At 37.2% G+C, this 72089-nt stretch overlaps 5 protein-coding genes across 5 annotated transcripts; 3 read left to right on the forward strand and 2 right to left on the reverse strand.

Annotated features, from left to right (window-relative positions):
- The first annotated feature begins 682 nt into the window (after positions 1–682).
- Positions 683–20194, forward strand: LOC114365038 (V-type proton ATPase 116 kDa subunit a). The gene is made up of 16 exons (XM_028321461.1): positions 683–700; positions 1304–1428; positions 5894–6070; positions 7886–8055; positions 8868–9048; positions 9402–9578; positions 9864–10076; positions 10442–10592; positions 11312–11473; positions 11953–12161; positions 14563–14672; positions 14855–14979; positions 15963–16198; positions 17685–17895; positions 18321–18492; positions 19905–20194. The coding sequence occupies exons 2-16, from the start codon at positions 1312–1314 to the stop codon at positions 20056–20058; spliced, it is 2565 nt and encodes an 854-aa protein (XP_028177262.1). The 5' UTR covers positions 683–700; positions 1304–1311; the 3' UTR covers positions 20059–20194.
- Positions 20195–22681: 2487 nt separating this feature from the next.
- On the reverse strand, positions 22682–34496 carry LOC114365039 (uncharacterized). The gene is made up of 7 exons (XM_028321462.1): positions 34265–34496; positions 30891–31049; positions 29378–29558; positions 26307–26558; positions 25437–25511; positions 24837–24952; positions 22682–22875 (listed from the first exon to the last, which is right to left on the reverse strand). The coding sequence occupies exons 1-7, from the start codon at positions 34430–34432 to the stop codon at positions 22684–22686; spliced, it is 1143 nt and encodes a 380-aa protein (XP_028177263.1). The 5' UTR covers positions 34433–34496; the 3' UTR covers positions 22682–22683.
- A 19156-nt stretch (positions 34497–53652) lies between these two features.
- On the forward strand, positions 53653–54230 carry LOC114365026 (uncharacterized). The gene has a single exon (XM_028321447.1). The coding sequence runs from the start codon at positions 53653–53655 to the stop codon at positions 54154–54156; it is 504 nt and encodes a 167-aa protein (XP_028177248.1). The 3' UTR covers positions 54157–54230.
- A 4259-nt stretch (positions 54231–58489) lies between these two features.
- On the forward strand, positions 58490–59686 carry LOC114365027 (uncharacterized). Its single transcript, XM_028321448.1, has one exon. It carries the CDS (start codon positions 58592–58594, stop codon positions 59684–59686), a length of 1095 nt encoding a protein of 364 aa, XP_028177249.1. The 5' UTR covers positions 58490–58591.
- A 46-nt stretch (positions 59687–59732) lies between these two features.
- Positions 59733–61095, reverse strand: LOC114365028 (uncharacterized). The gene is made up of 2 exons (XM_028321450.1): positions 61080–61095; positions 59733–60889 (listed from the first exon to the last, which is right to left on the reverse strand). The coding sequence occupies exons 1-2, from the start codon at positions 61093–61095 to the stop codon at positions 59733–59735; spliced, it is 1173 nt and encodes a 390-aa protein (XP_028177251.1).
- Between the last annotated feature and the right edge of the window lie 10994 nt (positions 61096–72089).

Genomic DNA, 72089 nt, shown 5'->3' on the forward strand with positions numbered 1-72089 from the left:
TCACTCCTGAGTATTTTCCACTTTTTTTAAGGTGTGATCGTCCAAATAGTCCAAACAGACTTAAATATTTAGGTGGACTAAAAAGGCGATATTACCCTACGTAAGTATGTTCGAGATGGAAGTTTGCTAATCGAATGTGTTGGGAAGGCTAGATAACGTCATTGAGTGGCAAAAGTTTTTAAATAACACCGTGTTATAAAGCTGTTAAGGATTTAATTTGGAAATATTTCATGATGTAAAATTGTTATTTTGGATATAGACCTTACAACAGGGAAATAGGTATCTGTTATTTAGGTAGGTACTAATAAACAAAATGAGGTATAAATGCACACTCAGACGCTGCCTTTACTATAATGGAGATTTGAACAATGTATTCAGAATATTATTCCCGTGAAATGAGAAGAGTCATTATTATTAAGTTTAATAAGCTTATAGACTGAACGTTTTTAATATGAACTTCAGTTCATTTAAATGATAAATCATATTATTGCTGTAGAGGTAGAGCTGTTTTTGTTTTTTCCTATCGTAAAAAAATATTTGGATTGATTTGACAATCCTCTTTTCGTCGATGCTTTAAAAACTTTTTCTCTGTGGTGCGAAATGTTTGAATGTTTGGTGTCAAAAGCCTGTCATGTTAATATTTTGCAAACACGAAAAGTTTATTTGTTTTGTTTTGATAACTGCAGGATTCTGATAAAATGTAAGTATATTATGTATAACTTACAAAATATTTTATTTATCACTTATATTGAGGGTATTTTTCGAAGAAACTTATCTCTCACAAAATGCTCAAAAATTGTAATTTTAAGAACCATGAACTTGAAAGACAAATGTAATGACCACTCGGTCCCTTTAATAATGGTTATTTATTACATAAATAAAGAGTAGGTACTTATGACTAGTGATACTATCTATATTAATAAAGAGTAGAACATTAAAATAGTCCATGGTTTCTATGTAATCGGAAATCAGTTAGGATCTTGTTACGATACTAATGATATCGATAATGAGCAGGTCAATCGAGGGACGCCACTAATAGCACCCCTTAGGCCATGAGCTACCAAGCTGGTTTCGCTTTTCATCAGACTCTGCCTGTGAGTTCAGACTTAAGCTTCAACCACACCAACGCGTGCAGATCGCCATCGCCGGCGCGATCATAGGCCAATGACAGGTCGCGCGACCCATGACAGTCCGCGCGACTTGTCATTGGCCTATGATCACGCCGGCGATAGCGATATGCACGCGTTGGTGTGGTTGAAGCATAACAATGAGTACACCCAAGGGCTGGAATGGTTAATTTCAGAGCTCACAATGGGGTGTATGCTGCGCAGTGACTTGATGACGCTGTGTGACATGTATCTCCAACGAGAGGCCGGCTTTGAGACTCTCTCGCAACTTGGCGAGATGGGCTGTGTCCAGTTTTTGGATGTAAGTATTAACCTTTTTTATTTAACAAGTTTCCTTCATAAACTTCCAAAGTTCGAGTATATTTAGGTGTCTTGTGGACATAGAGACCTCAAAAAATGTAGGAAAACCCGCCATAGTCACCTAAATTGTCATGTCACGTGGACGTTTTATTTTTAAGAATTTATCTCAGGAATTTACGTAATATCCTTAAAAATACAGTTGGTACAGTTAAATTGCGTCTTTTACATTATAATTAAACATACTTTTAATATCTTAATAAATACTTTATAAATATAATTAATCGACTCCTTTCAATAACACTATTACCAACTCTATAACCCTATCTGTCAAGTCTACCTAACTATAATTGATCCTTATTAAACAACCATCAATTTTAATCTTTTAATACAATTAGCTGAGAGACATTTATTTCCAAATTATTCTAGAACATAGTCACAAAACTTAAATTAGGTTCTGGCGAAACTAGAAATACTACTTAGCAAATTCCAGGTAAAGTTTGCAAGGCAAATATTTAATGCAATATTCTCACCTCGGTATAAATAAAGGTTTCTTTTGTTAGTCTTGTAAATTCCGTAAACAAGAAAGCCCTTCTATTCAACACTACTCTGGGAGCTCACATACGAGCAACAGTATATCGGCAACTTAAGTCGGCGACAGTCGCCGACAATCGCTGACGACAGATATATTTTGTCGACCACTTTACGATTATCCAACGGAGTAGCTATCTTAATAAATAGAGGTCAAAAGAAAATTTACACTTTGCCGGTGGGCTTGCAGGTATTCTATAAAGTATGTAATGGAAAATAGTATTCATAATTTTATTAGTATAATCTGTTAACAATCGCGGGAGGAACCTGGATGCGGGCAGCGCAGGACCGTTCATTGTGGAAACCCTTGGGGGAGGCCTTTGGAGCAGTGGACGTCATTTGGCTGAAACGAACGATATCCGTTAAGCTAGCACCCATTTATAACAGGCATATTAATTGCTTAATTTGGGGCTAGAATGGCACTGTGTGAAATTGTCCACAGATGTTTATTATTTATTTTATACATTGCTTAAATACTCCAGGCATTCTTTAGATTACAAGTATTGTATAGAATACCTGAATTATAATTCAGGTTCACATTGCCGGTAACATGAATATGTTATGACGCTGACCGTCGCCTACCACTATTGCAAGCTGTCGCCGACGTAATGTCGCTCGTCTGTGAGCTCTCTCTTATTGTCAGATAGATCCCCAGGTGTCTCAGTGGCACAATGCAGGAGTGCGGTGTACCTAGGTGGCTTATTTTGATACGATTTGTGAGGACAACTCGCACGTGAATCAAAGTATGTTAGGTGAATTGTTCAGAAGTGAACACGGAAATTTTAAGACGCTTACATCTGTGAGGGTGGTGCTTGTTTTCACTAAGATGTTAAGCATTTGTAGAATATTCAGTGCATACTATGCACAAAATACATTCATGACTTGGTGTGAAGAAATGGTAACTGAACTTTTTAATAAAATTCAGGGTTCGTTTTCTTTTAGTATTTTTTTATTTTCCATAAAATACTTTTTAGGCTGGGTTGCACCATCTTACTTAATTATAACAAACGTCAAAAGTCTGATAAACTCCAAACAAAAAACATCAGTTATGGCTAAAGTTACTGTCAAAAGTAAGGGTGGTGGTGCAACTGAACCTTAAAGTTCAGAGAGAGAGCGCAGCTGTAACAGATCGAGTGGCTATCGCCACAATATTCTTTCAGTTGTTATTAATTAATATCCAAGGGGTTAAAAAAGGGGGGTTAAAAAGTACCTAATTCATCTAAAAGTATCGTGAGGGTTACAATGACTGAAGTTTCAACCCTGTTATCGGATTTTGTGATCCTCCATACGCCTCAGACTTGGTTTCATCCAACCGGCAACGGCTTAGCGTACCCTCCAAAGCACAAAATCACGGGAGTAGTTTATTTTCAACCGACTTGAGGAGGTTCTCAATTCGACCCGTATGTTTTTTTTTTCTATGTTTGTTACGCGATAACTCCGCCAATTATGAACCGATTTGAACAAATCTTTTTTCGGCGTATAGGTAATACCTCAAGGGTGGTCCCATTTAAATTTAATATTAAAAAAAACAACCCCCAAGGGTGGAAAATTGGGGATGAACTTTTTTATACGCAATATCTCCGCCGATTATGAACCAATTTGAACGATTATTTTTTTGTTGAATAGGTATTATTTGTGTTCACGCATTTGAAGTCGGTTTTATATTTTTTTTTAAAAGTTATCTTACAATTGGTTGATTTAAGTCTGCCATGGCCAAGCAAAAGTGGGAATAAATTAATAAAACAAATATACAGCACAAATTGGATTTTATGTCCCTCGTAGAAATAAAACCTAGACAAAAAGTGTCCAACAGCTTATCAATGGCGTATTTTGTTACGAATTAACTTGAACCATCCCACAGTTGGGAAAATTCTCTCAAACTCACCCACAGATTCCTATTAATAGTCATTCGACTCTCAGTCCCTACAAGTTTGGTCAAAATCGTCTCACCATCTTTTATGAGCGATCTCTTTGGCGGTAACCGTCTGCCACTAGTCATATGACGTGAATGTTTAATAAGTTCTAAATGTAACAAACTCCTAACAACATTGAACAAGGTTGGGAAATAGTTGTTGCAGAATCATTCGGTACCCTTTCGGTTAGCCTAAGCACTAAAGTTAATGAAAATAGCTCAAAGCGGAATGCTCTCACTGGTTCGGACTAACAAATAAATGAGTCAACGAGCACTGGACTTTGCTTGGCCATGTGGATAATCTTGAAATTAATAAGGATATAGCTTTCAAAACACGAATGTTAACTCCGAACAGCCATTTCAATTCAGCAAGTAAAGTTTGTCACTGCAAAGTTTTCGAACTAGTTGGCATGAATAGTGTAAAGGAAAAAGAAAAAAATACGTCCCTGCATTTTTAAGTAGAAGTTTGTGGGTACGAACTAAGTAAATACCAGTATTTTAGTACATGAAATGAAGAAAATGGTTCTAAATACATTTTGCACAGTGTTAAAAATGTTTGTTCGAATTTTTATTCTCTTGCTCTTGCTGTGACCTACCAGGTATAACCTATTTACAATTTATCTGACTGATAAAGATACTTGTAATGAGCTAACTTAGCTTAGTAAATATTGTTTTAGGTCAGCCTTAACCACATTAAATTATTTCAACTTATATTACATTACAATTAAAATTACTTATAATTCAGCTAAAAACAATGTTGAAGATTTTTGTTTACTGACGCGACACGTGGAAGCTATTAGCTTACTAAGCCTCTAATAGATTAATCTATTGGAATATTTCACGAAACATGAAATAATAAATTATAATGGACAATAAGGTCATGCTAATTAGAATAATAACCAAAAGATAAGGAACACGAGTCACCCAAAATACTCCGTGCCAATTATTTTGGTAACTTAGTAATTTTAATTATTATGTTAGGATAATGAATTGGTTTGACTAAATAAAACCTTTAAGTGGTAATTGAAACATATATTTCTTTTCTTATTATCTGTTTCTGTAGTTCCACAATGACACTGTTTATAAAGAAATCCAATGCGTTTTCTTGACAAAGAAGAAAATTACGCAGGCCCCGGACGCAATTCCATTTCTAATAAACTTGTGTGTGTTAATGTTTAAGTAATAGACTTGGGGTCACTTGGGAACTTGAAAGGATTGTGATTTTACAAAAGAGCTTTTTTTTATAATTAAACTCTTTGTAAAAAAAACTATAAAATTACTTCTACGACTGTTTCTCGGCGTCGCAAAACTACTGTAGAGTTTAGATAGTGAATAAAGTATGCGCTTACTCTTAGGTCATAACTGAAACAAATCGCAGAACTTGATGCAAAGCGCGCACACAAATAGTCAAAATATATACTACTTGCGTAACGTAGTGGCACCAATGACCGACAAGGACCAATGACCGACACTTTATTTTTTGATTCANCTTTATCATGCTCAATCGTTACTTTTGGTTTAAAGATGACTAAATGACCTTTAATCTTAATAAGAAACCCAATATCTCCTTAAAGTGTCGATCATTGGTGCCACTACGCTACTACGGTACAACATTCAAGGATGCGCTATTATCCTTGTATCATATTTTCATTTTTAAGCTAGTGAATTTAAGGCTGCTCTTCCTCTGTGGAACGAATTTATCATGCTCTTGTCGTTTTAAAATAGGCGCGGGCGTCGTATTTATAAAGACACAGAGCCACCACTTTCTTTTTAACTTAAGTGTGTTTTCACCATAATCCCTAATTTTTAATTGACCCCTATGGTAACACATAACAGGAAATTGGTTTTCATAGGGTTCACATAAAAATTAGGGATTGATGGTGAAAACGGGCATTAAGCCTACTGCCATCGTAAGGAAGCCCCATAATAAAGCAAATAACACATTTCTCATATAAATCTCTTTCAGTTAAATGCAGATGTACAGCCCTTCCAAAAACAATACGTAGCGGACTTGTGTCGATGCGCAGAAATGGAGCGCAAACTGCGCTACATGGAATCTGAAATGATTAAAGATAACATAGAAGTTGTTAGACATGACAAAGAACCTCGAGCCTTGCACCCGAATGAAATGCTACACTTTGAGGTAATGCCACAGAATAATAATAAGTAGGTACTTCGTACAGAAGATTTTCTTCGTGAAGGTATTTAAAAAATTGTATGCTCAATGTCGTTTTAACAATAATATTATGGTGTAATTTAGCTTTTCTCAAGAGTCGAGCACCATTTTCTTGACAAACATCAGTGATCGGTACTGCGCTGAAGCCATAGGGCTGACTTCGGCAAAATGATGTGTGACGTGAGGTGCCAAACTGCGGAAAATGGTGGAATGGAAATGGTGGGTGCGTGAAATGCATGAATAAGCATGAATATATTTTTTGTTTCTATTATTATTCAGGCAGTTAAAATACTGCACAGTATTAATTACACCACCGTTTTTTTTTCTACTTTCCATCAAATATGTTTATTGTCTTTACAATGCAAATGGGTCCAGATGGGTGTCCTGTCGATTAAATATCCCAGTAGGTGCCGTCGCGCGTGTTTTGTTTTCCATGCAAACTCGCGGAGATGAACAGGCCTGGTAATGCTTTAAAATATAAATATCAGTAGTCAGTAAGTAAAATATTTTAGAGATATATAATGAACTACACTGAAATGTCCCACCAAACTCATTGACAGGCAGGCGCCACCATCGTTCAACTGTATAGTTTCCAACATGACAAAAATCGGAACTAGCGATCCGGTATTGATGGTGGCGCCTCCCTGTCAATGTTACTGATAGGACGGGTCGTTGTAGTTAGACAAAAAGTGACGTAACCGACGCACAGTTGTTTTATTTTCAGTCAATTTGAAAGTGATTGTCTTGCATTGTGCGACGCACACAGGCTATCAATTTTTGTGAAAATGAAATGGGTTTGCCAGTCTTAGTTTCGTTTAGTTCGTTTCAGCCAAATGACGTTCACTACAATAGTTTATTACAACATGATTTTTAAAAAGATTTCCCTTTCAAGTCCTTACATTATTTAATTGGGCAGGCACGAAAAAGGCACTACGTGTTCGAATAGACCCTACCCCTCAGGCGACTCGCTTCGGTCTCGCTAGATTGTGGTAGTGCATTTACCTCCACAGTAAGCGGATTGCCAGGTGAAAATTTCGTGAGCGTTGTCACCAAGCCGCCTAAGCACGACCGTTCTTTGCAATAGGGTATTTGACACCACCAATCAATTGACGTACTTTTTAAAACTGTCAAAACGACACTCTCCCATAGATTTTGTACGGCAATACTAGCATGTGACGTCACAATTTTATCAACTCAATGAAAATACTTTTTTCAATTATAATGCAACCAAAAATCGTAATTTACAGGTAATTAAAAATTAATTAAGTTTTTAAGACCAGAAAGAAGTGTCTTTTTATAAAAGTTGTGCTTTAGAATTATTGGGAAATGGTGTCAAATCCTACCCAATTCATTGAACTTTTGTCAGGCTTGCTATAAAAGTATCTTAAATCCATGAGACAGGCCGCCTAGGACTAGCAGTTCCATGGTTGCCTACCTAGAGATTCGCCCACATTGACTAATTGGAGACAGATATTCGGGTTCAAAGACATTTATTTATAAAATAAATGTTTTTCAACTATGTCTGCGTCTACGCTGCTATTTATAATAAATCAAAATTAATTAACCATAATATAAGAAGTATTATTTTTCCAATACTTTCCATAACAAAAAATTAAGATTACATAGTTCATAGTATTCACTTATGAAAATTATTTCAAAACCAATCTCGAATTTCAAAAATAGGCAATTACCTATGTACTGGAAATACTATTGTTCAACGGTTTTTCCACACGTTTTTAGCTGGGTCCTTTTTGATATTCCATTTGACTTTAATTTGTACAGAACATACTAGAAAAATGGGAGGACGACATCGTGGAAATGTCGACTAACCACGTCAACCTGCTGAAGAATTACGTGGAACTAACCGAGATGTATTACGTGCTTGACCAAATCGGACCTCTGTTGGGGGACACGGAATTTAGACGGGAATCTTTGTTAAACAAAGATAAAAGGTAAATTAGACATTTTCTGACAATTTATGGACTAACTAGCTTTCCGCCCGCGGCTTCGCCCGCGTGGAATTTTGTCTGTCACAGAAAAACTTTATCGCGCGCGTCCCTGTTTCAAAAACCGGGATAAAAACTATCCTATGTTCTTTCCCGGGACTCAAACTATCTCTATGCCAAATTTCATCAAAATCGGTTGCGAGGTTTAAGCGGGAAAGCGTAACAGACAGACAGACAGACAGACAGACAGACAGACAGACAGACAGACAGACAGACAGACAGACAGACAGACAGACAGACAGACAGACAGACAGACAGACAGACAGACAGACAGACAGAGTTACTTTCGCATTTATAATATTAGTTGGGATTCTGAATTATTTGAATGATACAGCTGTCTAATAAGTTCCACGGAAAAGCAACGACAATGCTGAAAAGTCTTGACTTACTCGACTTAACCATGACAGCAAGATGCCCTCGATTACGACCCGACCTTGTTGTTTGGTCGTAAAAATATAAGTACCGTTATACCACAGCAGACGCTGATAGCAAAGCCAAATTATCGACTCTTGTTCTGCATATTCACTAAAAGAGATATTCGTTCGTTCGTTTCAGCCAAATGGCATCCACTGCTGAACAAAGGCCTTCCCCAAGGCTTTCCATAATGAACGGTCCTGCGCTGCCCGCATCCAGGTTCTTCCCGCGACCTTTATAAGATCGTCGGTCCACCTAGTAGGAGGCCTGCCAACGCTACGCCTTCCAGCCCGTGGTTACCGCTCGAGAAAAGAGATGATACTTATCTTATTCTATCCTCACAGCAGCAGCAAATCTCCACGTTTGGTAGAACAAGGCCAGTTGGGAGCCCAGCTGGTCATCTTCACGGGAGTGGTCAGACGCAGCAGAAGCTTCCCCTTCGAGATGATGCTGTGGAGGATCTCTCGTGGCAACATCTACTACCGACAGGCCAGCCATGATAAATTGATTCAAGACCCGAAAACTGTAAGTCATCAAATTAACTTGATTTTCAGTACATTCCCAAATGGACTACCAAGTTGTAAGTGTAAATGGAGAGTCAATGAAGACTGTGCATTGGATCGTAGTATTTTTTCGTGTAAAAACTCAATATCCATTGTGTATCTCATGTATCCAATGACTGAGTTAGGCTTTTAATATATTTATCGAGGTGCTACGCCACATGGTGTCTTATTACGCCAGAATGTTTTAGGCTCTGTATAGACGACTTAATTAATGGTGGGAATTATGGAAGTCAGAATGATGATTTTTGTACTTTTGTGATGACAGTTTTTGTGATAATATAGTAACATATCCCGATCCAGCATTTACCTTTTTAGAACCAAGAAATACGAAAGGTGGCGTTTCTTGCAATTTGCCAAGGGGAAGAACTGAATAACCGCATGCAGAAGGTATGCAGCGGGTTTGGTGTGAACGTCTACCCATGTCCGAAGACCTTCGATGAGAGAATGGAAATGATCGCCAAGATTGGTTACCGGATCCTCGATTTGGAACAGGTTTATAGGAATTTTATTTGCACCATCAAATGTCATTTAAAAATTACTGTTTCAGTATCTGGCACTAAAATATCAGATTTGCTAATGTTTCTGTAAATAAAAAGTATTTACGTTTGTAGGACACGTAAGATACAGAGAATTTTTTCTTGCTTCCAGAAATCATGGAACCTTTAGTGACTAAAAATTACACCCCAAAAGGATTTCTTCATTTCCTCCGCCGTAAAAACCTGAACAAATCCTTATTTTTTTATCTTATTCCATACTCATTTTAAATAAATCTTGTAGGTGATAAAAAAGACGCACTACCATAGATGCAAAGCGTTACGAGTGATAGCTCGGCAGTGGCACACGTGGATGATCCAAGTGAAGAAAGCCAAGGCCATATACCACAATCTAAATCTCTTCAACCTGGACATAACAAAGAACTGCCTGATCGGTCAATGCTGGGTCCCCGATTCAGATTTGCGGCTCGTACAAGATAGTTTGGAGATTACATCGGTAAGTTTTTCCGTAAAAAATATTGGCTTAAACTTTTAACTTACAGCCTAACCTCACTACGTGGTTAATACCCATTTTAAAGTAAATCACTTTAAGTGAATTTATGCTCTACATATCCTAGTTTTTGCTAGCGATAGGCCATTATAGCCTATCTCTGAAAACACAGTTCACAGCATTTTTGTTGCAAAATATTATACTTTTTACAACCACATTAGTTATCTTTATGTGTAATCGACTAAACATAAAAACGCCCGTTTTTATTAATACAATTAAAAAATCGGCCGTTCTCTCTTGCTGTTTCAAATGAGGCAATGATTTTGTTTATGCAGGTTCTTATAACTATCAACCCCATTCAATCATTTCAGCAATCAGTCGGTACTACCGTGCCATCGTTTATGTCAAAAACGGAAACTAACGCAAAGCCTCCGACGTATCATCGCACCAATAAATTTACTTACGGATTTCAAAATCTTATCAACGCATATGGCGAGTCCACTTACAGAGAGCTTAATCCAGGTAATACTACGCTTCACGTGTTAAAGGTTAGCCGATTTTAGGGGGTATCAAATATCTAACATTGGTGGTTATAGTTAGCTCATGTCATGTTACATCAAGAACAAAGATAAGTTAGTTTGGCTTAGCTCCTAGCTTGAGAGAGATAATACTGTCGGGTTTTAGTGGGGGTCTTCTGGCGGGGAGAGTCCCACATATAACCCACTGACCATCCCCATCAGCCAGTGAGTATGCGCAAAGCATTTCCCGACGGAAAATGCGCATGGCTGACGCAGTTTCTCTTTGTATGGTACACAAACTATGGAAAACTGCGTCAGCTATGCGAGTTAAGCTAAACTAACTTATCCTGGCCTTTGGTCTGACTCTGCAAGTTCTACAACTCTCTTAAGAGCTGGCCAAAGGCTACCAGGGTCGCCGTCGTAACTTAAAAATATGACTACGCAGCTACGGTATCTCGTCCGTCTGACCTTTTCCGGACATAACGAAAGCTAAAGCTGAAGATGCCTTATACTTCTACATCATCATTATCATTTCAGTCTTAGGACGTCCACTGCTGAACATAAGCCTCCCCCAATGATTTCCATGATTTTCGTTTGGTAGTGGCCTGCATTCAGCGCCTTACTGCTACCTTTATGATGTTGTCCACCAACAAAGTGGACGCCCCACGCTGTTTTTCAGTACGCTTTTACTTATACTTTATAATTCACAGAACTATTTTACAGGGCTATACACGCTGATTACTTTTCCATTTCTCTTTGCACTGATGTTCGCTGACATCGGCCATGGGTTGATCATGTTAATGTTTGGCATATGGATGGTGGTGGATGAAAAGAAATTGATGGCGCAGAGATCCACCAACGAAATCTGGAAAATATTTTTTGGGGGTAAGTGATCCAGAACAGCATTACTAACAGTCATTTGATTATCAATAAATGTTTAAAATGATTACGTTGATCAAAGAGAACATCATGGAATTAGACACATTAAAATTAATAATAAGCATCTGAAACAACACACTGAACAGGTATAGCGTAACACAGTCCGTGTATGCGGTAGTAGAGCGGTACAGAGTTGTTTTTGATACGTCATCGAACTTGTGTGCCGTGGACAGCTCTGTTACGTCACGTTACCCCGTTTTGCGCCGCTCCATACCGCAGCAGTTGTGCGGTCCACACAACTTATGACCGCAGTCTATGGAGGAACGCTATCTGTGGTCGCGATCCTCATCAGTGAGGGACCGAGGAAGAAGAAAAAGAATACCACAGGAAATGACTCAATATAGTTACCATAACTGTAGTTGTACCCACAAAAAGTGTGACAAATAAAAATGCAAAATCACAATTTAATGTTCTTTTTATCTCAGGCCGTTATGTGATTCTGATGATGGGCATGTTCTCAATCTACGCTGGGTTTATTTACAACGATTGTTTCTCAAAACCTTTCAACATGATGGGCTCTTACTGGTTGAACCACTACACCAGAACTGAACTTGCAGACTTTGAGCAGCTCGACCTGAATCCTAGCTTGGACACACGTAAAGTGTACTGGTTTGGAATAGACCCGATATGGGCGGTAAGTTACCGATTTAAAAAATTCAAGTCGTTTCTCATACAACATGATTTACTTAAAAGGCAAAAACGATCGCCAGGAGACAAATCCACGACCTTGAACGGTGAAAACTAATACTTTCATTTGGATACCTAACGTGTTAGATTTTTAAAATCAATAGGATACCTCTTTATTTCTTCACATTGATAAAGCCATGCTCGTTTTAAATCGGCAATTAGGCCAAGAAACTACGCTGTTATTAACATCAGAAAACCACTTTATTTCTCGGAAAATGATTTAACTTTGATTACTAATGCTAAAAATAAGGTAAAGTATAAGAAAGAGTTGCTCACAGAACCGTCGACCTGATTAAGGTTGTAGAAAGCCATCGATGCAGACCACCATGGACCATTCTCGCGGAAACTACACGACAAAGGGTCGGCACTGGACATTTATAGCACAAAACCTTTTTACTCAGAATTAAGTGAAATCCATTAAAGGATTTTAAAAACATGATTATTTTTAGCAAGATTAACAACAATAGTGTATCATGGGTAGAAAAGTGTTAATGGTGAGCTCACCGCAATGCATGATAGCTTTTACGTCATTTACGTCGCAAATTATGTTATGAATAACTCACCTACAGTAAATAGACCCTCTTTCAAACATAATCTTCAAAGATCATTTTACAAAAACAAGATAGTTAATAATCGTAAGCTATGTAATATTAATTTATTAGAAATAAAGTGTGATCATATCCAATCAGTCAAGAAATTATTTTTTATTATCTTTATATTATATTTAAATATTATAACAGTACACTAAAAACCGCTTTTTAGCCCATTAGTGAAGCATGAACTACACAGTCTTATTTACATAACTAGCCGCCGCCCGCGACATCCTACGCGTGGATCCCGTTTTACCCCCTTAGGAGTGGAGTTTCATAAAATCCTTTCTTAGCATCCGCTACGTCATAACATCTACTCTACCTGTATGCCAAATTTCAGCCCGATCAGTCCAGTGGTTTGGGCTGTGCGTTTTTAGATCACTATGTCAGTCAGTCAGTGAGTCACCTTTGAGTTATATTTTAGATTATCACTGTAGAGACGTATCGCAGTCTAGTTCATAATCATGCCTGGTTGGCCTCTAAGTCTAGTAGTTCTATAGACACACGCTTGTTGGCATTAAGGGTCTATTTAGTATTGCCAGTCAAGGAGGTAATGTGCCGTCCTAATTAAGATCGTATTAACTTTGATCCATTGACTGCCCAGTCATCTAGTCAATTACATGCGTGCACGCCCTTTGTTTAACGTTACACGTGATTGCTCGCAATGAGTGACCAACTTAATGAATTAATTAGCGCTTCTCGCACTGCGTAAATTAACTAGCTAGGTCTAAAAATTTAATCAAAAATTTCTAGGTTGAAAAACCCTTATATTCCTAAATCACATTCACACTATAAATCATCCCACTTGTTACGGAATTGACTTTTTCTATCACTTACCTTAAATCAGTCATGATAAATTTATCTCAAAACAATCGCTCTAAAACTTTATAGATATTTACGTCAGTGTACTTATAAGACTTGGACAGTACTGCGACACACCTCATCTTTCAAATTTTACACATAAAAATTGTTTACACTACCCACATTAGTAAAAATATTTATGTAAAAATGGTGTCCTTTTAAAAGAACGCTAGTACCAAGTGGGTAAAGGGATAAAAAGATAATTTTATAAAAAGAAAATGAAAACGTGGAACGTTAATAAAACTGTAAGCGTACCTAGGTACAGTAAATTATTGTACTTAATTTGTAAAATTTTGAAACAAGAGGCTGAAAATTTTAACTTAGTTTCAGCACTGAAATCGTACAAAATCCTAAGGCCCGGTTTCCACCAAGGCTGAGTGGAGCGGAGCAAAGCGGAAAATTGTTTTGAATAATCAATCAGGTTTCATTATTATTTCCACTTCTCTCATCCGCTCCGCACAGCTCCGCTCCGCACCGCCTTCTGCCGCTGTCAAATTCTATAGAAACATTCGTCCGCCCGACTTTTCTTCACTCTGCTGCGCTCTGCTCCGCTCTGCTCCGCTCTGCTCCGCTCTGCTCCGCTCTGCTCCGCTCTGCTCCGCTCTGCTCCGCTCTGCTCCGCTCTGCTCCGCTCTGCTCCGCTCTGCTCCGCTCTGCTCCGCTCTGCTCCGCTCTGCTCCGCTCTGCTCCGCTCTGCTCCGCTCTGCTCCGCTCTGCTCCGCTCTGCTCCGCTCTGCTCCGCTCTGCTCCGCTCTGCTCCGCTCTGCTCCGCTCTGCTCCGCTCTGCTCCGCTTTGCTACGCTCTGCTCACTGCTCAGCTCTCTTCGGCTGGAAACCGGGCCAAATGTCACTTTTCCTTTTTTAACAATTTCATGAAGTAATTTGTATGACTTTTAGCTATCAGCAAATCACATCATGGTGACAAATTCCATCAAGATGAAGCTCTCCATCATAGTCGGTGTCGTGCACATGATATTTGGGATTGTTTTGAGTTTGTTTGATCACATGTAAGTTTTGTTGCAAAACTTATTTTGTTTGTTAACTTTCGAAAAGTATTTCCTAAAATAATAAAAAATTTTTGAAGCAAACAATAAAGTATCAAAATCATTCACTCACTTAGATTTTTGGCCTCAGTCCTATGGAAAACCTTAAAAAAATTTTTTCGTACTCTCTCATTGATTTTTTTCAGGTACTTCAAACGCTACTATGCAATTGTCTTGGAATTCATACCGCAAATATTATTTTTGACGTGCATTTTCTTCTGGTTGGTTTTCATGATTTTCTTCAAATGGTTCACTTACGGCGCTAAAGAAAGTAAGTATTACCTTACGTTCATAAAGATTTCATGATTAAGTAAAAAAAAAATTTCGATAAGAGGGGACAACTATGTCAAGTTCGCTAATGTAGTTCGCTATTTGGTTCTAAGACTGCATACACACTCGCGTTGGTCAGCCGAAGGCGATATTTCAGCATCTAATAACATCTTTAAACCTGAATGTTGATGAATGGTTGGATTGGTTGGTACTAACTAGGTAGCGTTAACCACCACAACCAGTCCTTCAACGCTAATGTAGTTCTAGTGTTATCTGTCCTCTTTAATTGCAATAACCGTGGTCAATTCTCAGATGCATATTGTATGTTTTAAAACGTCAAACTAAAAACCCTATAGAATGATATAACTTTATTTAAGCCAAGATAACTAGCGCTTAGTTACTTTAACTGTGTGCCCTTGGCTCAAACAACTCCTGATCCGACCGCGTAATTTGATTTGACACAGTAAAACTTCATCGTACGTTCTTCGGGAACTAGGTAAGTATCGGAGTCACTTTTTAAAGTGGCACTTAGGAGTTTGCATGCTCAAGGAGTTCTGTAAATATTGACGCTAAGTGCTAGGAAACCAGACCCTTATCTTTCTTGTCTGTTTGTTGACCAGACCAATTTATTTTTATAATGTTTGCAGTGTAGTCAATTTGGGGTTAAGCGTAATTATAGGTGGGTGAATTTTTAAAAAATCTCACAATTACGTAGGTACACAGTTATTTTATAGACTGAATTTGTCATCGAGTATCAGAACTCGGTGATCTATTGTATTTTTAAGAACTCCTCTTTTTGTATACTAAAATATCGTGGAAATTAATTTGTACCAACTTCATTTTGATTTAATATACCTAGCATCTAGAAACTATGTAGGTATATGACGTGATGAGTTCAAAATTATGAGAGAACTCGCCAGTTGTTATCGAGTTATCTTGTATTGCAGTAGAAGTATTAATAATTTACAATGATCATCATTACAGCAAACATAGTAAAGACTCCAGGATGCGCTCCCCAGATCTTAATTCTCTTCATCGACATGGTTTTGCTCAGCAAGACCAAACCGCTGGAAGAGGACTGTGAGGCTTACATGTTTGAGATCCAGCGGGAGTTCCAGCTGGGTTTGGTAGCAGCTGCTGGTCTGTGCGTCCCGGTACTGCTATTCGGTACCCCATTGTACCTTGTCCGCCAGAACAAAAAGAGAAGGGATGCAGCTCTGGTAAGCATGCTGAATACACAACGAGCTGATCAAAATGTATTTATAGCCTGACCAGGAACATAAAAACCCTGGCATAGAGGCGCGTCAATTGCATTTGATAGTGCAACACTGAGTACAGTCGTACCTGTGTTAAATTAATAGGCTAACTTTATGTATCAGGATTCAGGATTACGGGCTAATTTGATATTTTCATAAATTAACGAAAAAATATTATTATAGGTAACCTGGTTTAAATAAATTAAATGAAACCATCAATCGAGCTAGTAGGATTTATTTTATTATTCATCAATAATCAAATTCAGAACTTGAATATTCAACTGCAATGTTTGCTCATGAACGCTTCAAACTCGTTTCAGCTCAATTGGTTGAGGAGAATTGGTTTTAAATTTAGTTGCAAGATTTATCCCATACTACTAACGAGCGAAGTGCTTGTAAAAATGGTACGCAATCTTTTTTTGCGACTAGTTTTCTTAGAGTATTATACCATTTTGGAATCTTGAATAGTTGCGTCAACTTTATAAAAAACTTGCCGCAGTAAAATTCATACTGTTTTTTTACAAAATGACGAGTCAAAGTGGAGTGAACGTAAAAATCGTTCAAAATTTTAAGGAAATATCATATTTTGATTAACTTTTGTGTAAAAACTGCAAGGATTCTGGGGGTTTTAAGAATTGGAGTGGACAGCAGCACTACTTAAGTTGCCGATACAAATAAAAAAACAGAAGTATTTGAAAAATTGTAGTCGTGGTAATGTAAAATATCATAAGGGGTGTCAATTTTCGACGAATTTCATAATTTATTGTGTAACTTAAAAAATAATTGAGATAGATTTTTTTTCTTATTTTTCCTAAAGTAGTCATGACTATGTTCTTCCTGCGGCGCCGGCTTATCCTTGAATTTTGGGACACGTTGTATATAGATTTTCAAGTCTAAGCGGCTTGCAAATGTCAAATAAAAGCAATCGTACTTGCAAATGCAAGGCTGAATAAAATTATATTGCTATTCTTTGTATTGATGAAACCTTGTAATATCGTATCATTTCATTTTCCCTAGCTGTGGACAGCATCAAACGGCTTTTGGAGCATTTTAAGCTCCTTAAATATCTCTTAAAAAGAAATGCCTTACTTATTGATAGATTTGCAATAAATTGTAATTTTCCTTTGCCTACGTGATTTCTAGAAAGTTCTACCTACACACTCGGTCTACCTTAAAATTAAAAGAACAGTAATGAGCTATGACTGATTTCTAAAACACACATTACACACTCATACTAGTAAACTTGCCAAAATAATACGTCGTCGTATTAAAAACAAAATTGGCACCCACGGTCGAAAATTACAGCTTTCAATTTCGTTAAAAAGACAGCTTTGCTTCCGCAATTTCTTGGCCGATAGGTTATTAAGTGTCACGATAAAGCACGTTTCCTTTTATAAAATGTCTTCGTAATTTTTTTTTGTTTTGTACGAATAGGAATGTTTTGTTTCAGAATAAAATAAGCAATTTTCGGCGATATCAGCAGAGAAGGGAATCCGATAAGAAGGCGGAGGAAAAAATTTTGGCTGACATAGAGAGGTACAGCCAGCCATTTGGAGAGCTGATGATACACCAAGGAGTCAGCACCATCGAATTCGTTTTGAGCACCATATCTCATACTGCTTCGTATCTTCGTTTGTGGGCACTATCCCTAGCTCATGCAGGTAAAACAAAGTACAGGTATTTTGTCGACGCACATTTGGTTTTTTACCTCCTACGGGGAAGTTCTTGGCCGGAATCTTACCTAAAGATTATAGATGGAAGCAAGCATTCGAAATCCTCAACTGTATAGAAATGGCTTGGAAACAGGCTACCTTAGATTACTCTGCTCTTGTTTTGCCTTCTGTACCGTAGAAGTAACCAAGTATTGATATAATAATATGTCAAACAAAGAAACACAATGGAAATCGCAGCGTAGGACGTTCACCCACAAGGTGGACCGACAACCTGACAAAGGTAGCGGATAGAAGGCGCTGGCTGCAGGCCGCCACTAACCGGCCATTGTGGAAATCATTGGGGGAGTTCAGCAGTGGACGTCTTATGGCTGAAATGATGATGATGATGAAACAAAGACTATTGTATGTTTCAGAGCTGTCAGATATCCTGTGGAACATGGTCTTACAAGCCGGCCGCGACTACGAGAACACTATAAAGTGTGTGCTGCTGCCGATCAAGTTCGCCTGCTGGGCCTTCTTCACGGTCACCATCCTGGTCGTGATGGAGGGGCTGTCGGCCTTCTTGCACACTCTGCGGCTGCATTGGTGAGCTGGTTTTGTCTTTGAGCGAGACAGTGCTCTCGGTCGAGTACTCGGTGTGTATGAACATTACGCCAAGTGCTCGGCCGAGCGCTCGAGTATGTGACTCGCTCACCCAACTGTCTCGACCGAGTAAACATTTTACTGTCTCGCCCGTTTACTCGGTACGTGTGAACAAGTCATAATACTCAAATACAAATTATTTATTAGTATGTAGACCCTTTTCAGGCTTTTAATATAGCTTTTAACACCACAACTTTTGAACAACAAAGCGGCTGGTGCTGAGAAGAAGTGCCGAAAGAAAATCGAAAGAAGTTTTCATCTGCGAATTCTAATAAAACCACTGGATAGTTTTTGTCGAAACCTTAAAATGTTTTGAAATCAGATTATTGAAAAGGTAAAAGTCCGTTAGGAACTACTAGTGAAGCTAATGAACCTATTCTGCTTGGCACCAAGACATTGATAATGTCGATAGCACCAAACGCCTTAGAGTGCCTGGAGGCAGCGTCAGCGAATATCTCTAGCTTCGTCGGCGAAGTGCGTCAGATGTCAGTTGTCAGTAGCCATCAGCGTCATAATTGCATGACATCGATACAAAGGCATGTCAAACACAATACTATCTGTTGCATCGGCCTTAGGCGGATTCTGGAATTGCGATGGTCTGAAACTGATAGCTTTGTAATGGTTTCCAATATGACAATGATTGAATATAATACGAGGGCGNGATACTTTTAGTGCAGCCCTCGTATTAGGTATGCAGGAAGCTATCAAAGCTGCTACATTGTGTACGAATGTCTTTTACAAACAATTATTATTTTAGTATGCTTTATCATTTGTCGTTAAGAACTTATTATTTTGTATTATTGATTAACAGTATTTTCTCTTTGTAAGACAAATATTGTAGCTGGTCTTCCAAACGGCTGAACAGACTTTAAAAAAAAATACTATACATCTCTAGAGCTTAACTTAGTCAGTGAATGAGGTATGGGGACGACACTGGAGGATGACTTCAGATTTGCATGCCCTGTCAGGTCATGTCAATAATATAGATGACCCACGCTGAACTGTCCCACCAAACTCAATGACAGGGGGGCGCTACCATCGTTCAACTATATTATGGTTTCCAACATGGCTAAAATCTTAACCAGCGATCCGGTATTGACGGTGGCGCCTCACTGTCAATGTCATCGACAGGACAGTCCAGTATTTTGAAACTATATCACCCATCCCGAGCCGGTCTCATACCTCAGGTACCGACTGAGTTAAACGCTACACCTTCAACAGACAACCTTATTATTGTATCTATTTTAAAACTATTGAACACCTAAATTGTTTTATAGATAAGTTCCAGTTAATTTTTGGGCCAAACTGAAAATCATGGGCTATTTTTGCCTGATTTATTCACTTTTTTTTTCCAGGGTTGAATTCATGAGCAAGTTCTACCTGGGTCGGGGATGGATGTTCCACCCCTTCAGCTTCAAGACCATCTGCGCGGAGGGCGATGATAAGGCCGACAACATCTGCAAGAAGAGGGCGAAGCCCGAAGACACAGTGGAGTCTCACAAAGTGTAGAGGGATATATTATGTAGATCGTTTCATCCACGAAGACGCGCCCCACCATTCTTCCGCTAATGTTTAAATGTTATCGGCACACGCTAAATAATCACGCACACTACAATAATGACGCTCGGATTGCTCGGATCAAACTACCCTCATCCCGTGCTTCCCTCGACAAAAAATTGGTGGGGCACGTCTTCGTGGATGAAACGATCTATACCTAAATAAATAAATAAAAATAAATAAATAATTTATATTTGAATTAAATCTTATTAATTGAAATTTTGTTTCATTTGTACGGATTTTTTTAAAATATTTTTTTTAGCTTCACACTAAGCATTTTTTTTTTGTCGATGGCACATGCAAGACACATACCTATTAACAGACCACAATGGTAGACTTTCCAATAATATTTGCATGAATCGTTTGAATGTCTTCGTATAATCAACGGAAAATTATTATTAATCATCATGCTTAGATGTTCGTGCTCTTCATACCAAAAGATCCCAGGATCCTAGGCAACCTATAAAACTATAAATAGCTCTAACGCTTAACTTAGTCAGAAGGTATAGTTCCAAAATACTGAATCGATGACATTGACAATGGGGCGCCACCGTCAATACCGAATCGCTGGTTCCGATTTTTGCCATGTTGGAAACCATAAAGTTGAACGATGGTAGCGCCCCCCTGTCATTGAGTTTGGCGGGACAGTTCAGCGTGGGTCATCTATACCAGCCCCCCTAGACAAAACGCACTTTTTGATCGAATCGAAAATCGAATCCGTCAAAACTCCATACAAAAAAGGAGCTTTTCGACCACTTTTCGACTGGTTTGCGATTATAATTTGCACTTTGTCTAGACCCACAGCCCCCCTAGACAAAACGCACTTTTTGATCGAATCGAAAATCGAATCCGTCAAATTCCATACAAAAAAGGGGCTTTTCGACCACTTTTCGACTGGTTTGCGATTATAATGGCACTTTGTCTAGACCCACTGAGATATAGAAGGGGTTTTGGGACGTCAAACGTCAGCGAGACTTCAATGTGCTTCAGATTTCTGTCTTTTGTAGGAATGAGGGTTTTCGCGATTGAAAAATCCGCCAGATGGCAAGTCGACGCGAGGTCCAAATGTTATTTTTGACATGACATTGACAGATATGTCAAAATCCACCAATCATGTAGCATTTGGACCTCCCGTCTACGTATTGCTATCTGGCGGATTTTTCAATCGCGAAAACCCTCATTATTTCCGATTTCAACTCTAATTCTACACTCGCCTATATTGAAATCGGACTGGAAACAAAAAAGTTGAAAGTGTTTAAACTTTATTATTCTGTTTAATGGTTTTGAAGCACACTGGTTTCGCCAATGTCGAGTGTTTAGCGAGACACGTGCATAAACTTTGTAGGTATGGAAATAGCTGAGCGTGACGTCAAATGTCACCCGTCCATACGACAACAGTCTATAGATGACCCACGCTGAACTGTCCCACCAAACTCAATGACAGGGGGGCGCTACCATCGTTCAACTATATGGTTTCCAACATGGCAAAAATCTGAACCAGCGATCCGGTATTGACGGTGGCGCCCCACTGTCAATGTCATCGACAGGACATTCCAGTATTTTGGAACTATAAGGCCCTTTTCACACGTCCCGGTTGCCGGCTACCCGGCGTCAAATGTATGGGCATGCCGGATTAATTACGCCGGAACATGTGAAAGCTACGTACCATGCCCATACACTTCACCACCGGGTACCCGGCGCCGGATAGCCGGCAACCGGAACGTGTGAAAAGGCACTGATTTGCAAACTGTATGTCAATGTCATCCCTGCCGTTCCGCTCCCATATCTCAGGCACTGACTGAGTTAAACTGGTTAAACGCTGGACCTATGAATGAAACATCTTAAGGCTTTGATTCTCAAACCCTAAAGGATTACTCGACGTAAAATTGTTCCTTTACCGTTGACAATGGGTTCTAATTCTTGACAGTGAAAAATTCCAGACAATCTTAAGCGAATTATTCCTTTTATACTTTGTGTCTATTGTGTACCTATCCCGTGCTATTTTACTTGAGGGTTTCCTTTTTTCTTTATTAATTGGTTGGTTGAATTAATTTTGGAGATTGTTGCAGCTTTCATGGTGTTAATGGTGGCATTAATAATAAACAATAATAATACAAATATTTTTATAACCGGTGATTTTTATAAGGTGATTGGGAGGGGCTTTGAGTAAGGGTGTTAAACAATGTGCAGGTTGTAACAACTAGCATTTGCGAGATCTATTCCTTGAGGTATCTAAAGGAACAGCTACTGAAAACATTTTTCCAAACTGTTTATAAGTATTTCTTCGGAAAAGACATTTTTTTTGCAACCACAACGTTCACAACGTCGATTCGATAAGAGCCTGTAGAAACCTAACAGGCGGGCGGAGAAAAAACATTTGACCTATCAACAGAAATAACTTTATCCTGGTAAAATTACCCATAATGTTCTTTGAAAACACTCTTCTTCGATGCTAATTAAATAGTTAAGAAATAAAGAAGACTTGGTTCAACAAAAATATATGTTTATTAGGTTCAATTTAAATACTCTAATCTGAAAACAAGAAAAAAACTAAATCTATCATATAAATCTCATCACTTAAGTTTTGAAGGTGGTTTTCTTGCTGACTGTACTCTTCGCGGATACAACAGACTTCCTGCTGATGATGGACTTTGTGTCGACTGCTTCTCCTTCGTCTTCGTTGAGGCTCTCCAAAGAGATGGCTGGAGTAACGGTCACGTTGTTGTCGGTGAAGCCGGTCTCTCTTGGCAGATAGATTCCGAAACGGTCCTGTAGATGAAAAAGTTATGATAGCTATTTTGCACACCAAACAAGAAAGACAAAGAAATAAAAAATTGAATTGGCACAATTTAGGCCAGGTTTTCACCAAGGCGGAGCAGATAAGTGTTTTGAATAACTAATTTCATAATTTCCACATCTCTTGTCCGATCGACGCCGCTTTCAAATTCCATAGAAAAATTTTGTTGTGATTCCTGACCCGACCACGACATGGAACGGAGTTTTTACTGTGGCACAAAATGATAATTTTAATTGTGTGTTACTGTGCCACTTATCCCAAGAATTTGTGCCTTGTACTTTTTGAGTAATAAGAGGACGATAGTGGTCGGGCTGGAGATCACGGTTCCTGGCCCGACCACAAGCAGATCTAATAAAATATCAATAGTGTGAAGTTACTGATTATGCCAAAAATATGTGTCAAACTGTGCCTATAGGAAACGTAAAGCATTTTCTATTATATCACAGAATACATCTAGATTCGGATTAGTTAAGTTTTTAGCATGCTCATTTAAACACTTTGTTGTGACAATTACGTCGTCTAGGTAACTTTAAGTGATCGATGTTCACCGATTACTTGAAGATGTCTCGTTCGATTTGAGTGACTCTTTTTGTTCGATAGTAGATACTTGCCATTTGGTCCCATACACAATTTAATGTAGTTTAACGTAGTCGTTTTTATTTTATGAGCAGTCAGTGCGTTTCTTGAGACAGACTGGCAACGACTCCGAGAATATCAATCATGGTCATAATAATTGTCCTAATTAAATAAATAACGTAAAATTATTTAACTACTTTTTAGTGTAGGTACTTTTTTGGAGTCAGTTTATTTTTTCAAGTCGGTTTTTTTAAACGCAGTTTATTTTTATTTTTGACTTTTCATTGTTTGTAATCTGAGTCCGAAAAATTCTGTTCGAAAATCATGCTCATAAAATAAAAACGACTACGTTAAACTAAATTAAATTGTATATGGGACCAAATGGCAAGTATCTACATTCGAACAAAAAGGAGTCACTGTAATCGGTCGAGAAATCTTTAAGTAATCGGTGAACATCGATTACTTAAAGATACCTAGACGACGTAATTATCACGAACAAAGTGTTCAAATGAGCATGCTAAAAACTAACTAATCCGAATCTAGATTTATTCTGTGATATAATAGAAAATGCTTTACGTTTCCTATAGGCACAGTTTGACACATATTTTTGGCATAATCAGTAACTTCACACTATTGATATTTTATTAGATCTGCTTGTGGTCGGGCCAGGAACCGTGATCTCCAGCCCGACCACAATCGTCCTCTTATTACTCAAAAAGTACAAGGCACAAATTCTTGGGATAAGTGGCACAGTAACACACAATTAAAATTACCATTTTGTGCCACAATAAAAACTCCGTTCCATGTCGTGGTCGGGTCAGGAATCACAACACGAAAAATTCGTCCGTCTGACACTTCTTTGCTCCGCTTTTCTTTGTAGAAATCAGGCCTTATCGCTAGGTAGCGATCTCTTCTAGATTAACTAGCCAGGGAGAGCACAGTAGCTTAAAATAAAAGGTAAAGTTGTATTTAAAAAAACTGAGATTCAACACTACTTATCTACTTTAATACTCAAATAAAGAGAATAATTTTATAAAGGCACAAATGGATTTCTATAAATAATTTATTTCATAAGTCTCTATAATATTTATTAAACCTATTTTTGAGAGAACGAGATTGTAACTTAGGCATAAAATTAATATTTTTATATTCTTCAAATGCTTATCTTAAGATTACCTTCGGAAGGTTAAATTTTTTATGTATTTTTGGTGTTCAATAAGTGTACAATTTTACTAAACTCAACAACCCGACCCAAATTATTTAATATTAAAGAAATTTGATTTCATTTCATTTGATTCAACTACTTGTCGAATGATAAAAAGTCTTTAATCAGCGGCTTGGCTAAACCTTCATTTACCTTTGCATATCGGTTGTAATAGAACTGGGGATGGCACACGCACGGCCTTGGCGGGGGCTTCTTGTAGCTCTCATGGGACGAAATCTCGCTCTTTGGCGAAGGCGGAGTCTCGTAACCTTTAAAATAAAACAGTTCAAAACCTATTAAATACACGCCAATTAAAAGGGTAAAACGTCTATCAAACTCCAATTATAGCAAAAACGAATACCTAACTCATTGAAAATCACAACTGGCATTGAAAAATAAAAGTGTGAGGTCAACAAAGTAATTAAGCACCACCCACCCATGAAAGTTATTTCATAGAAAATAACACAAGGGCTTTTTACAGTAATTATGATATAGATGACCCACGCTGAACTGTCCCGCCAAACTCAATGACAGGGGGGCGCTACCATCGTTCAACTATATGGTTTCCAACATGGCAAAAATCTGAACCAGCGATCCGGTATTGACGGTGGCGCCCCAATGTCAATGTCACCGACAGGACAGTCCAGTATTTTGGAACTATAACACAAAATTTGACAGCAAACCATAGACTGCTTTCGAATCGTTTCATAAGTATGAGAAAAGCAATGAGGTTTGAATGAAAAATTTACGCACCTTTAAAATTGTTCAATCTTCTCAGTGTTCTCTTCAACTTCTTCCTCATCCTTTTCTCCCATGCAATTTCAGCCGCTGCAAAAATAATCCTCAAAATTAATACCCTTTAAACAAAGTCTATTTTGTTTTACAGAGCTGAAACATCATTATTTTTCAACAGACCACTAATGAATGGTCAGGGTGTAAGTTTTTCGCATAACATGTCAGCCACAACATGTACCACAGACAGTGCCCGTGCACCCGCGTCGGATATTGAATAATAACAGAGCGTCAACACAATGTAAGCATTAATTAGTGCCCGCGTCGGTTTATCGATGTTGATATTCGTTGTGTATTTCGAATTCCCAGCCAGGTATTCGATCCCCTTGTTAGTTACCGACCAGGTATCAGCACACGGATTCCAGCGTTAGTTATGGGTGAAAGGAATTCGTAGTCTAGACTGATTGTACTTGTGTTCACAATTAAAACGTTGTTTCGGCGGCATATTTGATGCAGAATCGTAAATTACGAACGCGACGAGTCGCATGAATTGAATTCCGAACTGTCTGCTGTACGTTTCTGTTTGATTTCAAATACGGGATTATGAGATGCAAAATAAGGGAGAAAACACCTTTTTACTAATTGATATGTGAGTATAAAGAGCAGATTAAAATAATGATAAAACTATGCTCTAAAATTATGATTGAAAATCTATTTATTTTAAAACTTCAGTCTTCTTTCCTGGACTCTATGGCTACATGAAGCTCGGTTTCCACCAAGTCGGAGCGGTGCAGATATCTATGATCCTACGTTTTGATGATTTCTCCTATCAAAGATTAGATATTGATCTTATCAACAGGAATACCTAGATAGTGAACTAAAGATACTTACCAATTCTTTCTTTCTCCATGATATCAAGTTCGAATAGTTTGTAGGCGTTGTAGAACAGCTCAGCTATGTCCTCTCGTATTTCTATCACTGGGATCTCCATGGCTTGTTCTACAGCTTTCATGAGTTCCACATATGCAGTATCGTATCTCAACGCAGCATCATCAATGTGGGTGAAGATCGCCTTGTCCACGGTGTTTGAGACAACGGCGAACAGGGTCTCCGAGAGAGTTGCTTCAGGAGTACGAACTGGTTCTGTAGAAGTAAATTGAGGATCAGTTGATTTGCATTATTAGTACCATGCTGAAAGGTTTGGGCGCAGAAAAAACGTCGAATGGTTTGCGGTCCAAAGTAAAAAACTGACTCGCAGTTTTGGGTGCATAGCTTGAGTTCAATACAATACCTAAGTTACAACATAGTTATATTAAAAGCTTATTTCTTCAAAATAAATAACTGCAAGAATTTTTCGCTTATGTAATAGTCCAGTCAATGAATGCCTTAACGACGGTGTAGAGAGAAATCCGTGGAACACAATTTCTGACCTCGGGACTTTATTTAGCCTAGTTAGGTGGTGAACATTGCAAAAGTNTTTTAACCCTTAAGTAACATCCTTATTTTTTGTTACACATTGAACACCCTGGGGTAAAAAATTACCCCAAACGGAAATTGGAAAATTTTAAGCAAACACTTAAAATCAATTCAATTTGTGATTTATATGTATTAGCGGGCTCACTAAATTATACGATTGCTTTAAAAAAACGTTTATTAGAGTAAAAAAACATCTTAAATCAATCATAACAAAAAAAAGAATTTTCCATATGCAACTAATAGTCTCCACAATGGTCTTCTAGAAAAATCTTGAAAAGTTGTTGTAGAAACCAAAACCTTACACTAATCGGACATTGAATAGATGCTTTATACACATTTTAAACTCAAAGTTAAATAAAACGAAAATTTTTGGACTTAAGACAAAGCAAAATAAAAAAAAATAGTTTTTTTTTTAAATTATGAGAAAATATTTTTTATTTTATTTTATTTCTAATTATTATTTTCGAAACACATCAAACACACTGAATTATTACGTAATTATCACCTTCGAGCTCTATTTCTGTGTCGAATTTATGAACGCTCTGTTCTGAGGGGATGTCATCAAAGTTCGAATAATTCGCTTGATTCACAAGCTCTATTTATCTTTCTGCATTCTCGAAACAACGTGCTACTTCATCGTCATGTAAATATTTACTAGTTTTGTTTAAATATTATAAAAACCTATTAATAACATGTTAGGTGATGATAAATTAAAGCATGCGTAACTAACACCCTGGGGCAAATTTCTACCCCACCTACCTGTAAAAGTTATACGGATGATTTTTTTTACATCCCGCGTCTACGAGCTTAAAGCACACGCTCTGCATTGAGAATACACAAAACGACATTGCACTAGCTTCGCTAGAAAAAAAGATATGTCAATTTTTATGCGCCTGGGGTAAAAAATTACCCCACGGTGTTACTTAAGGGTTAAAAATATTTNTAACATAATATTTCAAGACATATTTCAAGAAATCACTTATAAAATAAATACAGGTTTTTTATTACTTTGAGTGGCATTCAGACAGCTTGTTTGTCTATAATAAGAGCATCAAGATGCAACGTATCCACATTCAATTACTTTCCAAGTAGTGCAGAGAAAACGTAAACTGAATAAATACTCATTAGTTCGAGTGATACGTTGATGTAAAGCCCTCATTAGTTGGAAACACATTATCCGATACGCTATTGTCTTTCAGTGCTTTACTTCAGCCTTTCTTCTCGGTTTTATAACAATAATGCGTTACTTACACCCCTGCATTGTTCATTCACCTATCAGTTTACGGATAGTGGATAGACGTGTTGAAGGGAGCTCTCAGGCAAAATATAAAAGACCGATGAAGGTAATATCTGTTGTAAAGGCAGGCTGACAGCGCACTTGAGCGTGGAGTCTTTGTCGTGCTAATTTCTATGGAAATGTTTGAGTCGACACATAGAAAGTCGCGCTGCTCCACGTCAAACATCGGCAAAGGCTGTCAAATAGATATACCTCCGTTTGACGGGGCCTTTATTACACACTGCGCTGTAAATATTTATATTTTCCGCTATCAACTTTATTTAAATTTTGCTCGTTATTGCTACCTACGAGGTCAGGTAAACGGGATACTAAGTGAAATGCTCTGAGGCCACGTGGTCCTACTGCTTTCGTCCTACCAGGTTTTCTCGAAGTGGGGTACGCGAACCCCTAGGGATTTGCCATTCGACGGCAGGGGGTTCGCGACAAGATTTACGTAATGGTGGCAGATAAGACAAGAAACAAGCATAACCATCACAAAATCAAACGTTTCTTTGGCACTTTATTTGGTACTAAGGTTTGGTTGAATTTAAACCTTATTTTCTTCAATAGTCATTTTTATTATTTTCTTTGAAGGAAGGGGGGAACTAAAAACAGGGGTTCAGGGAGCTGAAAGTTTGAGAAACCCTGGCCTACCGATCGGACTACATGAACTTTTTTCCGGTTGGCAATTGGATTAGATTGAATTAGATTGCATGATTTATATCTTAAATCTATTATTCGTAATTTATTATATTTTTAACATATTTTAGTTGAAGTTGAACATAGTTGAAGTTCCGCGTGACGTCTCAAAGTGCTACACTTTTAAGCACTTCTTGACGTCACGGGCCTCTTCCATTGTACTTTAGCAGTCTTTTTCTCTTTAAATTTTCAATAGTTTGAAAAAGTGAAAAATAAGTGTCGAGTATTTTTCGATAAGTTAACTGACGGACTACTCCTACTCTTCCCACGGGTGTCGTAAGAGGCGACTTAGGGACTACACATCAAACAGAGAACGGGCAGCAGCGCTCCCTTAAACTCCAACCCGCCTGCAAGGCGTAGAGATTATGGCAAAACCCTCCACTATAGTGGAGGAGGCTCATAGGCCAGCAGTGGACTGTAAAGGGCTATTGATGATGATGATGAACTGACGGACTAATTTAAACACTTGCTTTTTTACCCAGGAAACATCCCAATCATATTGTAATCTTACCTGGGGTTGGTAAAGTTGTATCGGACGTGATAATGGACAAGAAGTCCGAAGACACCGTGTTAGGAGTGCTGACGACAGGCGTAGGGATCTTCCACTGTTCTGGAGGGTAGTTCCGCATCACGATGTTCTTCAGGTCATACTCCAAATCAAGGTCTTTGTACCGAAAAGGAGGTTTTTGGTCCTGAAATAAATGCATTATAAAATACTGGAGATCGGATAAAGATTAACGCCCGTATTCACGAACGATGCTTGTTAAAGTGAAGCAGCAAATCAAACGCACAGCGTTGAATGGAGATCTGTGATTGGTTCATGTGTCACTCAATGCATCCACGCGCACTGTGAAACCTCATAGTAATGTTTGTGAATACGGGCGTAAGTATACTCAGATAATTTTACTTTGCTTTTTATACAAACAGTCAATAAAAAATCCAAAGTTAAATAAAATCCAAGTTATGTAAAGAATATTAATGTTTAATATTCACTAAATGGAATGCGTTGCAACAAGTTTTAATTTTATCAAGGAAACCTCTTCAAGGATGCAATCCTTATAAAGTAATAAAATTGTGTACTCCGCCGTAGTGCGTTCAACATTGCAATATACATTACTTTTGCTTTTGTTTTATAATGTGAACGGCGAGGGATTGGAACACCAAAAATCCGCGCGGGCCTGTTCATATTGTTCAAGGCGAGAGTGAATACCTAGGCACTTACAGGGTAGGTTTGTAACATCCTAGACTGCATCTCACTTAACATCAGATGTAATTATAGTCAAATAACTACTTGGGTATGTATAAAAATACTTTATTAGGCATAATACGAGGCTCCTCGAGTAGGCATCGAAAACAAAACACGCGGCGTACCCGCCGTTTTATCTAAAAGGGATTCACGAGTGAGCAGTTATAAAGCCTGGTCCGTGAACAAGTAGAATTTTGTCCAATGACCCCAAGCTACCCATCCTTATCGCTCGCGCGTAATTATATTGCTGTCGCGACTGTGCGACGGGTGCCCGCAGTGAGTGTGCGAGCGCGATAGCAACATAATTACGCGCGAGCGATAAGGACGTGTAGCTAGGGGTCATTGGACAAAATTCTACGTGCTCACGGACCAGGTTTTAGTGACGTATGCGCGCGTATTCTTTACCCATTGTAAAATAAATATTCGTTATGAAAAGAAGAAAATACACGTACTATGGTGCGCTAGCTTCTTATAGCAGTCGTCCCTATCGCATCGGCACAGTACCGATCACTGATCTATGTACGTAACGATACTCGACTTTGAGACAAGCTAAATTACCTGCACCATATTATTGTTGACGACATTCAGTAGACATTTTTTTTAAAACCTTCGCGAAAAAATCTTTCTTTACGTATAACCCGGTCGAGTTAACTGCGTATCTACTTGGCTACCGTGACGTCGTATCTATGTTGCGACGAACGCGAGAGTATTCCAGCGAGGTGCGCAGCAGTTAGCTCGATCGGATAGTAGTACATTTATTATTATTCTGTGATAATACCTGCACGTATGGACTGGATTGCACACCAATTCGCTCTTTGATCTCAGCGTCGAGAACCTCGGCTGGCCGTGTGAAAAATCTTGCCGCCTCACCGAGCAAGTCCTTCCTTTTTGGTTGCAGGACGATTCCCGTGAAAAAGTTTTCCAGCATAGCTCTAACCTATGTCAAAAACTTGATTGAATTAACAATACAATTTATGCCATCGAAGTTGGAGGATCAATGGAAAGCTGTAAGAAAAAAATACGGTTTATATGATTGTGATTGTACAAAATGCTTTAAAAAAAAAATGTTTGTAACGAGGAAATCTAAGGCTAGTTCTGACATGACTAAACATTTAATTTAGTTTTCCAAAGCACAAAATGAAGTACTTATTTTTGAACAATCAATCAAGTGGATTCAATAGAATAAAACAGAAAATAATATTACCTACATGTTGGAAAATCCCATACACCTAGTGAAAACTACGAAGGCTTCGTAAATTAATCTACTTCGAGAAAAATATAAAATAGCAGTGGATTCTGCGGAAAGTAAAAATAACCGGCAACAGAAGAAATATAACCTACAAAGGGTCGGATATGCATTAAGAATAAACAGTTTTCTATTGAAGCAAGCACACAATTTGCGACAAATAAAAACATTTTTAAAATAACAGTCTTTGTTACTGTAAAAGCTCGAACTACGGTTAATCTTAAGATTTAAGTGTAAGTCTTAGGCCCAGTTTTTTTATTCATAGTTAAAATAACAAATTGTTAAATTTTGCTACTAATGGTTAAATATTAACAAAATGTTAACTCATAGTTAAAAAATGTACTAAAAGTCTAGCTATAGTTCCAAAATACTGGACTGTCCTGTCGATGACATTGACAGTGGGGCGCCACCGTCAATACCGGATCGCTGGTTCAGATTTTTGCCATGTTGGAAACCATATAGTTGAACGATGGTAGCGCCCCCCTGTCATTGAGTTTGGCGGGACAGTTCAGCGTGGGTCATCTATAACCATTGTTCGAAAAACATTTTTCTCTGATATTTAACCACTTGTCATTTGACATCTGTCAAACTTGACCATTGGTTATTTTAACTACGAATCAAAAAACCGGGTCTTAGGATTTACCGACATGAGTTGGTAAATGTAAGTATTTCAGAAAATACGACGATTTTTTCGATCTTTTACCATTCGAATTCAGTATATGCTAGGTTTTACCTCTGTCAGCTGGTAGATGTTGGTTTTAGGAATAAAACAATGAGTAATTCTTAATGGGGAATTATAAAACGATCGACTATAAAATAACTTAGCGATTGATGATGGCATACTCACTGTTTTAATAACTTGAGCGGTATGAATTTGAGTAAGCGAAAAATTAACTTAACTAACGACGAATATTGATTACTATAATCAAATGCAGAACGAGCTTACAAAAAGTGGGTTATGTTTAATCCATTTTAGATATTAAAATTCTGTCCGTGCGACTAAATTACTAAGTGAGCGACTAGAAATACAAAGAGGGAAACTTCAATATTAAGATAGATTCGATTTTTTCCAATTGAAGTAATTTCTGATGATGATGATGATTATGAGATGCGCTCAGCACATTATGACATGTTTTGTTTTTCAACATTTACCGTGCCATTAATGTAAATCCTAAGATTTACTAACGAAATGGTGGTAAGAGTTCGAATCGCAAACCTTTTGGGACATTTACCATTAGAATTTGGTAGATCTTAGGTTGTAGGTACTGGAATATCTTAGGATTTACTGCAATTCGAGCTTTTACAGTAACATCTTCATCAGTTCTCAGACATGACGTAGTTTCGAAGTGGTTGGTTACACAGGGAAGCCTTAGTAGTAGCCGAGACTGCGAACTTCAGTTTTACCACACAATTGCCGCGGAAAAAGTTATTTATGATAAGAACACGAAGTTGGAGACAGCTGCTAAATTAAGAACATGTACAGATAAATAAATACTACTAAGAAAAAAAAGTTTTAACTTTGGCTACATATTCTTCTGGAAGTCCACTATACAAGGCCGGTTGCAATGGAAATCCTCGGGGGAAGGGGGGACCTTTAACTTACTTTATTTAACTAGGTTGACACATTAAATTAAATTTAATATTCTGCTTTTTTTCTTGAGGGTGGCGGGATGGTAGGGTGGTATTCATTTTATCAAAAAGACGTAAAATAGTCCCGGTACTCCGTTTGCCTTATTTGGGAGGATCAGTGGTTCCTTAATTTAGAATTCAGACAAAGTGACCAAAGTAACGTCCCACTGACGTCAAACTGAACTTTTTTCAATTTTCTCTACATTGAAAATAAAACTGCCTACTACACTGCCTTTTTAAAGTTGTTTACTGATACATTCTAATATTCTTGGACAGGAAGACGTAGTGTAGGCTGGCTACCCACTCTTTGGCCCTACGATCTGTTGAAGCTCGCAGGAAGCGCGGAATGGACTGAGTAGAACCGCTCGTTGTGGAAATCATTGGGGAAGGCAACGTCCAGCAGTGGACGTCTTAGCCTAGGCGCAGACCACCGACTTTTAGTTGGCCGATTCTTGGGTCGGGCTGTTAATCTGTATCAGCGTTGCCAGTTTTTTTTTCGCCAAGTCGGGACTTTGGTACTTTTTGAGTCAAAATAGAGGGATTCTTCCGTCAGAAGCGGGACATAGTAAAAAAACGTATAAAATCAAAGGTTTTCAAATATTTATCTTTTTATTTGACTTAAAATTACGTTTACGTGACAATAGATAGCAAAAGTAGCCATAGAAAATGTATTTTAACAAAAAAAAATATTCTAAATCAGATTTACTCTATCGTTAAATTCGTCTTTTGAATAAAAAAGAAAAAAAAAACATAAATCGAAATTAAAAAAAATGTTTTATTCTTTAGAATAATAAGTATGGCGTTTCAAACAACAGTCTGGTGAAGTGAGTGTCTCTCTCCGAAAAGCGGGACCGAGCAGAGCCCCGATTACGGTAATATTTAACGTCTCCAATCCAGACACGCTTCTCGATTCTGCGATACGATTGGTCGTTCAACAGCGTACGTCAGCTGTTTTGACCAATCGTATTGCAGAATCAGAAACGCGTCTGGATTGTAGACGTTAATAAAAGTTACCGTAATCGGGGCTCAGGTCCCGCGCGGGACATTTAAATTTGATTTAAAAATCGGGACGTCCCGCCAAAATCGGGACGTCTGGCCACGCTGATCTGTATGGACAATGGACATGTATGAAAGTGCGCACAAATTAAAATCGGTGGTCTGCGTAGTTGATAGATACGGTTAGTGTAGAACTAGCCGTTGTGGTAATCTGTGGGAAACTCCTTTTCCAGGAGAGGGCATAATCTGATTAAACCGAATGATTCGTTAACTTAATTTACCTCTGGATGCTCAGTAAGGTAGGCCTCCTGTTCCAACTGGATGGTCATCCCAAGCCTGGTGATGCACTCCCTTTGACATGTAGTCAGCGCGTCCCAATCTTGATACATTAAGCCCTCCGCAACCAAGAGGTCAGAAGGCAGCCCCTTCATTACTTTCTTTAACGACATTATGTTACTATTTCTAAGCTACAATTATTACTAATTTACAAATTTTGATTCTGAGCGGCCAATTTCGTCAAACGACCAAAGTAAAAATGTCAAAGAGACCGAAAAGAGACGGCTTGTTTTTGGTTTTTAGTGTCCATAAATAAGTAAAGTAAATACTTTTCTGATTATATAACCTCATTTGCTTTAGCGTTCGGATCGGTTCATATAGACCCGCCCCCCTAGACAAAACGCACTTCCGAAACATAGAATCCGTCAAAACTCCATACAAAAAAGGGGCTTTTCGACCACTTTTCGACTGGTTTGCGATTATAATTTGCACATTGTCTAGAACCACCGTAGTATACAAGATGACCCACGCTGAACTGTCCCACCAAACTCAATGACAGGGGGGCGCTACCATCGTTCAACTATATGGTTTCCAACATGGAAAAAATCGGAAGCAGCGATCCGGTATTGACGGTGGCGCCCCACTGTCAATGTCATGGATAGAACAGTTCAGTATTTTGGAACTATAGACCCATTAAGAACTGTCTTATCCGTGATATTGACAGCGGGGTTGCCATCACCGTCAATACCGGATCGCTGGTTCCGATTTTTGCCATGTTCGAAACTACACAGTTGAACGATGGTGGCGCCCCTCTGTCAATGAGTTTGGTGGGACAGTTCAGTTTATAGCATTGAAGTAATATTACTACGTATAGAACAGACATCGCGAACAAAATATGTACAGTGCGGGGTGCGGGGCGGGAATTTGACGGACAGCTGTCAGTCAAATCCATGACTATCAAGTTTCATAATTTATGGCGATAAAATCTGCACCAGAAAATGTCGTACTTCATTGATAGGATTGCACGAATAGTGACGTTCCTGCGGTCGCCTCATCATAGACATTNCTAACTAACCAGTCGCAAACGAACAACAGCAGTGAGTTCAAACAAGTTTGATCCATGATGCCGCACGACTATTGTGTGAGCCCACCCGTAACCCAAGCTTATTTAGCTTAACACAAGGGGCTGGACGGGACTATTAGTAATTTGTGCAATACAAAGTGCTTATAATCTTTAAAAAAATCTTTTTATAACCTTCCTTTCGTATACTAATTTATGCGTCAGTGTCAAGTCTGCGATTTTTATTCTTTGAAATTTTCGTAAAATGGCTGCCGCCGCGGTGACGCCTTGTAATTAACAAATTAAAATTAAATTAGTGTTATAAAGTGCATAAATGTACAACTTAATGGTAAAAAGGCATTCCTTGATTTTTACTTAATATGTATCTGGAGTTATTTGAACAGTATTTTCGTCTATAGGATGGCATATTTCAAAAAACAAAACTGCACTCAAGCGTGTTGTCACAGCAACCGATGAGCACATACTAATTGAATTTCGGTCCATGGACCTGTTTGCGTGCCAGAAACAGTCTAGTTGACATGTCTTCTCTAGTACGTAGTATAGTTCCAAAATACTGAACTGTCCTATGCATGACATTGACAGTGGGGCGCCACCGTCAATACCGGATCGCTAGTTCCGATTTTTGCCATGTTGGAAACCATATAGTTGAACGATGGTAGCGCCCCCCTGTCATTGAGTTTGGCGGGACAGTTCAGCGTGGGTCATCTATACATTATAACTCAATGGTTTATAGTCCGATTTTTAATTCGAGGGAATTCTGACAGTTGTCATTTTTTGACAATTCAGATGTAATAAGCCTTTTTTGCTTTGAATTATTAATAAATAATATGAAATGAAATTTCATCAAGTACAACTTACAAGAATGAACTATTGTTTGTTTTGTGAATTCAATGTACACTAATTATTATGTACATTTTAGAGATTAAATAGAAAAAAAAAGTGGTTTTAACACAGTAAAACAACATAATTATTATCATAAACGATAATATTAATGTATTGATCATCAATCATCATTATCGTCATCATAATCAACTTGGATTATAAAATTGGCATCTTGTTTTTTAAATTGGTTATTTTATGAAGCTAAGATTTTATTAACAAAAGGATTTTTGTAACTTCAAAAATATTATAATAAAAATTCAAATAACCATTTTCAATAAAATTATCAGTACATTTTTAAGCCTTAGTATTTCAAGTGAAACCTTGAATTCCAGAAAGGATTATTTTTTAATTTGTGAAAATGCTCTCCATTCTTAGTGGGAATGTTTCAATGTTGGCAACACTTCTGAAATGTCAAAATGTCTCGTTCTCCCGCCAAAATATGTCAAAGTCAGACGGTTTCGTCAACATTTAGTACCTATAACACGAGGGCGAATCTGTTACTTGTCGGTTCTTATTTTATTATTCCGATATATTTAAGTCTCTATGAAAAAAGGGTAGGCCTGTGGCCATATACCAGGCACATTGTGAAGCAGAAATATTATTATTATTCTCGTAATTTCATTTAAATCTACATTATATAATAATTCAAATTATAACAAAAACAAAATTCTTTAAAACTATATTGTCTACAAAAATATTTTTTATTATTTATTGACAAAATGATTAAATTAGTTCAAACGTGATAATATGTGGTAAGTATACTGCTAAATCGAGAATCGAATTTGTAGCTGGTATCATTTTCTTTTTTTATTTATTTATTTTCAACAACTTATAATATGTAATCTAACTATTAAAAAGTTATGCACCCCTGCTATTCCCAATGACCATGGCATTGGGTTTGTTTACATTTGGTATCGCTTCTCGTTGGCCGTACTTTAGAATAATCCACAGTAATGAGAAAATAATCACGAACTAACTGCACAAAGCACTCGTAGTGTCCAAACATAGAAAAAACATAGGAAAAAACTCATTAACGATAGCATACAATAAGAGCTCTCTTTCCATCGAGCAACTTTAATTAACGTGAATATTAATAATTAAGAGCAAATTTATAATTTATAGCTATAGAACTTTTTCTATAAATGAGCATATCGTGTTTAACAAAGAAGGGGTGGTTAGGGTTGCCACATTCGATAGTACCTACTGCGTGATGTGTTATTTTATCGATAAAATATATTCGTACAGTCAGCAGCACATTAATTAGACTCTACATTTTTATATCAAAATACATAGCACATTATTGGTCGCGCAATAAAAGTTGAGTACTCACATGGATGTAATTTTTTTGAATACACACCACGCAAATCGTCAAAAACGTCAGCGCGATAAGCGTATACAGACTTATTTGGCCTGAGTATACAGATACAAAATCTTTGCTTGTGTTACTATGACTCTTGTAGTGTGACCTGTACGTGACGTATTATTTATTTTTTTGATAACATACCCTTGTATAGCAGCAGCACATTTTAATTCTTGTTGTAAAATGAAACATATGACACAATGCTTACGTGATGTTGTCTGCACATTATTAAATTAATATGTATGTTTATGTGCTGCCGTATTTATGCAAATGATGAAAATAATATTTGTCTTTAGTTCCAAATAAATACCAGTTTTGCTGCACTGTTATTATTCCCAGAACTGGATATTATTCGTGCATAAATTGAATCTACGTCGCTTAACACGTCTACACTTAATAAATGGGTTAGTTAATGATTTAACATCAATTAGCGTTTGATTTATTACTAAAATTACAATACTTACTTAAACAAATTTTTAACACATTATGGTGCAATTTTTTACATTAATTTGTTTATAAACAGACGGTGTGCTCAAAATTGCTGCAAATGTTTTTAAATCACCCAAGTGTTTTCTCTAGTTTCTCAAAACCACGCATATCAAAACTTTTACTCTTGTAACAGATCCGCAGATGTTATTATTAAATATAATTGAAAACATATAAACTTCAACCATTAAAATAATTTTGGAACACCAAAAACAATATTTACCTAACACCGAGCAATGTAAAACTGAGGCACCCCAAAAACATTTTTTAAAGCCGAGCGTTATAAGCTTCGTTTTGGCAGCCCTAGCTGAATATCAAATTTATAACTGGTGGAACTAAGGGGACATCGGCGAGAGGGCAACATTCGTATAATTGGATCGACACGACGGGCCAAATTAGTTTGTGAAATATGCATACCAGTACGGTTTGCTTTATTTGCCTGCCCATTATTACTTACTTTTAATTATTCACCGTTGCAGGGAAAAGGGGAAAGGAGACGAATCTTGACTCCTAATTATTTTACAAATTCCTTTGTGAAGGTATTTAAAATTAATTTAGCAGCCATTTCCAAAATTGTAAGAGTGAAGTTAGACACTATTTGATGCTTCCATTATTATAATAGCTGGATGAATATTAAATATGCTAACTTTCTAAATGGTTTTACTGTTTGCAGCGCTGGTAATGAGGGCTATCGTTTTTATACTTAACAGTTGGCACCCCTGGCGATTGACAGGACCTTACTCTACAGTGGCGCCATCTTGATGAGTGCAAATGCGATAGTCTTCCTACCACTTTAACGCTCACAAGTTGGTGCCACTGTCTTCGCTACTAGCAAGTGACAGGACCTTACTCTACAGTTGCGCTAACTGGTGAGCGCTAAAACGATAGCCCTCATTGCTTTAAAACCCAGTCCTTAAGCATCTGTCAAATTGCAAGCAAAGGTGTATGTGTCACATCCTAGAACCTATCTGTCGAAGAGTTTAACAGCGTCATCTCTCTCTCTCTCAGTCTCTCTCTCGGTCTCTTTCTCTTAAAAAAAATTCAAAATAAAAATCTAAAATATTTATTCAGTTTAGACCACAAGTGGCACTTATGAACGTCAAAATGTAAGTGGCACTTATGAACTTCTCTCTCTCTCTCTACTTGATCATGAGTTCTGAATTCGTAGACGCTATTGAGCAATAATAAGCAAACCCTATTTTATCGCTATAAAACAGTTTTTCAACTATTGTAAAGTCTACAACGCCGTTTTGTAAGACCAAAATTTAATTTTAGCTATAATAAATACGGCTGTATGCAACTGTAGCCTTATTTAAAACGGCCTAAAACCGGCGCAGGCAAGTTTACAATTGCTCTTGAAACTTTCAGATAGCGGGTATAAATTTGAACCTTCATATTGCTTGGTTAAACTGCTGAATAACGCGGTATTTACGTATTTATCCGCAGGAAATCCGTAGGGGAGGCCTTTGACCAGTAGTAGACACATTATCAAGAAGGCAAGAAGGTCACCATCCTCGCTGTCACTATTATCAGTCATCATGACTTCCAAAATTTCGTATTCCCCGAGCGAATTTTTTTGATGTCAATTTGAAGACAAACAATAAAAAAAATTTGAAGGTCTCATTTTTCGGTTTTCCGTTTAATAAAATTATTGGAAACTATGCGTACCTACTATTTTAGTGACAACCAAAAAAAGCTGATTAAAGCTACAGGCGAATTAGCCAAGTTTTTTCTATATCTTGTATAAGGTACTTGATACAAATAAGGCCTACGTTCTAATAAGGCCTATACATCAGAAAACACAGATAAATAAATCCAACCGGGATAATAACTTCAAGGACACGTACTCATATGCCCTACAACCCAGTAGAGTGCAAGAGCGTCCCAATCTACGATCCCAGCACCAATTCACACGCGTTCTTCTAAGGTGGTGGGTGATTTCGAGCTCTCTTATAAAAATCTGGCGATTTCATCTTAAATTTTCGGTAAAATGACGCTGTTTTAGATTAAGCTTTTCTTAGTAATCGTTTCTAAATATTTCTTAGTATCATTTTCTTCATCTTATTGACGGGCTTAGTTACCTCTGAAAAGTTTTTGCATTAATTAAAAATAATGGTAGAACATAAAATCAATGACATAATTATTATGTCATTGATTTTATGTCATGATAATAAGTTAGTACCAAAGTCACTCACTAGATGGCGTTAAGAAAAGTCCAGTTTTTTTTTTAGGGAGTCGCCGTTCTTCTCGTCAGAGTAAATATATTCTTTGTGTTCTATAGTCTAAGCGTGTATATTACAGAGTGATTTTGTAATCAGTGCCCAAAATTTTAGGAGGGACTCGTGGATAATTTGCTTCGTTCATAGAAAAATACGTACACACAGCTATCTACAAAGCTTACTAGACATAATAATGCGCGAAAATAAGCATTCGATTTTAGTTTTTTTTTTGCGAAAACTACCACTACTGAAAATAATTACGACAAAGTTGTATTGTTAAATTGTTCTACTAATAGAGCTTATAGCAGCACTGGTTTCACCCACTACTGTGTAGAGTTAGACTTGATACTTCATGTTGTGGAAGCATTTGTAGGTATACCTGACCAAACAGTCTAGATATTCAATAAAATTGAGTTGGAAAGAGAATTTTCAACAATTTTTTTCAGCCTCCATGCATGTTTTAACTAGGTAATTGTTGCCATTTTTTATTGTACATTAAAATACCACAAATTTTCAAAAAATGATAAGTTTAATATGAAATTAGTGGGAAATGTTTACTAGCGTTTTTATAAAATGTGACGAGTTGAGACACTGTTGAAATTACCAACGTTTCCTCACTAGGTAAATTGATTCCTGTATTTGAGTAGCGCGGTATTATAGCATTGTAACATCATAGTGTTTATTTGTCTTAGTATTTATCTACTGCCCATGTGTACAGTAATTGCATACGATTATTTCAATTGCTCTTCCTTCAAAAAGATAAATAACTCAAGTTTACATGTCACCAGTTTTGTCGGAACCAGAGTGAAGTGATCATGTATCGTTTTATAAATCTCCACGAACACCATCAGACCACTTTAAAGATATGGTTAACTATTTTAAAGTTTTTCGGCACAAACATGTTTAACGATTCTCTCAGTTGGAAGCGAACCATATTGACCTTAGTGCTTGCATTCGCTAGGACAACCGCGACAGTCAGAGGTTTGCTACATTATCGCCCGCCAAGTGAGGGCTATGTATTATCAATGTTAGAAATAATGTATGTGTGTTGCGGTGTCAGTTCATTATCTCAAAGTAAGTTTAATTAATAGACTACCTAGATTAATCTTTAGCATTATTATTAGGTCTGCTTACCAAATTAAGGACCCATGTTTTTCCTAATAACAAGATTGCCGCCTCTGAAGTACCCCCTTGTAGTATTATGGTCACCATCACCACTTTCTTGGCTGGTTTTTTAATCAAATCCATTTTCAGTGATATCAAAGATTTTTGTCTTAGTAGTACATAGAAAAAAAATTGAAAACATATTAATATCCATTGATGAATTGTGGTCAACATACGAGATTCCAAGACGTAATAAATATATCCGCTCAATGAATATATTATTTGGAGGTAAGTTGTTTTGTGTGTTATAATGCTGCTTTTATACTGCGCGGCAATTAGCCAAGTCGGCCGTTTGGTGTAGTGGTTCAGAACGGACTACTATGCCGAGAGGTCCCGGGTTCGATTCCCGGCCAGGCAGAAATTGAAATGATGAATTTTAATTTCTGTGACGGGTCTGGGTGTGACTATGTATAATATTTATGTATTTAAAAAAAAAGTATATAAGTAGTATATCCGTTAAGCTAGCACCCATAACACAAACATTAAGTTGCTTACTTTGGGGCTAGCTGGCGCTGTGTGAAATTGTCCAAAGATTATTTATTTATTATTTTTTTAAGTCAAGTCAATGTGACCCTTGACTTGGCTAATTGACGCGCAGTGTAAATGCGGCATAAGGAAGTCTTGGGCATATTTTATTTTGTTACGAGTTTTCTCTAATTGAGCTGGTGCGGTAGCATACCTACTTACTTAGCTATTGAAATATTTTATTTAGTGAAATAATACAGCCACAGCTCTATAAAAACTTCATTACTTAATCCATAATTTATATTTCTAGGAACATTCCTTTGGATCACACTTGGAGGTGTTATATGGTTGCTCTATTATGTAGGCTTTGCTGTTTCATTAATTAATTGGATATATCACGTGCATGGGATAACTGAAATGTTGATGATGTATATCTTTGAGATGATATCAAAACATATCTTAAGTAGGTGCCTACATATTATGTATTATTAATTAATATTTTATAAGAACATTTTAGATCCAGAAATATCGACCAGTACCCTCCTATTACGAAAAACTTTCGAGTTCGTATCGTTTGCGTATTTGCATCGCCATCGAGAGATTTAGTATAATGTATAGCAATGTCGTATCAATGTTTAACAATCACTTCATACACACATAGATATAATCAGTGTTGCTAGAAAAACAGTGTATTAGTTCCGAAATAATTAATTTCTACTCTTTTATGTCGCATTCTACCTACATATTTTCGCGTGGAACTCAAACGGGCGGTTCCGTGACGTCACGCCACATATTCAAGTTTCAATCACAATGATGACCACCCCTGTGGGTCTAGTCAAAATGCCATCGCAAACCAATAGGAAGTTTCACTAATGTCAGTCGCCGCGTCACCAGTAATTCGATTCGATCGGAAAATGGCAGCCAAAATGCATATTGAACCACCAACGACGCGGCGATATAAAAGTTCATTCAAAATCGAATAAAAGTTAAAAAATCTCTATGACTTTTCGATTGTTTTTACTTTTTTTTAGCTTTTTTTTAAATTTGTTTCTTCCTTCTTTCTGTGGGTCTAGTCAAAATGCCATCGCAAACCAATATGAAGTTTTCACTAATGTCAGTCGCCGCGTCACCAGTAATTCGATTCGATCNCATCATCAGACCCTCCGACTCAGCCTGGAGCTCACCCATCTGGGTGGTGCCCAAGAAAATAGATGCGTCCGGCAAACAGAAATGGCGACTCGTGGTTGACTTTCGCAAACTGAACGAAAAGACAATTGACGACAAANCAGATATTTGGAGTAGATCTACTTCGTTATAAGTACCTACACAATAAATAGTAAAAATGTCATCTGTTTTATTTTATTTCTTACCTTATTCCGTTCTCGTCTATAGGCAGCTCTGAGATGTTCTATTTTTTTCTTAATTGCGGTAATAGTCGCAAGGGGGTAATATGACTTCCATTTTTGTAAAAGTATTTGAAATGCTTGATTGCGTGCATCTTTATTACAATAAAGGCTATGTGCGGTATTCCACAAACATGGAAAGTCTTTATACAACTCCAACAGCTCTATAACAGCTTTTTTCTCGGTACTAACGATGTCTTCTTGGCGTCGTTCCGAATCCATGTCTGTGAACACGTTACGACGTGTTGCGCGTACGGAGGCTCAATTGCGACTAAACTGACATTTGGTTCGGTGCGCCGTCCACACGATCGAATCGGTTCATGCATGCGCTCCGAACCAGCCGTACCGATATTAATAATAATAATGTCCGGCGGACCGTGCGCCACACGATCGAATTTGGTTCAGAGCGCACCATGTTCGTGGTCCGTTCCGAACCAAGTTCGATCGTCTGTGAGTACTTTTATTCNGACTAGACCCGCATGGGAGATCACTGTTTGTAACTCCGAATGTGTGCAGTGACGTCACCGATCAAATCATCATCATCATCATCATTTCAGCAACAGGACGTCCACTGCTGAACATAGGCCTCCCCCAATGACTTCCACATCGCACGGTTGGTAGCGGCCTGCATCCAGCGCCTTCATGCTACCTTTATCAGGTCGTCGGTCTACCTTGACATTGTGAGTGGACGTCACACGCTGCGTTTTCCGGTACGCGGCCTCCATTCCAGAACCTTGCTGCCGCATAGACCGTCAGTTCTGCGTACCTACTATGTGCCCGATCAAATACTTAGCGCGAAATATTTGTTATACGCAACTTTCGGGCCCTGTAACTTCTTTATTTGTAGAGATATTTTAATGATTATTTTACAAATATTACTTATATTTTAAAGTTTTATGAATAGAAAAAAATTCGGTATAATATTACTTATATTTTGAAGTTTTATGAATAGAAAATAAAAGCTTCTTAATTTCCGAATATTAATTGATTGGTAAAATAATGGTTTTAAATAATTAGGTATTATGATAATTGATGAAAAAAGCTTGTAAAATCCTCTATAATTCGTCAATAAAAGCTCGATAAAAGGTCGTTGACCTTCGAGTTGACGTTAGTCGGTCGAAAGTGTTTTGTGCCACCAAATAAGTACAAGTGTAGGTAATCGTATCTAGTGCGTTATCGAATAGTAAGAAAATACGTTCTCGTCTCAAACTCGAAAGATTTTCGTAAAAACAGGTTTTTTAAACGAAAAGTGTAAATAATGAGAAAAGTGCACTATCACTGATTGACAATTTAAATAAAAAGAAGTTTTATTTATTGTTGTGATATATTGATGCTGCGTTAGGCTGTAAAGATTTGGAAAAGTCTTGCGAGATGGGAGGAGTCTAATTTTCTGTTAACCACCAAATCATTAGTAACTTTTCAGGTCTGTGGATGGATATTTTTTCCGTAACTATTCGCTGTCTGATGGGTACCATCATCATAAATGCGAGTATGCTGTTTCTGCCGCTACAAATTGAGTTGGCAAACGTCATCGACATAGGTGAGGCGCGAAACGCTGAACTAAACGAATCAGAACTTGAAGAAAGACTCAAACTTTTAATTAAATATCATCAGAAAATCCTGCAGTAAGTGTCTTATATTTTTATTTCACGTATTCAAGATTGTCATTTTACTATATTTCTGTTCGAATATGACACCACTTAATGCCCGTTTTCACCATCAATCCCTAATTTTTAAGTGACCCCTATGGTAACACTTAACAGGAATTTTGTTTGCAAAAGGGTCACTTAAAAATTAGGGATTGATGGTGAAAACAGGCATTAGGCTCGATTCCACCTACGCCGGACCGGCAAATCTGCTGGACCGGTAAAACTCCCGGAAGGGCTTAGTAGCTGTACAATTTAGATGAAGCTATTCACATTATCCTGGATCCGGCATTTTTGCCGGACCGGAGCAGTGTGAACGAGTTTGTCCGGTATCGCTCACCCGTGCTCCCCTCGCGTCATTCGGCTCGCATTTTGTGATAAAAGTAGACTGACTTGACTGTCCTATTTTCTTACGGGACCCGGTTTAATGTGAACACTCTATCCGAATAGTGGGAACGCATTTCAGTAGGTAATTAATGTATTTTTATTTTGCATCGTCATTTGTTTACAGGGTAACTGACGACATTCGAAAAGTATTCTCCATTCCATTGTTTTTTGATATATTAGAGGGATCAGTACTGTTGGCACACAATGGAGTAGACTTTTTGCTTAGTTTAAAACTAGTAAGTAATATATTTATTTAATATTATGTATTAAATATACTCCCTTACTTTAACAGTTTAAAATATTCAATCATATTTTAGTTGAACCCAACGAGTACGCTTAGATCTACCTGGATCATAGTAACTCATTTTCTATCACTCCTTATCGCCCACTGGACAGGACAAGTAGTGGTCGACATGGTAAGTAACCGTTCTTACATTATGTACTTATTAATTTTTCCGTTTAAACTGCTGCCTATTTTTTTTATTTTTCCGTTTGCTTGCTCTTATAAGCAAGTAGTTTTGATAATATTATATTTTATTTATTTACTATTGAATTACGCTGTCGCCCAGTATGAAGATCGCTGACTTGCTGCCCTAAATTAGTGCAATGGTCCGAAGTGCAATTAGTGAAAGTGACGTCAATCGACATTTTCCTAAAAACTGTAGTTCATTATTTTATCATTCCATAATCATACTTCGATTAGGTCTCATCTTGTTTTAATTATAAGTATTTCATGTAATTTTCTAATTTCTAATTAAATCTTTTATAAGTATATTCGGTTTTTTTTTCGATCCTCCGATCGCAGCTAACGTATTTGGCGCAGTCGGTAGGATACTCGCGGGCCGGTTCGCGAGAGTAGATCTTTCTAAATCGCGTCGCGAGTCGCCCGGGAAGCTGTCAAGATTCCATCAACGAGTATCCTGAATCTACGGACCTGCTGCAGACCAGGAGGAGAATCCAGAACTCGATTCACGGAGAGAACCAGAATGAAATATATGTGAGTACACTTGAATTGATCTCGTGTTGCTTTCCTTTTATCATAGTGTTTTAGATCCTTATATTATCCTTTGTGTGTTAATCTTACAACTTCAAGATTTATCACCCTAGAGCCAATAGTCTCCGCGAGTCTGAATCCCGTCAGGCTCGCCAGTGTCAATTAGATAATAGTAGAAATATAGATTTAAATCAAAGTTTAAATAACTCGTTTGACGAAATGTCTCACGAACCAGACACGATATTCAAGGCCCTCCGCCTAGTCCCGGATTTCGATGGGAATCCCAACGTTCTGACAAGGTTCATTAACGTTTGCGATCAGTTAGCAGTAAAATATTTGAGTAACGCCCCAGGCAGTGAGTTTTCCAATCTTTGCTTAATAAATGGCATATTGAATAAAATAACAGGACCCGCTGCATGCACAATCAATTCCAACGGGATACCTGATAGTTGGTTAGGTATTCGTACTGCCCTTATCAATAACTTTTCCGATCAACGGGACGAAACGGCTCTGTACAATGACCTCTCTTTAGCCACTCAAAGTAACAAGACGCCGCAAGAATTTTACGATCATTGCCAAACTTTATTCAGTACGATAATGACTTACGTGACTTTACACGAGACAGTACCTACGACTGTACAGGCTAAAAGGGATCTTTATAAAAAGGTCACCATGCAGGCATACGTTCGTGGACTCAAAGAGCCCCTGGGATCCCGTATACGCTGTATGCGCCCTCCTACAATAAAGAAAGCNGAGAAAGCCCTGGAATACGTCCAGGAGGAACTCAATATAATGTATCTCCAACAACGTAACGAACCCAATAAGATTCATGCCACCCCTAAAGTGGCAACACAACCCCTGCCTTCATTTGCTCCGCCACCACGGCATAATCTCCCGATGCCAGTGCCCAACTGGCCTGTTCCCGTAGGACAACAGCCCATGAGGCCTCCGCCTCAACCCTTCAAACTCCCAACACCAGGCGCACCTAACATGCGTATCCCAACGAATACTCAGAGGATGTTTAGTGCTCCACCTCCTAATTACAACCCCCGCAGTAATATGTTTCGCCTTCCACCCCGAAACAATCAACCACAGTTTCAAGCCCCTCAACCTATGAGTGGTGTCCAACGTTTCACCCCAAGGACACTGCCGCATTCCCAAATGTTGACTGGACATGACTGGACTAAGTCAGGGAACCCACCTCCAACAAACTATTTTAAAAGCCGAGAAATGAATGTGAACGAATGTTTGACAAACGACGACGGCTACTCATATTACAATAACTACGACCTTTATCATGACCCAGTTTACAATTACTATTGCGATTATTATACTAGCGACTTACCCGAGTCTACTCCCGAATTAATTTATTATAATTCGACTGACGAATACCAGACGACTGATGAAAATCAACCACAGCCAAGTACTAGCCATGCTGAGCAGGATTTTCAGGAAATCACGACATTAAAAAAGCAAAGATAGAAGTTAATCTTCAAACACAGAGGCAACTTCCGTACATTCAAATAGCTCATCCTCCTCTTAAACTATTAATAGACACAGGTGCAAACCAATCCTTCATAAGTCCCGAAGCTGTTCAGCAATACTTTGCTAATTATCCCTTAAACTTTGATCCGTTTGAAGTGACAAACATACACGCAACTAGTAGAAATAATTACTCTATAACGTTGCCGTGTTTTCCTGAGTTTCTTGATAAAGATAATATGAAGCTATTTGTATATCGGTTTCACGATTACTTCGACGGTCTTATCGGCCTAGATTTATTAAGTAAACTAGCTGTCCCGGCGAACTTCGTACCGCCTTAGCGTAGAGATTTTCTTAATATTTTTTTCCGTAAGAACCATCCTTGGACTTCCACAAACATTTAAAAAAAAGAATTATCGAAATCGGTTCAGCCGTTCACACGTGATGCCGTGACAACGCGAAACGGGTTTCATTTTTATATATATAGATGGGAAGCTCGAATCGATCTAAAAGAAAGCCAACTTTTGACCCGTTTTGCCTCAAACCCTATTCATATGTACAATTCACGGAACGTGAACCTTTACGAGGATATTATTCCAGCAATGTCCTCTAAAATAATTAAGGTTCCTTTAGATTTGGCTAATGGCGAAGCGCTCATCCCGGAACAGATAATTTGTAACTGCATCATTCACGAGTGCCTTACAACCGTCTCTAATAACCGTGGCTACTTAGAAATAGAAAACACCACGGCGAACGATATAATATTCTCACTTGATAGCCCCGCGCACGCTGAATTATTTAATATCGAGTGCACTCGCACTCAACAGCCAGCGTCGCGCGCTGATGACGTCATCTCGCGTTTACGTACCGAGCATTTGAACGAAGAGGAAAAAACCAACTTAATTACTCTTTGCTCTCGCTACGCGGACGTTTTTTATATTGACGGTGAGCAATTAACATTCACAAATAAGATTAAACACCGGATCAGGACCACCGACGAGGTCCCTGTGCACGCTAAGAACTATCGATATCCTTTTGTTCATCGAGAGGAAGTTAAGACTCAGATAGGAAAGATGTTGGAACAGGGCATCATCAGACCCTCCGACTCAGCCTGGAGCTCACCCATCTGGGTGGTGCCCAAGAAAATAGATGCGTCCGGCAAACAGAAATGGCGACTCGTGGTTGACTTTCGCAAACTGAACGAAAAGACAATTGACGACAAATATCCCATACCCAACATCAGTGACGTCTTGGACAAGCTAGGGAAATGCCAGTATTTCACCACACTTGACCTGGCCAGCGGCTTCTACCAAGTGGAGATGGATCCCCAGGATATTTCTAAAACGGCCTTCAATGTCGAGCATGGACATTTTGAATTCCTTCGAATGCCCATGAGACTTAAAAATTCTCCATCCACATTCCAGCGAGTGATGGATAACGTCCTTAGAGGCCTCCAAAACGATATTTGCTTAGTGTATCTCGATGACATAATTGTCTATAGCACATCCCTCCAGGAACACATGGTAAACCTGGAAAAAGTATTTCAAAGACTTCGAGAGTCCAACTTCAAAATTCAGATGGACAAATCGGAGTTCTTGAAACTTGAAACAGCTTACCTTGGCCATGTAATCAGCAGGGACGGTGTTAAACCAAACCCTGACAAGATCTCCGCTATACAAAAATATCCAATCCCGAAAACCACTAAGGAAATTAAACAATTCCTTGGACTTCTCGGTTACTACCGAAAATTCATTCCCGATTTTGCACGTACCACCAAGCCTCTGACTCAATGTCTAAAAAAGGGTAGAAAAATACTACTCACTCCCGAATACGTAAATTGCTTTGAGAAATGCAAGACTCTTCTCACCAATGATCCCATTCTTCAATATCCTGACTTTACTAAAGAGTTCAACCTTACAACAGACGCTTCAAACGTGGCTATTGGAGCCATATTATCCCAAGGTCCTATAGGATCTGATAAACCTGTGTGCTACGCTTCTCGAACACTAAATGATAGCGAAATTAACTATAGCACAATCGAGAAAGAACTCTTGGCCATAGTGTGGGCTACGAAATATTTTAGGCCCTACCTATTTGGTAGAAAATTTAGGATACTGACTGACCACAAGCCTCTTGAGTGGATGATGAATTTAAAAGAACCAAATTCACGTCTTACTAGATGGCGACTGAGACTGAGCGAATACGACTTCACAGTGCAATACAAGAAAGGCAAAATTAACACCAATGCCGATGCTTTGTCTCGAATAGAAATTCATCTAGGTGTACTAGATCATTAATGGAAGAAATTGACGAACTTAATTCCCTATTAGGCAACCCGACCGAAGTAGCCCTCTCTAAACCTAACTGTACGTTAATTTTTATATACCCGATGTACGTAATTATATTAATATACGTTATATTCAGGTATATTATTGTTGTTGTNCACTATAGTTAATAATGTTAAACGAAAGCCCACTGTGACCAAACCATTTGACACACACACACGAACAAGTATACAGCTATCAGAAACAAACTTGGAAGAGGACTTAGTAAATGCTATTAAGGAATACGTCAACCCCAAAGTTAAGACAGGACTTCTCATTAGCCCCGCTCTCGCAATGTACTCCATTATCCCCATAATACAGGACAAATTTAAGGGTTCTTCAATGAACCTAGTACTAACTAAATCAGAAATAGAAAATGTCAAGGAATATCTCCGCCAGCAGGAGATAATTCGTCACTATCATGATGGCAAAACTAACCATCGTGGCATCAATGAATGTTATTTGTCCTTATCCCGAAAATATTACTGGCCCAAGATGAAGGACCAAATCACTAAATTTATTAACGAATGTACCATCTGTGGTCAAGGCAAATACGACCGAAATCCTATTAGACCTCAATTTAATCTTGTGCCTCCTGCAACTAAACCCTTTGAAATAGTTCATATGGACCTGTTCACTGTACAAAGTGAAAAATATGTCACCTTTATAGATGTCTTTACTAAATACGGTCAAGCATACCATTTGCGTGACGGTACTGCCCTCAGTATAACTACAGGCTTTATTGCAATATTGTACTCACCACGGAGTGCCCGTGACGTTAGTAACTGATAATGGTACTGAATTCACCAATCAGTTATTCTTAGAATTTACTAGACTGCACAAGATCAACCACCATAGAATCCTAGCCCATTCCCCTAACGATAATGGTAACATTGAGAGATTTCACCTGACTCTCCTAGAACATCTAAGACTCCTGAAACTACAGCACAAGGACGAACCCGTTGTGAACCTTTTGCCATATGCGCTTATAGCTTACAATTCTTCCATACATAGTTTCACAAAATGCAGACCATTTGACTTACTTACTGGACATTTTGACGCTAGAGACTGTCTAAATATCGACATAACTGAGCACCTTTTACAGCAATACCTTCAGAATCATAGGGATCGAATGAAGATAGTTTACGATATAGTTAACAACAAATCCCTAGTAGACAGAACAGCCATTATAGAGAACAGAAATAAAAACCGGGAACCTGAAGTACAATATGCTCCCGAGCAACAAATTTTTATTAAAAATCCTTTAGCTGAACGTCAAAAGGTAGCCCCTCGCTACACTCAGGATACAGTATTAGCAGATTTGCCCATTCATATTTACACATCAAAAAAACGCGGTCCCATAGCTAAAAACCGCTTGAAACGTATCCCTAAAACAGCTAATTTGTTACAGGATACTACTAGGAATGATCCTTCGGATCACTCGGTCTCAAGAGATAAAACTTGAGAGCTTGGCTGACGGACCAGGACTACTACCCCACAAACTTGGACCAATGAGATTGACTACTCACCATCATACATTTACACAATATGTTCAACTTGACCTCATCCAAGAAAAAGTCGACTCCCTACAAACCCAACTGACGAGTTACAAGTCCCGACTTATTAACGATACACACTTACCTTATGAGACTCAAATTGACTATTTCGCACCCTTCCTGGAATAAGTACGCAAGTGAAAAATGCCAACTTTTCAGGAGCGTAAAAAAACTGTCCTAAAAATTTATTACCATTCTTAAAAATATGTGTTATACATCAAAAGATAGCTTAGTAGTATGNTTTGGCAAAGTATCAGTACAATTAAAATCATTAGAACCCAACCGCGTTAAAAGAGGTATTGTAGATGGCCTTGGATCCGTTATAAAAAGCATAACTGATAATCTGGACCATTCTGATGCAATAAAATACAATAAAGCCATTAATCTTCTTAAAAGTAACCAAGATAAAATTGTCTCGGAACTTAATAATCATATTAGCATTAATAAGGAATGGATATACGAACATGACAAAATTTTGACACAAATTGTAGATAACCAGAATAAAATTAATACAACTATTGAATTAATATTGAAAAGCAATGTGTACAACGAAAATAGTTTAGTTAAATATGCCAGACTTGCTCAACTCTTAATTATAATAAGCGAAAACGTTGAAGACCTTGCTCAGGAACTAATTAGGTTAGAAAATAGTTTAGCTTTTATCCGTGCATCAAGCACATACCACTCTATGATCGATGTGGACACTCTTAGATCTATGATAATTAAACTTAAGAATATCTATGGAAATGAACAAGTATTAAATCTTGAACTTAGGCAATATTATGATGTCATTAAACCAGGCTCATACTACACTGATAATCAGATAGTTTCATATATAAATTCCCAATAGTATCCAGGGAAATATATAGCTTCTATCATCTATCCATAGTCCCTAATAGAAATAATCAGGCCCTAATCCCGACCTATCCTTTCCTAGCAACAAACGAGATTTCATTCATGTACTATCGGGGACTCTTCCGCCTGACCACTTTGTAGAAATTTTAGCGTAAGCGCATCGTTCCGGTCACGTGATCACCCCGTCTCTAATTGGTTACGCATTTTACAATATTTTTACTACGACCAATAAGAGACAATCAGGGCTTAGGTTGCAATACGAAATACCATTGTGCACTTTATTGTCATACGGTTAAGGTTTAAAACGAAATGTTTCTTTTTCTTCAATCTTTCTTAGTTTTAGGCTGAGTTGCACCACCTAACTTTGACCGTAACTATAACGGTAACCGGTGCTTTTTGTATGGAGCTTGATAGATTTTTGACGTTTGTCAAAGTTAAAGTAAGATGGTGCAACTCAGCCTTAGAATTTTAATAATAGAATTTGGTTACAAACAAATAGATTATGTATTTTTTTAACATTGTGTTTTTATACGAGGTCTGTCTAAGTTTTGTGATCAATAACCGATTGATTTTTTTTTGTGTTGACCCGTGCTAGTAATTGGACTGTTTGATTGCCTTTTTATTGACCTCCCCGCGATTACTGAACCATGCCTCTCAAAATAAATCTTAATTCTTATACACATTTACTTACACACTTATCTATACATTGTTAACTGTTTAAGTATTACATATTTAGTTTGAAGTTTAATTGTTATTGATTTAAGACCTTGTGTAAAGGTAAAGACACTTAATGTGCAATAAAAAATTGAATTTGAAATAGTTACTTAATATTATAATATTTACGATAACCAATTATCTGGATTATTGTTACCCAGTGCAATATTTGTATTAAATTGTAATAACGTAGATAAGTGTTTCTTTAAAACGGAAAACAAAAATTGCTAATGTATTAAAAAGAAATAGAAACCTATTATAGGTTTTTATTAACATTCAAGGATTTAAGAAAGTATTATGTAGCCAGATCTTACAATACTTAATTGTTTTTATATAATAATNGAATTCTCTACGATCACCCTGAAGAAAGAAGCCATGGAAAAGTTGGACGACCAACACTACGTCTTACCTAGACGAGACTACACCACACTTCAAGGAAGCTACCTCATTACGATTCCCGTTGGCTGTCATCTTAAAACTACAGAGTTCACCATCACCAATGACAACGACGAAATAAGAGGACAACCTCTGAAGCTGACAGAAATCCCATCTGACACAGAGAAGCAAATCAGGATAGCATCCCACATCAACTTGAACTCCATTGACCTGCAAGGACTACACAGACTCCAGGACAAGATCACTATGGAAGCCCCGATCAATATCACCGACATCCCACTCGACGTATATCACACAACCATCCCATTTTATGTGATACTGCTTGCATCGAGTATACTTGCAATCTTCATCGCATACCGGCGCTTCAACAAGAAAAAAAAAGATAGCCAGACTAAAAAGAAGGAAGAGCATCCAGCACCTTCCGGAGATCAGCAACATCATGACGCGATCCCGGCAACATTTTCACTCAACGTGATAAAATAGTTGCCGTTCTAAGGGGGGAGGAATTACGCTGTCGCCCAGTATGAAGATCGCTCGCTGACTTGCTGCCCTACATTAGTGCAATTAGTGAAAGTGACGTCAATCGACATTTTCCTATAAACTGTAGTTCATTATTTTATCATTCCATAATCATACTTCGATTAGGTCTCATCTTGTTTTAATTATAAGTATTTCATGTAATTTTCTAATTTAATTAAATCTTTTATAAGTATATTCGGTTTTTTTTCGATCCTCCGATCGCAGCTAACGTATTTATTGTTTATTCGAAAAATAAATCCTTATCTGTCTTTAGTTACCAACCAGACCATAATGTGGGTTGCAGACCAAGAGCTAAGCTAAGTTAGTTTAGCTTAGTTCGCCTCTCGCTCGGCCCACATGGTCGCACGGGCCTTGTAGTATTCTTCCCAACTTTAGCTTTACAAGGGCACATAACCCTTCGTGTTTGCAGAAACAAGCCAAATTAGGTAAATTAAGAGTGATAAAGGCTATCTCACATTTCCCAGAGTGAGAGCGTGGCGCTCGCAGCCTACAGGAGTCGCTGGTACACTCGGAGCAGAGGGATCACTACATTACTCAATATCATCATGTTAAGGTGATTATGAAGAATGAATCACGTATTAGTTTGTCTAGGCTCAGTACCTCTAGCACGAAAAAGTTTCGACTTCGAATCGTATGCGTATTCGAATCGCTATCAAAAGCTTTAGTAGGAAAACATAAACAGCGCCCGTGTGAACGTGACGTAAAGTGATCTTAGTACGAGAAATGGTAGCACGAAACTAATTTTGACAGTTGAGATCGTCACGTTATCGTTGAATTGGAAAGCTGAGCTGAGTATCGAATTTTGTCGAATACGCAAACGATTCGAAGACGAAAGTTTTTCGTGCTAGAAGTAAAGAGCCTGAATCTTAGATAGTACATCGAAATCATAATCTTCTTTAATTAATTTTAGATCTCAAACACCAGTTCATATGAATGCTTCGATCATAATAATTAAACTGGAAAACATGTCAGTGGTAAGTTTACCTGATTAAATTTGTTATATATATATTACGGCTAAAGATAGGTATGAACATAAACTTAAGATTAGCCGGCTAAACTTAAGTTTATCTTCGAGAAGCAGCTAAAGTTCGATAACATGTTAGTTTGCGTCGTGATATTCCATCTTTAGCCGGCTAATGTGCACATTAGCCAAAACGAAACGGCTAAAAATGTATTCGATGGGCGCGCCAGGCCGGCGGAGGGCTTGAGGGGGCGGTGAGGAGACAACGAATAGCTCCATATTATTTAACAATTATTATTGTGACTAGATATTATTTAAGTAATTAACACTGAAGAAGTTTTATTTTGTAATTTTAAATACCTACCTACAGAAGATTCTGTAATGACCAAATGGTTCCTTATTATTTTATTTTAATGATAGGTACCTAGATATTGTTTTAAGTAATTAATATTTTGTTATTGTAATAATTGTAATTTTGAATACCTACATAGGTACATAAAAGTATGTGTAATGAAAGTGATTATTTTTTAATAAAGTTTTCGTGTCCAAGTAGTAAATATTATTACATTGTTTCCTTTTCCATTTCCTTCTACATTTTTAGCCAAGGGCCTGCGGTTACACTTAAGTTTAGCCGGCTAATCTTAAGTTTATGTTCGCACCTATCTTTAGCCGTAACATATATAAAAACACGTGCTTAGTAAAGTATAAATAAACTAATAAAATCAAAGTTAACAATTAAACCCGGTTATTTTTAAAAAGATTATTTACAGCACCTTTTAATTCGGTAAATATTATTATGTATTGTTCACAGATAATGAAAGAAGCTTGGTCATATACGGGAATTATGGCGTATTTATATTCAAAAGCTTGGGATTTGTAACCAAAAAGAAAAACACTCTTCGTTTGATATTTGGCAGCCATCTTGTCTTATCAGCTAATTTATTTAATTTGCGCTCTCATTCAGGGAGGTTCTTTTCAATTTGTTTGTGTAAAATTTGGGTTTTCAGTATAAATAATGGTAATAGAATGAGTATCTTTATTTGTGTTTTATTATTTAATTATAGTTAAAGCTTTCCGCCCGCGGCTTCGCCCGCGTCGAATTTTGTCTGTCACAGAAAAACTTTAACACGCGCGTCCCTGTTTCAAAAACCGGGATAAAAACTATCCGATGTTCTTTCCCGGGACTCAAACTATCTTTATGCCAAATTTCATCAAAATCGATTGCGAGGTTTAAGCGGGAAAGCGTAACAGACAGACAGACAGACAGACAGATAGAGTTACTTTCGCATTTATAATGTTAGTTGGGATTAGTTAGTTAATTGGCCCTTTACAACTTCTGAAACTCAAATGTTGATGTCTATGGAAAAAGCTAATTTTATTACAACAACATTGAAACGTGTTGAAACGAAGTCTTTTAGTAATTTGTTGATTATATCAAATATTTTTTGGTGAGTATCATTATGACATAGTAGCAAGTAGCATAAAATATCACTTAGTATAATATTAATAATTATCTCTGACACTTTGTAATAATGTAGATTTTTGTTGACATTTTAGTAGACATTAAGAACGACTTTCATTAATATAATAATATCGTCTATAAAAAGCTATTTTTTATTTCTGGCTTATAATCCCGGGGTTAACCCGGGATCCCGGGATTGCCTATATACAATCTCGTAATGCCGAGATCAGTAAAAAGGTCCGGGATCGAATCCTCTACTCACGTCATTATTTCGCTGCTGGGCCATACAGTTAATATTATACTGTGTGAGTCACGATAAAGTGCACATATAAAATTAGGTGAATCTAGACCTATTTTTATCGACAAAAAAGAGGCCAAAAATTTATTGAGATTTTTTTTTTAATTTTTTACAGAATTTTTTTTTCCAAACTTATTGTAAAGAAAACGTAATAACTTTTAAACTAAGAGGTATATCTGGTATACTATCATAGCAAATGTAGTGATAGGGATAGAGACATGCAATTTTTGGTTTTACAAAGGTAATAATCTATATATATAAAAATGAAACCCGTTTCGCGTTGTCACGGCATCACGTGTGAACGGCTGAACCGATTTCGATAATTCTTTTTTTTAAATGTTTGTGGAAGTCCAAGGATGGTTCTTACGGAAAAAAATATTAAGAAAATCTCTACGCTAAGGCGGTACGAAGTTCGCCGGGTCAGCTAGTAATAATATAAATAACGATAGAGAATAATACAAAGCAATAAAAACCAACTGTTATAGGGGCATTTTTTGGAGAAATTTATCAAATAACCAAAAATACACGAATTTTTAAGCAGGTTTTTTTAAAAAAGTATCATTTTTTATTATTTGTTGGCATTCTCTGAGTATTTTATGTATTTTTTTAGTATTGTCTGTTATTTAGCATTATTACTGTTTTTATTATATCAGGATAAACCTCTTTATTTAAAAGTTAATACGTTTTCTTTATAATTAGTAATTGGAAGAAAAAAAATTCTATATATTTTTTTTTAAATCTCAAATAAATTTTGACCTCTTTTTGTTGATAAAAATAGGTCTAGTTTCTCCTAATTTCATATTGTACACTTTATCGTGACTCACACTGTATAGCTAGCGGAATAACTTTATAATTATGCTGGGATAGCCCTTGAACCTTAAGATCATNTATAATCAGGTCCTACTACCGAATAACAAAATTAGAATCTACCCGAACAACATATAGGAAACAATTACATCAAGACTTTATTACGCAATAGGCTATTTGACAACATTTAAAATATACCACAAATTGTGGTCATCCTATCAGCTAAATGCCTAAAAAGGCATATTTCACTATAAATGAAACAAAATTAAGTATATTTTTTCCAAAATAAGCGAAATAAATTAATATAAAAAAAAAATGTTGCGACGGGAACGTCTTGTGATTGGTGGCAACTCCGGTGACGTCTCATGCAAGTAAACAGCCATTTTTTTGACTGCTAATTGTACGAATTTTAAGTTTTCTCAGTGATAATTACATCTGTGAGCTACTTCTGAAGCTATTTTTGTTAATCTTTAAGGTCTTTTGTACTTACAAACTCAGAATGGAAATAAGTTTTGTGCGAGCCGACAATAGCAACCTGCCAAAGATCGACGCTTTTATGGTTGCACTTTTCTTCAGAAATAACCCTGATTATTATTCTGCAGAACTTAAAAATGTGAAAACAGCTGTGTAAGTATTCTAAAGGATTATTATTAGATCGCACTTTTGGTCATTCACACATTTACTCTCAAGTCAACATAACCTCTATGTGGAGGTTATGTTAATACAAACTAAATTTTTGTCATGACCTTTGCTCTTGTTCCACAGGTCTGCAAGGGAAACTTACGGAGACGATGCAATTGGATATGTCCAGCTACATCGCAAGGATGGAATATGTACAGTGAAATGTAAAATGTGCCCTGAACATCGCGTCAGAACAAAATCTTACAATGTCACGATGGTTGTTAATGAACAGGACAGCAAAGTGATTAGCTGTCAGTGCCACGACTGTGCAGCTTCAGCTGGGGGATGCAAGCATGCTGTAGCATTTTTAATGTGGGTCCATCGCCGTTCAGAAGAGCCTGCATGTACTTCAGTTGAATGCTACTGGAGAAAACCTACTCTGTCAAAAGTAGGTACAACGCTGAAATACATTACTGTGCAGCAGTTGTCAAAAAAAGAAATCCCTCACCGACCAAGCGTAACTTCAGTTTATGATGGTTTTTTAGCAGAAGCCAATAAGAGAAACATTCACAACTGCGAGTTGCTCAAGCATCAGAATAATTTTCTACATAGTGGTGTGATGCAATTTTCATTGCACTGTTTTATTATGAAACAGTCGCCAGATACTAAACAGGATGTAGATTTAGTAATAGAAAAGATGAGAGACACATTCAATAAAGCTGCCATAAGTGAAGTTGAAATGGCTACAAGGAAGCAGAACAAGAGCAGCTTGTGGTATGAAATGAGGTATGGCCGTATCACTGCTTCTAGGGCACATGAGGTGAGTGTATGCAAAACACCTGATGGCTCTTTAATTGCATCCATAATGGGTGCAAAAATACCTGATTCAGCCGCAATGCGAAGAGGCAGAGATTTAGAGTCCTCTGTCCGAAAGACAGTGAGTAGCAAGTTAAAGAAGAAAATAACCACATGTGGGCTATTCATAACTGAAAACTACCCTATGATAGCAGCATCTCCTGACGGTATAACAAATGATGCCATTATAGAAATAAAATGCCCTACCAAGGCCAAAACCAAAGAAAGTTATTTAAAAAATGGCAATATTACAAAAAAATTCATGGCTCAGGTGCAACTGCAAATGTATGCAACTGGTTATAAGAAGTGCTTTTTTTGTGTTGCTGACAGCGAGTTCGAAGCAACAAAAAATGTTGACATTATTGTAGTGCCTTATGACAGTGCTTATATTAGCACTTTATTACCAAAATTAGTTACATTTTGGAAAAACAATGTCTATCCCATTTTGTATGTTAACACCAGTGTATGAGTAATGAAATAAAAAACAGTTCTGTATTTAATTTTTTATTATTTAACTATTTAATAAGAGAATCCTGCAAATTAATTAGAGCACATGCAATAATAATAACATGATCAAGCACACGAAGTATGTTGGTATTAATCACTGAATGTTGTTTTAGCATATGGAATTCCCTTACTCGTCTTATTACCCTATCGATATGTATTCGCAAGCTAGCTATTATTTTAGTTTGTCGAACTTCAGATTTCGATAACTTTGTGCCAGCACTTACACTTGGTGGCCTTAATAGTTTCATACCCTTCTCATGAAGCATTTGTTCAAGATGCTTGAAACCTCTGTCAGCTAAGATGCAGGTTCCTGGTTGTAATCCATTTAGAAACTTACAGTTTTCTACTATCGTAACATCACTTGCTCTACCCCCAAACCCTTGAGAAACATAATTAACCAATCCATTAGGAGTGCAGGATATTAAATACTTCACAGTATTCCCCTTTTTGTATTCTGACCATGTCAGTGCTTGATGAAGAGCCTTAGATGGTTTTTGTATATCAATTTCTAGACAATCAATAATGCAACTGACATTATGATAGTTGTGTCTAAATGCAATAGGAAGATTACTTTTAATAATTTTTTTATCCAAGTTTACAATGAATGGTCTTAAAACACTACTTATTATTGGTATGTTTCCTACAAATAGTTTACTGGCATAAGATAATGATATTCCAAAATTATCCTCTAGTTCGGAAAATGTACTGTTTAATCTAATTTTTTCAAAGCATAGCAATATGTTTTCCACTTTTATATTTGTGTGCTTATGTATTAACTGAATTAGGAAATAACATTCTTTGGTTATACCAACATACATCAAAGGTTTCTTTTCAATCAAACGCATAGTATTTTTAAGGCATTGTAATTGTTCAATATTTTCATTGGTATCAGTCACATTACTATCGGAATCAGTAACCTTTGATGATGATGTAGGTATAAAAGGAGATGAATGACCACTTTCAAACAAAGAAATATCACTATCAGATTTTTCATCTTCAAGGCCAATATTTCTTTTAAATAGGTACTTTAACAGCTCCTGATTGTGATACTTGAAGACGTCATGATTCAGGCTTAAAAGGCGAGGTGAAACGAGATGTTGTAGAAACTTTAAATGGGGAGGTGGAAATACTTTTATTCTGACATATTGTTTGAACAGCTTTGCTCCTATAATGCCTTATCACTTTAGTTGATACTTGAACAGATTTTTCTAGAGTTATAATAGGATTGGTGATACTTTCTTTGTCTTGAGTTCTTGGTAATTCTGAAAAGACAACATCAAAAATTATTTATTTAATTTAAAATTGAATAACATAAACATTTAAGTACTAATATGATAGCTGTGACAAATATATACCTTCAGGTTCAATCATTTGTGTCACGACTTCATCTTTTTGTAATCTTTCAGTTTCAGTAACACTTTGATTTTGAAGACATTCTGTAATAAGATCAGTTTTTTGCCTTTTAAGGAATACTTTTCGAGAAGATCCTTCACCGGACAGCCGTCTTTTGCGATCCTCTTGGCAATCAAATTTAGTTGGCACGGCTTCATCTGCTAAAAGTATCTTTTGACTAAAGCCCATTTTATACATGTTATAGTTCTTGGTGTCAGTTTCCATCTGCAAAACAAACAGTATTACTGACTAGCAAAATTAAGTTTCACACACAATACAATAGCCTTTAATAAGCCTTTACAAGACAACACACAAAACTGTAGAAGTTAGCACGACTTACAAGTTACAAGTAATGAAGTTTTATAACATTGCCTGAGTATGTCTCGTATTAAAATCAAGAAAAAATTTACTTACATTAAAGTGATCTTCACACATAAACACATTTGTATGCGTTAACATGCAATTTGGGTCTCTTCTAGCTAATTGTAACCACATTTTCCGTCTCTTGGGATTCGTTGGTACAGAAACAAATACTTTGTTTGGATCCTTTATAGACGTATTTGTACAATGTGGCACTACACACCATTTATAAACCATTTTAACCATTAAATTTGAAGGAAATTAATAAAATTCTCTTCAGTGTTATTCCCACTGACGTATCTTTTTAGAGGTCAGAAATTTGTTTACTGGTGTGTGACGTCACACGAGTCAGAAACATCGTTTTTGGCGCGGTTTTGATAATTTAAACTTTTACACCGTTTTTTACTAATAATACAGTAAATCTGCCAGAAATATTAATGGAGTGTGCTTATAGTATATCATAGAATCATTTAAAACGATTTTCAAAATTTGTCAAATAGCCTATTCCCTAATCTCTCACACGTATCCGAGCAACGAGTAGCCGACCAAAGACGTTTGATAATATGCAACAAATTGTTCTCCGACTCCCGCTTACAAGAAATTAGGACAGATATAGCCGAGGAACTTCAAATTAATAATACACAAACACAACAATCTACCCCTACACAACCCACTACACATGACAGTAACAGTAGGATGAGATGGTCCGACGAATTAAACGAAAGTTTGATGAGATGTTACTATATAGTTACTGAATCAGAAACCAACATGTCTGCATACCGAAATAAGTTACATAAGAAATTCATCGACACACACCCAAATCTCGCGCACATTACAGCACAAAGACTTTCTGATCAAAGACGATCGATAGTTAATAATAGATTGTTAGACCCTGGAAAACTATTGGAAATAAAAAATGGAATAACTGAACATAACACCAATGAAAACTGTTCCCAACTATCCAGCATAGAACCCTTAACACCAAATTATTCTACACAAACAAACATACTTTCTAGTGATATTATTATAGATGATAATTTCCAAACAGACACTGAACTAAACAGCACGCTACTGACAACTACCTGCGCACTAGAGGAAGACCCACAACAAACCAGAACTGTCCACACTGAAAACTTAAGTCCAGATGCTAATTGTGCGATTACTAAGACATTTGAAGGAACATTTCTAACCTTTATTGATACTGAACCCACTAATAGACCTTTCATCCGTAAACAAAAAACATCGAAAAAGCTATCTGCTATAATACACTACATCAATAACAAGATCCTCCCAAACTATTTAAATACTGAAACAGATTTTAAAACATTTCAAACAATAATATACTGCGCAGCGTGGACAGCAGCGAAATGCAACGGAACAAAAATGNCGAAGTTCAATAAAAACTGTGAGCACATTATTAGGTACTTTAACCAAAACCGAAAAAGTTCCGAAAAAAAAAATCAAATTCCAATAGATCATAATAAAATAAAGATTTTATGTTCCTGATATGAAACATATTTTATGTTTCATATCAGGAACATAAAATCTTTAGTTTAGGCCTAGGCGCAGATCACCGACTTTTAGTTGGCTGATAGTTGGGCCTGATTCTAATTTGTATGAAGAATCGGTCGCTATCAAATCGGTGTAATGTGTGCACTTTCATACATCTCCATACTGATCAACAGCCCGATCCAACTATCGGCCAAATTAAAAAACAGTGGTATGCGTCTAGTTTAAAGAACTGCAATGGATTATACTAGGATTATTTGATTCCTCCCTTCCTAAAACTCTTTTCTCATCTTTCTGTTGATTACAACGCCATGAACATCACCACAGCTACAGCTGTCAATTTGATGTATCAGAATCGCTGTGTTTTTCTTCTAACATTAAATCAGAACCACCTAAGCAAATCCCACTAGCAACTCAATAGATTACCCGCTGCCTGCGTTCTTATGTTATTCTTTGAATCCCCTGGGTCCAGCGAGCAGTAGAATAATTTACTGTTTCCACAAACTTTTGACTTGGGATTGCGAAGGAGTCTCCCAAGGGCCTTAGAGCCTATTTTCTACCTTTACAACCGCGAAAGTAGCTCTCAATAGTTTTCACTGGTGAAGGTGGATAATATTCGTTTTATATTAACGCTAAAATATTTTTTAATTTTAAGTTTATCTGATAATCCTATTACGAAGCTATTTATATCAGGTTAAGCCGAGCCAAACTACCCACGCTAGACTCTACCTCTTCAAAGCAAAAACAATTCCAAGAAAAAATTATAAAGAACTAAAACCTGATGAAATGAAATCTTCTGCATTGGTACAGGAATATGAATTCTATAGAATCTTGCAGTGTTTCCACGAGGCGCTCGGAAAATTAATCAACAAGAATTCAAACCTTGTAACCGAAGACAACCATTTTATATTAAAGACGTGGAAACGTTATAAACGGCTTCATTGAACTTTTGTTTCGATTCTAAATATTATATTCATTTCGTTGTGCTTTCAGTGGAGTGAAAACATTGTAATGGAAGGTAGGTACTTTATCTGCATCGACGTAATAAGAGGAAATTGGTTATGATAGGAAGCATCTTGCGTAGTAGAATATTTTCCGTGTTCTTTTAACGTATTTAGGTACTCAAAGATACGTACACTTACCTGCTATTAGGGTAGTAATAGCTAGTCATTTAGTTAAGTGCTTTTGGATTCTTTAACTCGTATTTGCAGTCATGTTTTTTTTTATAAAATAATACATTGTTGCAATCACTTTTTTGTTTGTACCGTAAGTATGGCTGCCGTCCTCTAATTAAAAAGCAGCTAATTTTATTTGGGCAATTTTCACTTTGGTATATTTTTTCATTTTATAACACTATCGATCTACTCGTACTTATCTATGGATATAGAATAGTTCCAGATTCAAATGCTCTATCACATTAACTTAATTTGTCGTCACCGGGACTCGAACTCGCAAATGGCAGCTGCGGTATTGTAACTCAATAACATCTAGACCCTCGGTCATCAAATTGATGAAATTGATTGTATGATAATGAAATACACGTTACACTGTCGACTAACAGGTATACGTCTGTTGTGCAATTTCATTAATTTTTTCAGACATTTATCTCATTTTCTTTAAACACGCCAAAATAACTGGAACCTGAAAACACAATAAACCATTTTTCAATACAACAACAGACCGTAAATGAAGTCTCTTAAATGGAGGTAGGTACCTACATCCGAAATTCGTCCTTTAGCTATTCAATGTTGTGTAATTATTATTGAAAATAGGGTGACGCCGACACACCTTCCTCCTTCCCTATCGGCTTCAATTTCCGCTCAGAACTATGAACTAGGTACGAATTGGGTCTGTGACACATGAACACGGCCCGAAGTGTATATTGTTTATTATCTGTTCATTCAATAATGGAATTTGTTGAAATATAACAGATGAGGGTGTTTTGTATCGTTGAATAACTTTGTTTGCATTTTTATACGAGTGAAGTCGTCTTTTCAGTAAACTAAGACCTGTTTTAAGTAGGTAGGTGGTATTTACTCGTATACGAAGAGACGTATTTTGATCCTTTAAATATACTCTTATTTCGATTTATTTCATAAAGGAAATAAATTGAAATCCTATATATTATGTATGAAGTATGGTTAGTATGTTTTTGAGTATACTAAATACATAAGTACAGACTAGATATTTTTTCATTATACCATCTACTACGTTGGAAATGTAAGTGACATACGATATAAGAGTCTACCTAAGTGCATATTGGGTAGAAACTTGAGTTTTACAGAAGCTGCACTGAAACTATCGTCAGTCAACGTGACATGACCTCATCACGATGAGTCATCTTGACCCTATCAATGTGCCTCCACCGAATTGGCGTAAATGACAGTTGAGGAACAGATTTGTATTAATTAGATTATTGAGAAACAGATTTGTATTAGAGCTGTTGATCGCGAAGTGAAAATAGGTCTGGAAGGGATTTTGCATCTGCATTGGATTTTTCATTACTTCTGAGAGCCCAAGCATACGAGGCCATGCGGCGTCGCACCGCGGCACCGCAAAGATTTGCCGTATTGCACGGCACCGCACCGCTCGTGTGCCTGCCACAGTATCTACAGGGTGGAATTTTGTAATGCCACCTGGGGGGAAAGTACTGTTAATACTGTAAGAAAGAAAATTTTACTCAAAGAAAACATCCTTTATTTTTAAAAGAAATAGAAATGCACTCAAAGATTTTCAAATATTTGCTTGCCACACCCGGGAATCGAACCAACTAAAATCTGTTAAAAATTACACCCTGTATTTTTTGCATCGATCATTAGGGTTAAGTATGGATGAAATCTCTCTAACAAACTTGATTAATTAAATGAAAGGAAAACCATGAAATCTTAAATTATTTTAATTGTGTACAGAAAATTTTATGGTATGGTGGTGAATTTTCGAAAAAAAATCGCAGATCTTTGAATGCAGTTTTCTTTTTTTTTTTCAATAATAATAATATTCTTTGAGTAAAATATTCTTTCTACAGTACTAAGAGTATTTTCCCTCGAGGTGGCATTACAAATTTCCACTGTGTATAAAATATGTCTCGTAGACGCTCAGCGACACCACTCCGGCGTCGCACCGCTCGCGCTGCAACGCATCGCGTGCTTTGGCTCTTACTACACATTTTTCATAGCGGGAAGAGCCTGGATGCAGCAGCGCAGGACCGTTCATTATGGAAAACCTTGGGGGAGGCCTTTTTCCAGCAGTGGACGTCATTTGGCTGAAACGAACTAACGAAACATTTTTCAGTCAAAATAGTACTAGGTATATTACAATTGAATTATGATTCTACATTCTTAAACTTGGTATTCTGGTCGTCGTACCTAGGCGCGCTTTGCTTATAGCTCAGAATACAGAACAAACCAGAAGGAGTGTTCGATAACATTTCTACGCGGCAACTTGTGTCCAAAATACTTCCCCTCCCGCGCCCCTCTACCCCCTTTAGTGTTACTAGCGCCGTGTGACACCCCCATTTTCGGGGTAAAATTATGTAATTTTTTAATGAGATGTTAAACAAGTAAAAAATAAGTAAGTGAAATAAGTACACACGGCCACAGTATTAACTATCCATTTCCGTTTTTGCTCTCGCTCTCATCAAATGGTGATTCTTTGCGATAGAACGAGACGACATGACTGGCCATAGGCATAGATAGTACCTACCTACCTATGAATTTAATTTTTACTCCGAAGTAACTAAGTGTAGATGATTATTTATTTCTATTAAATAGTGTAATATACTACATGTAGGTATAATATGTTATTTAAAAGTCAATTACAAAAGTCGAATATAAATTTTAGAATGCCAAGTAAAACAAAAAAGAAACTTAAGGTTCTTTATTATGTAAACATATCGACAACAAAACATTTGTTTACGGCGCAGTAGTGCTTTTAGTTTAACTTTTCTTGGAGTCAAAAACAGAATCCAAATCAAAAACATCACCAATACTTGAATTTGATTGCGAGGCAACTCTGGCTGTGTATCCTGAAAGAAAATCAGAGTAAGTATGTAAGCAATAATTAATTACTTAAAATTATTATTAAATATACAAATATTGCTGCTGCTGATCTGTTGATACCAATGCCTTACTTTTGAATAAATGGGAAAGTATGAAATTCACGATAGTAATTTATTATCTCCTCATTATTTAGGGAGTAATATTATAAATTAATTCAAATATTAAAATCAAATCAAAATCAAAAATATTTATTCAGTTTAGACCACAAGTGGCACTTATAATTTAATTAATCAGGTTGTCATATTGTCATGGATGAAAATACACTAAAAACTAATTAAAACAAAAAGGATGGGGAAAATATTCCATTATTCTGTGGCAACGCTAACAAAATTAACGCGTGAATTTTTTATAGACATTAATGTAATTCAATATAAAAAAGTAGGGTAAAATATTCCGTTGACTTGTGGCAACACTTACAAAATACAACCGTGATTTTTTTTGAAAATTATTATTTAATTAAAATGAATTGGAAATGTGCTACTTACGGATAAAACATGATCCCATGCACTTTCTTCGTAATTCCAGTAGCATTTTTACATGTTGGAACGGCACAAGACGGCATAATTTAATTTTAAAGTGTCAATCTGACGGATATGTAAACAATGCGCGCGCCGGCCATTGACTAATTGCTCTAAAGTCAAATTAGTGCGTTTTGGAAATTTATATGAATACACATTTACGCCCGTTGACGGTTTCTGGTTTGTTCCGTATTCTGAGGCTTATAGTTGATTCTGACTTGCATAAGTTGCTATTTATTATCAAAACCAGAGAACAGATTAACGAAAGTCAAGTTTAAAATCTCCGCTTCATTGTACCTCTTGTATATTTTTATGTGCCTAGTTCAATCGAGTCTCCCTTTTAAGCAGTTGTCGAGTAAATTGCAAAGGCGAAGCAGGATTAGGGAGGTCTTGGTAATTTGGTACCACGAGAAGTAGGTATCGCACATTGCACCCGCCATGAGACTTTGTAATTAGTTAGCATAAACTTTAGAGAAGTGAATTAATAAAATTCACCACCCCTAAGCGCTCCTGCACACGACGCCGCCACCGCGCCGCCGCCGCGCCGCCGCCGCGCCGTCGCCGCGCCGTCGCAGCGCCCCTACACTGTTCATAATGCACCGAGTAAAGCCCGCCGCTGCGCCGCCGCCGCGCCGCCACCGCGCCATCAAGCATAATTTCGCCAGCGGCGTCGTGTGCAGAAGCACTGAAGCCTTGATTGAACAGCACGGAGGGGTGACATTGGCATAATTATGACGTGACAGAGAATACAAAGCTGAAACTTAAATCTGAAGTCTCGGCGACGTTTTATTACAAAAAGTAAATATACACGGAACTAACTCTTCGGGCGCCCCCCAAAAATGGGAGTGCCCCAAGGCTCAATACTGGGACCATTGCTCTTTCTGATTTATATAAATGATCTACCTTTTTATTCAAAGGACCTTTGTGAGATAGTATTATTTGCTGATGACACTTCTTTAATTTTTAAAACTGACAGGCGTCAGGAAATATTTGACGATGTGAATAATGCTCTTTCCAAAGTATTAGACTGGTTTACAACTAATAATTTGCTATTAAAAGCAAAAAAAANACCGTTAGATAATTACTGGCAATAAGTGGTGACTGAGTTTGTTCCGGCGTTTCTTGTCAGCACTTGCCATATGTTTGTCTCGAAGCGCTGGTAGGGCCCAAAAGATAAGGAGACATGTAAAGTGCCCCATAAGGGCTACCTTTTTCTTTCTTTTTTTATTTTCTATTGACGTTCATAACTGCCACTTGTGGTCTAAACTGAATAAATATTTTTGATTTTTTTTTATTTTGATTTTGATTTTGTTTGACGTCCCAAAATCACCCTCCAGTGCCGCTCCCATACCTCAGGCACTGACTGAGCTAAGCGCTTTATCTATAGGGGCGGGTAAACAGAGATACTACATAGTTAGTCATCTTTCACAAAATACGAGTATATTCGTTGAAGTACTATGGGCCACAGTTCCAGCTACATATCCGGTCACATCGTCTCGATCTATCGCAAAGAATCACCATTTACTTTTGATAAATTATATGTACCTATGTACAGTCACGGAATGAAAAGGTTTCTCAGTTTTCAAATTGATTCCTTCAACGAATTGCGAGCACATATTACCTTTTGAAACTATGTTACAGAATAATCTCGAGTTAGAGAAAATGATATTTAACTGTTCGTCAGTAAAGTTCAAAATTATTCAGATCAAAGTTGTTTGACGATTCATCTTGTCAAGAAGATTAATAAGATTGATAAACTAAAACCTTCTGGTTGGTTCAATAGGCCATTATTATTTCTATAAAAAAAAAACTAAATTTTGTGACATTGCACTGATGGGATAGAAAAATAAATAAGCAAAAACCTTTCGTTAGCAAACGTCATAGTTATTTATTTCAATGTTAGCAGCACTGTTTCTTGCACGGTTATGTTGGCAGGTTTGATACTTACAGTACCTAGTGCAAGCGAAAAGCGACACTAAGGTGACGAACCTTTTCATTCCGCGACTGTACTTACATAATAATACCTATTATTATGTTATTTCCAAAATAATCGAAATAAATGCTCGGTGTTTCTTTACGAGATCGAATCGGAAATGAGGAGATCCGTAAATGAACTAAAGTCGCACACATAGCCCGACGGATTAGCAAGCTGAAGTGGCAATGGGCAGGGCACTAGTACGCAGAACTGACGGCCGATGGGGCAGCAAGGTTCTGGAGTGGAGGCCGCGTACCGGAAAACGCAGCGTAGGACTTCCACCCACAAGGTGGCCAACGACATCATTTAGGTGGAAGGAAGGCGCTGGACGCAGGCTGCTACCAACCTGGCAAGCATTGGGGGAGGTTACTTATGTTCAGCAGTGGACGTCCTAAGGCTGAAATGATGATGACGATAATTACAAAATAAACACCCCCAGCGCCGCAGTGGAGAATGGTGCCCAATTATTTTCTTTTTTATGCCAGCCATGATAATAGTCATTCGGTAATACAATCCTTTCAATAAACGCTCTTCAAACATCACACGCTCGTGAAACCTGCAGTTTTTAAAGTTAAAAGTTATTGACGCAAAATGATAAAAGTAGGTAACTACGAAATATGTCTAAATAATATTGCTTTAAAACTGTTTGCTGTGAAGCGCTTCAGATTAAATATTAGTTTGTTTTTTACGTCCTGATACGAAATGTTTATGCGAACCAACAGATAGACTTATTAATTTCGATTTGCAGGCAGCTACGAGTATGTCCGAAATTCATTTCGAACTATACCGTTTGATTTTTCGTAGAAGCTTCCCGTATTGGATTTCTAAAAGTAATATTTTTGATAGCATTCGAGTACCTGCACGGCAGGATTTATCCCTGTATCCATTTATGTATTTTTTTCTGCATCGATTCTACTGTCATACTTTTACACTGCTGTAAAATGTACAATTTACAAGTATTTATGTAAACTGTTAAATGTCTGCACATAAAAGAGTAATTTGGTTAAAAGTACAAAAAACCTTTTAATAATTAAGTAGGAGGTGGTAGTGAGACTCGCGTATGATGACTTTTAAACAGTAATGTTTATACTTGATCAAACAAAAAAGGACAGCTTCTTCTGCTCAAATGCTACTAAACTAGTTTCCCCAGGGACAGGGACCGAAGTTCCAATATTTAAAAAAAGCTGTTCATACAAATTGACAACTGCAATCAATTAGTTATGGGAAACGTTTTTGGTCGAGAATTTCATAAGGGTTTATAAAACTACAAAAGACTTGCAGCCTCGGTATTTATTTTGACATTATTTTAACTAAATCTACGTTTTCAAAAGTAACACACTCAGCAACAGAATATGACCATACATGGCTGACTATAAGAGTGGGACAGCCAAAAGTTAGCGGGACAAGATTGAAATCGACAAGTTTACTTTTAAAATTGCCAAGCCTGAAACTGCGACAAGTAGTGGTCGATTCTAACACCACTTAGCCCGCGAGGAAATGGGAAGATTTATTAAAGTAACGCCTTTAAGTAGGGGATACTGAGGAGAGTTGTACAGAAGAGTTTCGACTTTCGACAAGAGTGTAGTGGTTCGAAACGGACTACTATTCCGGTGGTAGCGGGTTCGATTCCCGCACAGTACAAACATTTGTGTGCATGAACATATTTGTTTGTATCGGACTGGGTGTTTTCTATGTATAATAAGTATGTATTTACAAAAAAAAAGTATTTAAGTAGGTATGTTTATTATCCGTTGTCTAGTACCCATAGTAGGTACAAGCTTTGCTTAGTTTCGACTAGAAGCGCAGTGTAAATGTCCAAGGATATATATTTATTTATTGTCGATTTATAAAAACCTATTATATCAGCGAGCTCGCAACAACGCTTATTTGTTAGCTCGAGACTAGAACTAAAATAAAAAATGCGCACTGTTACGAGCTCGCTAGTAATTAATCGACAATGTTACAACTCTCCTATGTTACTACTCTCCTCGGTCTCCCCTAACGAATATTATCTAATTTAACTTTTGTTCAACAATTGGTAGGACAATTTGTTGTTTTTTATAATAGGGAAATGTTACTACTTAAATTCATGATGACTTAAACGCCAACCACTTCAAAGTCATAAAACACTTTACTATAAATATCATATTCATAGCCTTTAGTAATACCGTTGTACTTATTATTATTCTGTGGTAATACTTAATAATTATGCTGTGAGTACCTACCAAACGTAATTAACTGATTTAATGCTTTCTCAAGTAGCATGCCTAGCCAATTAAGTTAAATAATAAAATTTTATTTCAAGTGTATTTTAACGGGAACTTTGAGTGATCGGAAAACAAGGTTATGCCTGAAATAACTCGAATTAATCTTTGTTCTGTGAATTTCATAGTGAAAATGGGAAAACGATTCTTCACTCAATGACGCAAAAAATATTTTCATAAATTAATAAAAACATTTTAAAATCTCAGTTTTCGTTTCAAGCCTCTTAAAATTTGTTAAACTCCTGTATTTTAAGCACAGTTAAAACGTACAGCTTTTATCAACTTCACC

This window comes from Ostrinia furnacalis, unplaced genomic scaffold (assembly GCF_004193835.3).
Source record: "Ostrinia furnacalis isolate ACB-3 unplaced genomic scaffold, ASM419383v2 OfSCF7532, whole genome shotgun sequence".
Taxonomy (NCBI): Eukaryota; Metazoa; Arthropoda; class Insecta; order Lepidoptera; family Crambidae; genus Ostrinia; species Ostrinia furnacalis.

Coding starts and splice junctions, on each gene's coding strand:
- LOC114365039 (XM_028321462.1), bottom strand. CDS start 34,432: ATGTCGTTAAAGAAAGTAATGAAGGGGCTGCCTTCTGACCTCTTGGTT. Junction 29,559..30,890: donor AATCCAGTCCATACGTGCAG/GTATTATCACAG, acceptor CATTTATTTCAG/GACCAAAAACCTCCTTTTCG. Junction 25,512..26,306: donor CATGGAGAAAGAAAGAATTG/GTAAGTATCTTT, acceptor TTATTTTTGCAG/CGGCTGAAATTGCATGGGAG.
- LOC114365026 (XM_028321447.1), top strand. CDS start 53,653: ATGGAAAAGTTGGACGACCAACACTACGTCTTACCTAGACGAGACTAC.
- LOC114365027 (XM_028321448.1), top strand. CDS start 58,592: ATGTGCCCTGAACATCGCGTCAGAACAAAATCTTACAATGTCACGATG.
- LOC114365038 (XM_028321461.1), top strand. CDS start 1,312: ATGGGGTGTATGCTGCGCAGTGACTTGATGACGCTGTGTGACATGTAT. Junction 1,429..5,893: donor GCTGTGTCCAGTTTTTGGAT/GTAAGTATTAAC, acceptor AATCTCTTTCAG/TTAAATGCAGATGTACAGCC. Junction 17,896..18,320: donor ACTATCCCTAGCTCATGCAG/GTAAAACAAAGT, acceptor TGTATGTTTCAG/AGCTGTCAGATATCCTGTGG.